Raw genomic sequence first — 60,948 nt, forward strand, 5'->3', positions numbered from 1 at the left:
TTAAAAATAAATAAATAAATGTGTGACTCCAAACATGAATTTTGAAAATACCAAGGAACTATGACATTTTTCTTCTGCCAGAAAAATGATCACATCTTGACTGAATACTTTGCTTTCTCACTTCCTTTTCCAAGCTGAAATGTCAACTATTTCAAGTAAAATCAGAATATTACTCAGCCACAAATCAGAAAAAAAAACTTGATGCCCAAACTGTCATCAGAAAGGCACATTCCAGTTCCATATTTGCAGTTTTACTATTAAGTAAACAAAGATTAAACCCTTCCAAATGCTTTGCTGCTTAATGACACAATCACTGGCATACTATTAAAGCTCAACACTCTGACATTCCAGTCATTATATCTGCAAACACTAAGACATTATGCAATGAGAAAACCATCCTTTTATTGAAACCAAAGATGTCTAATTGTGACAGGTGAATGTTTTAGCTATAGAGATGAAATCTGTATACATACTATTTTTATGCAGTCTTCATGTTCCATTTACACAATTTGCTAGTTTAAAAGGTTTTAACAGTCAATCAAGATTCCAACTATAAAACTCCATAACAGAAGAAAATTATATTGTGTTATTGAAGTCAGCTAGATAAACAGCACCTTCTGATTATGATGATATTATTACGTGCTTTGTGATGAACAGTAAGGCAGAAAACATTCACCTGGTTTCATATTCAAAATACTTGCCGAGGTTCATGTATAAATGGATGAATGAACAGAAGGGTAATTGTGTGTTATTTTAATATAATAAAATCAAAATTATTCAAATCACTAGGAACAAAAGTGTTTCTATATATCTTGTGTGGAGTTCTGCTTTACTGAATTTATGTTTGTTTATGATTCTGACAAGCTACAAAAAGAACCAATAAATATACACAGTCAACACTAAATGTGTGTCTCTATTCTTTTGCAAGCAAACTGTCACAATATTATGCTCATTAAAAAGCTTTCAAATCTAATAACTAAGTGAAACACTAGACTTAATGACTTCAAATAAATATTTCACAACAGAGCTGTTTAAGCCACTCTAAAAACAAACCTCTTGAACAGTAGAAACACATATGCCAAACAAACAACAGAAAAACAGTGTTCAGTGAAACCACTTGTAGTCTTGCCACCAATTTCGGTAAGAACTAGATCATAACAAACAACTTCACTACTTTTATATTTCCTTTTGGATTGAATCTTCCTTTATTTTCTTGCTATACCCAACCGAAGATGGACTCTTCCTAAAGAAAAAGAGACAACAAAAGTGAAGTGGTACATTACATGAACAGAAAAAAAAAGTCATATACAAAGCATAACAAATAGACTCTCTTTAGATTGTACTTCATCACAAGAAGATTTTGTTTATTAAGGCACACATTGCACATGTAGGCAGCCTGGACATAGGCCACTTACCTACATGCATGGAATTTCTTTAAGGGGACAGTTAGAGCTCATGGGACGCTTCCATAGTATCTAAGTAGCCTTAAGCTTTGCTATTTCTCCAAGCTGCTATGCTCTCACTTCCCAGAACAGACCTACACATATTTCTGATGAGAAAGTAGTGTTATTAACGCCAACTACCAGCACTGCTCACTGGATCACAGAAGAATGTTTTGCATCCATAGAGCTAAAAAAAAAATGAGTTCACATGACCATACAGTTTACAAATTAAACCATTTCTACCTGCTGTACTTTTCTGTGCTCTACAGACTGAGCATCTCCCCTCTAATACTTGCTGTGCATAGCAATGTAAGTTGATAGCACACTTCAGTATATTTTATGTACACTGACCCAAGTTTTTAGACATTTAGTAATCTTTTGGGGTTAAAGGAGGGAACGTATGTGATGAAACATTTCCTCACTCCACTGAGAAAGCCTTTAATGAGCTACAGAGATCAGGGGACCAGCCCTAGAGTAGAATTGGGTCAGAACAGGCAAGAACAGTCATTACTACAAACACATAAGAACTGAAGTGAGGGAACAGGGACTATGCCTTTGTGAAGGCAAAATCCACTTCCCTGTGCTGGGAACGCATACAACGCTTCCTGCTGAGAACAAACCCTTCTGCTTCCCAAACATGACTACAATCTTGAAAAATATTTGAGCCCAACATCAGTAATACTGAAGTGTAAGACTGGCACATATTAATAATATTAAACAGTATCAGTGCATCTTTTTAATTTAATTATTTTGTTTATCATTTTAAGCTTGCTTGGCAATTAATGGACTATATACATACCCTGTCCAGGGAGAATGTCTCATTCTGTGAACTTTGCTTCATATCATTGCCTGGGGGAGAATCATCACCATTTTCAGTCACACTGAATCTAATCATGCAGCATTTCAAGGATTAAATAGGTAGCATTAGAATTCACATACATTTTTTTTCTCTCAATAGAACTATTTATAGAGGCAATAAAATGCAGCATTAGTTTTCTAGCTCTATTAATGTAGTAAAAAAATTAGAAAATGAAGCAAGTTTATTCAGATTTGTTGATCCATATCTAAATGTCTTCCAGAATTATTCCATTTGCTTCTTGTTTAATGAAAAATTCAGATCAATAGCAGACTTATCTCCTTGATTTGGTGTTGTGTAAAATCTGCTAATTAGCAAGAAGGTATTAGAATTGATGGTTTTCAGCTAAATAGGGCTTAATAGTAGATTCTCAATTAAAGCTCCTGAAAAATGAGGTACAATTACAGTTAAAGATAGAATAGGTATTTGGCTGTTTTTTGGTGGTGGTGGTTGCATGGTTGGCTGGTTTTTGTTTGCTTGCTTGCTTGCTTGTTTCTTTTTTAAGAAAAGAATCAGTGGAAATTGCATATATAGCTAATGATTTCTCTCCTGATGACAAAAAGAAGTAAGTATCTGAAAAGTGAATGGGCCTTGTCTATTCAATGCCAAGATAAATACAAGCTAGACAAAGCAGTACTTTGCATATCCATAACAAACAGAAAAACAGATTAGGAACCATTATGTTGAGATGGTAAATCCACCTAGGAGATCTTGTACCAGCAGAAATCTTGACCTTTTTTTCCTTTTTTTTTTTTTTTTTTTTTTTTTTTTTTTTTTTACAATAACTTGAATTTTTGGAAGCAATCACACATTATATGGTTTGGTTTCTAGTTTCTTTCTAAAAGATTTCTAGTCCTTTATCCATGTCTCCCACTCTCCTTTTTCTTAAAGCAAGCAAACAAAAATCCTAGAAGACATTTTTTCTTCACTGACTGCTAAGTGTCACATAGACATTAAGGACCAAACCTTCAAGTTAGGTAGTAAAGCACAGTTTTATAACAGCTTCTGCAATAGGTTTAGAGAGAGAAACAATCTTAAGACACTTCTGATGTGAAAGACACCCACCTTGCCCAGGAACACCTCTCCTGGCTAGCAGGAGTGGTTGAGTTCAGCAGGAAGGGTACCTATGCCTGACCCTGTGGAGTTCCTAGATATCACAGGTATTTACTTGTACAGGCATAAGTCAGACACAGTTTTAGGCTTGCCAATAATTGCTGTCTCTTATCACCACAAACAAATGAGCAATATGGATGAACTATGCAGCACGTAGAGAAGCAGAGACAGCATTTCAGTTGATGACCAAGATAAGAGAGTAAAGATTATCAGAGCTAAGAAAAAGTTTCCATATGAGGAGAGATTTAGTAGTCTTGACTTTCTCAGCTTGAGAAAGAGCTATGTAGAAATATGGCAAAGGCCATTGGAATCATGATTGGTATAAAGAATGTAAATACCATAAAATTAATGTTCAGTATCTTGTTATACCAAAATTAATCAGAAAATGATTTTAAAGTAAACAGCAGTACTTTTCCACATAATGCAGAACATTTACAGAACAATCACAGAATATGTTGTGACATGGTGTCAAATTTCTTCTACTGTTTCAATTACATACATGGTAGGCTGCAGAGAACAGGCCACTGGGGTATATGTATTTCTATTCTGAACCAAAATTGCACTTCTTTTGTTCTCATGAAGAAGAAATTTGAATGAGTATTTTCTTATTATGTATGTGTAAATTTAACCAGTACAAAACATAATACATTATGAACATAAAATATTGGCAACAATGGACGTACATTTTGGTATATAACTTAATATGTGTATGTGGAAAACTTCTGTCAACATGAATGTAAACTAAGCAGAAGCACTGCACGTGAATATGCCATTTTTAACTTAACTGGTAACTCTTCACAGATTAGTATATTCTCTTTCCTAAAAACTCATCAGACTCTGAGGCCAGAAATTCTGATTACATTTGTAAGCATACACTGTATTATCTCAAATTGTGTAGCAACTACAGTGTCTCTAATTGAAGTTGTCTCAGTACAGAGCACCACTTTTAATTCCCTAGTCATTTTCCAGTAATGAAATAGCTGCATTCAGGGCACAGTGTGAGGACATGTTTGATGGTTATGTTAAATTGTATTACAGTTACCTTTGGGGAGCATCTAATTTATTTATTGTCAGTATGAAACCAACCACTATTTTCCAGTTTTCCAATGTGAAGGAATAAATTATTATTCATCCAAGTACAGCCTTAGACCTGTCTGTGAGTAACAGTTTAATTACATGTATATACTTAACATGTTCAGGAAAACTTGCACATATTTTATGTTCATATTTTTAATGTTAAAGACTTCAGAAAACACTTCTGATGTCCTTCCTCCCAAGTAATACACTTTTCATAAGGCCCTCAATGAAAAATAAGAGTTGTTCAAATATGGCTAGAAGAGCATGAAGTATGCAATGAATTCTATAATTTCTGAGTTGTAAAGCATATCACAAAACAAACAGCTTAGTGGACCTTAAACCTCGAGATCTTAAACCTCGAGGACTTGCATTATTAACTTGTTTTCTCTAGGATAGCAAATACACTCAGTTCATTACCTACCTTCTCCATTAAACTGACTACAAGCAGACAGTCGACTTCTGAACTTTTCATTTTCTTCAAGCATTTTTGAAATTACTTTCCAGACTTTAATCCAGACTTTGTACTGAAAGACAAAATTGATTTTTTCTCGATGAAGCATATAAAAAGTTTGTGTCAAAACATCTCCTATATGGCAGACTTCTCCAGCATGACTACGAAGTCAGAGGATTAGAGGCGTTGATGTCAAGGAGTGGCGGAAGGATATATACATGGGATATACTGGAAGTCATCTCTTATTTAAAAGTAAAAAAACCTTTGAATTATACCATAATTTTTCCACATGAGATACCACCCTACTTTCTGGCCTAGCACTCTTGTTTATCCAGGACTTGCGGACTTCTAGATAAGAAGAACTTATGCAAACTTGCACAGAGCCATTAAATTATCTTCAAAGTCATCCAAAATGGGAGGAAAAAAAAAAAAAAAAAAAAAGAGAGAGAGAGAGAATAAGACAAGATTGCTCATTTTTACCAGGACAAAAAGCTTTTCTGCTTAATCCCTCAGCAACGGCATAATTCAGACCCCATGCCAAATCCCAGCACAGCAATGGCCTGGACTATTTGATATCAAGTCAGTATTTATCTGTTTTACAGATGTTGATGACCTTTATTTTAGAGACATAAAACTCCAGCTATAGTGGGCATATTTCAAATGTGCATTAAGAATATTAAACTGGAACTGTTGACAATGGCATTCAGAAAGAGAAACAGACTAAGAAATATAAATGGCTGTTAACATGCTAACGTTATGACTTTTGCTGGACCCCATCCGTGAAACTAGTTTAAATCTAAAGATAATTCCTTTCTCATGGACGTTTATTGCTAAAACATAATACATTTTCCTCATTCTTTTTGAAGACTATTTAATGTACTAGAAGAGTGATATTATAGTATGTTATTAGCTGTTCCTCTGAAGTCAGTAGTATTTTTCTGGTTTTAAATCAAGTGTCTGTGACATTACTATATTATAGTCTAGCTGATTACTTGTACCTCACACATTACAAAATCTCATAATGGGTTACTGTTTTAATAAATGTGCCTTTTTAAATTTCAAGCATTTGTTGAACTACTGAACAGGAACAGAAATACATCTGTGAAACAGAAAGTAATTTCATATTGCTACTATTATAGTATTAGTACCTATTGGTCTCGACTTTTTTTTTTTTTTTTTTTTTTTTTGTAACCTGTGGAATTTCTTTGCTTAAAACAAAAGAGGAAGAGAAGGTGCAGAAGTTTTTTCCTGCCAGGTTTCACCAAGCAAGGTGTACAGCACCCTGGCCCCAATCCAAGAAAGCATTTCAGTACATGCTTCAAGTCAACAGAATACTCTCATTCTTCAAGGTAAGCACATACTTAAAAGCTTTATTGAATGAGAGCCAGAATTTTAAAGCCCTGAAAGAGAGAAAATAATTCCAATTTTCTTTTCTGTGAGTAAGGCTTTCAGAAACAGACTACCAATTCAATCTTTTAATCTCCCTTATGCTCTCACATAGACATATATGGAGCAAGCAGGAACCTATTTTCTCAAATGCAAAGGCAGCTAATCAGCTCCCACATTTCATACCTTTTTCTTCTTTCGTTTAATTACTTTTTCAACGTTTCTTGATGGGCAGGGAAAGTCAAAGGTGTCAGGCTTCTCCTTTTGAAGGTCATCTAAGAAGAGAGTTTAGATAGCATATCCTGAGTGTTTACAGTAAATTCTTGAGGAAGCTGTAGCATCCCATCCTTCCAGAGGTGCTTATTTCTGGTCCCAGTAGGTTACAGAACATCATTCCCCACATCATGCCATCATCTTGCCCATTTTTACATTATAACCATGTGGCAAGTGGGTGTCTCACAAACTTCACAAAACAGATTTCAAAACAGTACAGCAACCACAAATGAAGACAACATGTTTCTGGGCAATACAACTAGCTTTTAATTCCCTTTTTATCTCCTCAGTATGGCAGCTACAAAAGTTTCAGCTGAAAGAGGAAATGGTGAGTACACTGAGGCAAGAAATCACAATAATCACCTCTGCTAGTGCTAAAAAAACAGAAGCAAGGAGAAGCAAGGCTGGGCTCTTGGAGTTGAGACACACAGCCACAAGGAGGAAGGACTGGGATGAGTTCCCAGCAGGGTGAGGACAGCAGGCTTCCCAGGAGCTGCTGGACAGGCAGGCGAGGTGTGCAGATGAGTGAAAGGGTACATCCATGTGGGGTTGTTGAACATAGTCACAGCTGCGGGCTCATCCCCTCCTGCAGCATGGCTTTAGGGTAAACCAGCATTCTCCAGGCCACCACAGCCCCATTGCCAGTCACATCATTGCAGTAGGACTTCCAATTGCCAGTAGTCACAGGCTGTCTCCGAGCCACTGGTTGCCATCACTCAGATAAAAAAACAGCAGAACTGGTGATATTAATGACAGCCTAATATAGCATCTCCCTTTGTCATCTTCAGAAAAAATGGCTTTTAAAAAGGAGAGAAAAAAAAAAAAAAAAAAAAAACGAAAAGAAAAAAAAAAAAAAAAGGAAAGAAAATAAAACATCTGAAGATCAACAAGTTAACAACACTCAGGACCACCCTATCTCTGTCACCCAGCATTTCCAACCCCCAGCCCTGGATTCTTCTCTAGAAGCCAGGTCACGCTCTCCATTTTCTCTCCATTTCATCTTGTGCAGCAGAGCTATGTTTCATAACAGACTGAAAACAGTGGGAAACTGCCTAATCTTTCTTGTGTGCTTTAAATAAATAAAAGGCACCCACACCCATGCCCATCCCAACTTTCTTTGGTCCCAGCCACAAAGAAAAAAAATTAAGAAACATCTTTAGACTGTTACAGCAAGGAAGGAGCAAGCAGCACAGTGACACACTGGTTAGAGGGGAATCTCCTCAGAAAAGGCAGAAAGGGCACAGAACTACAAGGTGTAACAGAGCAGCTCCACAGATGCTGGTTATTTTTGGCCTCATCCCAGGAAAAGACAAGGTAGGCTGTGCTGCATTGCAGCCACCTCACCTTGCAGGCTGAAGACACTGCAGCTCAACAGAATAAGAGTTTGGGGCAAAAAGACTGAATTTTTCACTCACGTTGAGTTTAATACCACAATCCAATCCCTCCCTAAATACCCAGTCTACCTGTCCACAGCATGTCAAAAAAACCTTTGTGCCACATTCACCTCCCAGTATGCACAGTCTGACTGGGACAACGCGCCAGCCCAAAGCACCACACAGAAATGGTGTCCCCTGAGAAGAGAAGGACATGGCAAGGGCCTGACCTCAGCCCATGCTCTCCCAAGGCATGGAGGTCCCCAGGCCCAGCAACACGTACCACGGCACAGGCTGGTGTCCTTCAACCCACCACAGCTCTCCACCGCCTGCACCCTGCCAGCAGCGGCCGATGGCTTGGGGTCAGCCTTGTCCCAACGCGCCTTGGCTGCCCCATGCCCCCTGCTCCTGTCCACGGGGCTCTGCTCAGAAAGCAGGATCCTAGACTGGCCCACATCAGCCCACTTGTAGCCCCTGCCACAGCGGATGAGGGAACCGCAGCGGTGGGAGCCGAAGCTGTTGACATAAACGTGTGGCACAAGCGGCCTCCTCTGGCTGCAGCCAGGCTCCATCTTTGGCGGACAGGCCGGGAGGGCGCTGAGGAGAGCCTGGGGAGGCGGGGGCTGAGGGAGTGGGTGCCCAGCCACTGTGCTCTGGGGTACATGGGCATGGTGTGGGGGCCCGGCAGAACACCCCTCCTGTCACGTACACAGAAAAATGGTTTATCACAAAATTCCAGCTGTCCAGGAAGCATCCCCCTGGTTTGATGAGCCCACTACGAGCTGGTTATAACTCACTCCTCAGATGAGATAGCAACCTATTCCACAGGGATGCCTTTGGCCACCGTTATAGAATCACAGAGTGGTTTGGATTGGCAGAAACCTTAAGGATTATTTTGTCCAACCCTGCTGCCGTGGGCAGGGTCACCTTCCATTAGATCAGGTTGCCCAGGGCCCCATCAAACCTGGCCCTGAACATGTCCAGGGATGGGGCATTCACAGCTTCTCTGGGCAACCCGGTCCACTGCCTCACCACCCTCAGAGTAGAGAATTTCTTTATGTCTAATCTCAATCTACCCTCTTTCAGTAAAGGTTTAGCACAAAGGACACAGCCTGAAGTCATATATTGATGTATTTGATGCAAATTATTGACAATCCAGGCTGAAGGCAGTCCATCTTTGGTGCAATTTCCAGAAGAAGAATAATTGGCACCCCTTTCATGTGGGCCCTTCTATGGTCCCGTGTTAATACCGTGAGTTTTCACACCAGTATATCCCAAACTAACAGCCTACCTGCCAGTGGTCACGGGTGGGTGGGTTTCCAGCCACCAGCATTTATGGAATATTAATTAACTGTTGTCATTTTGTCCTTCTAGCAACAGCTGATGAGCATTGTGTGACACCACTACAGCAAGATGTTCCTTGTCAGACTCTAATGAGATGAGTCCCACTGCAGCACCGTGGTTAGGACGTATTGTCAGTGACAAGCAGGATTTCTCAAACAACAGCACACCTCTCATCCTCTCATTGATTTTTGCTTTAGCATTGAAATACTGCTCTGTATTATTTTTCAGCATTTCAGCAACCTTAGCTCTCAGGAGGGAAAGCATTACAAATTAAAGTCCGTGAGAAGACTTGTTCTGACTCACCAACAGGAGCACATGAATGGCACCAGCAACTTGTCACCCTGGAATCTTCCCCAGCTTTCAGAAACCATAATGCTGAGAGCCCTCAAGGTCTCCAGAGCTGCTGTCCCCTTGTCCCCTCGGCAAGGCAGGGTGCTGTGCAGAAGGACCCCACGAGATGGCAGCCTTACCTTCCAAACAAGAGCCTCCCGTGTCCCCGCAGGAACCTGAGATGTAGGCAGGGGAACCAAGGGGAAGGAAAAACCCACAGCACTCTTCTGCGAAGTATCCCAGGATTTTCAGTTATTTTATACACTGTCGGAAAAAGGCATCTTGTGTATGCAGTTGAAAAAGAGGGAAATAACTTCCAGAAGCTCAGCCTGACAGTTTGCCAGAGTAATTTGTTATGTCCCAATGATAAAAGGACATCTACTACAGGATCCAAAGCACATGGAATGAAAAAGAGGTTGAAGTTATATAATATAACCACCGAGACTGTGTGTGTGTTGTCCCCCCTCTCCCCCCGCCACACACACACACACACACAGGGAAAAAAAAAAAAAAAAAAAAAAAGAGAGAGGGAGAAAAAAATGAGAGAGAAAAAGAAGGCACCAGAGCCTCACTCCTCACTCCTTTCTTTTCAAAGACCTGAGCTGACAGCTTAGCCTAGAGAGGTAGCCAGTGTGTTCAGCTTGGGGGAATGAAGCTCAGAGGGAAACAAACAAATAACTTCATTAAAAACTGATCCCAGCATACAAAGTTTGTCATGTCCATTAATCACAAAGACTTGGTTAAGAAAGTGCTTCTTTTGCTGAAATACACAGGTCTCAGTCCACAACCACCCAGAGAACATAAATCCACGCACATAAATCTAAACAGCACCCATTTTCAGTACATGACTCTTCACACTTTGCATGACCACTTGCTGCTGCATGATCCTGACCAGGTGTTCACTTTGCCACCTGGCTGCTCCTGTCCTGTGGCCCTTTCAGGGCATCGGGGCTGCCACATCAGTGCGTTTTCTCAGCACCTGTATTTATGGCATATTCTTCCACACAATTTGTGTTTTGTAATACAAATACACATCCCTTTTGTGACGCATTTTGTCTACGTTCCTCAACAGCACATTGCCAGGACTTTGATTCCAAAAGCAAATTCATCTCAGATCCCATGTAGAATCTGTTACTGCTGACAAAAACAAAAAACAAACAAACAAACAAACAAAAACAAACACGAAAGTCTCTGAGAAATCTGCAGAACTGGACACTTCTTCGCGCTCCTTTCCACATGTGAACTGACTACCAGCTACTTCTGTGTTTGCTACTTTGAACAAACCTCTCAGTTTTTCACCACATCTTTGTCTAGTTAAAAATACACCCGACTGTAGCTTTCAGTCTGCACCTCGTCATAGTTTGTTTTGTATTCAGATGTCAGCTTCTCCAGCTCAGAACGTGCATTGTTTCCCGCATTCTCTTGTTTCAGTTTTACTTGGTCAAGTATGCATCATCTTCTGTTAACCTCAAATACCATTTTAAAATAACAAAGGTTTGGTGGTAGCATGCCTACAATTTATGCCAAGGAGGAAGGAAAGAGCCAACAGGCCATTGCTGCATGCACATTTGGTGATTTATCTCATGTCACTCCCCAGCAAAAAAGAAACCCATTCTCATTTGAGATTTGTTTCTCTGTGAGGATTGTTTGCTGTGGACTGCAAAGAATTACTCAACATAATACTGGCAAGGCAGATTGCTTATTAAATACTACATTACCGTTATCAAGTTCAAATTGTGAATCCATCTAAAATATGAATTTTAACACTCTTAACCAAGATTTTAATGTAGAAAGTATGCTAATTCCGAGAACAGCTACAGACAAACCTTGTTAATTATATCCTCACCAGTAGGACAAACAATTACGGTATCTGTCGTCCTCAAAGAAGACTTAATAAGAGTCGCTGGAGTGAGGTATTTTATTAGAAGGTGGTTACTTTACAGAACACACTGGAGACCATTTATTAGTATAACTAGGAATCATTATGAAAACAAAACCCACCACTTCTGGTAAATCTAAGCAATGCATTATGCCTTCAGTTTTTGCTTACTTGTAACATTTCATAATTTACAATAGATCTCAGTTAATTATGTAAGCAACAACACAGTGCAGCAGAGGCATAAAATGGCCAGCTGCCATTTTAACACACCTGCATTTCATATTAATGAACCTGCATATCTCAGATTGCCTTACAAACCATGCATGTGGGAATCACTTCATCCGCACCACTCATAAGGAGAGGCATATTTTCCCATTTATCCATGCTGCACATAAAAATATTTAGCACATTATAAACCAAGTTTGTTATACAAAAGCCTGAGCACCCCCTTGAGAGATTTTCAAGTCACTGGGAAGAACCACGGACTTTATAACAAAAACCCAAGTCAATGAGACTGAAACCCTTGGTTTGGAAGAACTTCATGTTACGGTATTTAAATAAAGATTCCCAATCTGAAATATAAACTATAGAGTGACTCAAAAAAGGCAAAATGATCACTGCAGTAATGCCAGAATACAACAGCCTTCTTACTGGAAAAAAACTCGTCATGGGAATATCACAAAAGTCAGGTAAGGACTTCAGTTTCTCTGATTTATCTTTTCCATGTCAATGTGCAAACTGCTTTTATTTAATGGTGACACCCTTTGTCTCCAAGTCGGTGATAAGAATACTTTACCTTGTCTCTTTCAAAAGTTAGGCTGCAGGGATTATAATACTGAATGTTACTATTGTAATTCTTGGAAATGTGTACTCAGACCTTCCATGAACAAGCAGATGGAGAAGGTCAGGCCTACCTGAGATAAAACTCCAGATTGTCTTCTCAAAGTGTGGAAGAATATGTAACCACCAATGCACCTGTCTGCATAAGAGAGACAGTTCTGTGTAAGTACAGTATAAATAGCACTGAACATACTCTTTCCTCAGCAGCGGGTGCACTCTGCGATGGCACTGGGGCCTGAGCACAACTGTTCCAGTCCCTGAACATTCATTCCCTTCCTAACTCCAGAGACAAAAGGATGCTGCCAGGAAAGGAACAGAGCAGGGCTTCTGTCTCCAGGGATTGCCAGTTCTGCAGAGAAAATTGAAGCAGTCCCTGCTTTGTTCTGCCATTAAATTCCTCCAAACACATCCTCCTGTGAAAGCAACCCTTGAGCAAATTTCCTCACTACTGACTGAAGAACTGAGTTGATTCTGCCAGTGTGTACAGAGCAGCATCTGCCTGTGAACAGCTGGCCTGCTGAAGCAAAGCTGGGGGCTACTGCCTGCTGCTTACGATGAGAATGTTCTTCAAAAACCTAAAAATCACATTTAACTCGCTGAAAGAAAATTCAGAATGTACTCCATACACAAACCAATACCAGGAAAGTGCTTAAAGCGACAAGCACTGTCTTGAAAAATGGCACTTTGCTAAACTGACAACTTAATGCTTTCACATGCATAGCAAGGCAAAAACAATCACTAAGCAAACTGATCTTGGTTCATGAGTCAGCAGCAGTGTGAGATGGCGATTTAGATCAAGCAAACAATTTCTCAAACATTAGGTTGGAGAAGGTTGGCGGACTTTTTTTTTTTTTTTAATGTTTTGCTCTATGTGTGAATTGATATCCCCCACAGATTACAAAATTGTGTTAAGAGTTACTAAGGCACACAGCATGTGAGAACTGCATCTACACCATCAGTCTGCCATTTAAGTGAAACCAATGTTCTTTGCTCGCATGAAAAGCAAACCAACTCACTCTGCTATGCAGATTTGGAATCAAAAAAATGCCACATCACCAAGAGCAACAAAACTAAGTCCATTTTAAACATCAACATTCATGCAAAATCAAAAACCTGTTCTCACAGTTCCCCGGTACCTGTGTTGTGTTCAGAGGATTTACTCTCAGCTTTCATGACTCACTAAAATTAAATTTCAGGAAGAAAAAAAAACAATCAAACACAAACTTTATATATTTCCATATTTTATGTACACAAAGAGAACTGAGAACTTTTGACTAGCAAATTTTTGGAAAGGAACCTGAACAGAGTAGTAATACACTGGTTTCCCAAGCTCAGTAAATAAGATGAGTGAGGGGGCTTTCCTTAATAATAGCTACATTCAAATAAATTAATATTTATAATTCCAAAGCCCCTCTCCGACAAGACCTACAAAAAGTCAGCGAATTCTAGTTTGGGCGTCATGAAAGGAGGTGGTATCTGATAGCACTAACAAGAGCATCACGTTTCGGAAAGACTCTCCATCTTAAACAGGGAGCTCAGTAACGTATTTAGAGCACCGATTCAGCCCCTCTACCCCCTTCAATTTCTATGACTGGGAGGACAGCTGCAAGTATATTCTTATCCCAGAGGCTGTTTTTCATGCCGGCGGACTGAATCAGCTTATTTTATACAGAGGAAGAGATGTCAGTGTTTTTTCCTCATCTGTCCTTTCTGAGGCTATTATTTGTCTTAGATTTCCTGTAGGCAAGCAATGTGCATTTTGGACTGCGCCTGAGCAGGCTTTCATAGCACTGAATAAACAGCAGCTGGAGAATCAGGACAGACAGTAGAAACTGTCCAACAACAACTTGACAGCTAAGAGACTCTCTTTAAAATATACCTTCGCCTTTAACTCCGAACTAGATGGGTTTTATCCATCTCCACCCAAACTGAGTTTCTTCACTGATGTGGAATGTAGCAGTTCATTTAGTGAAAGTAGCACCCAAGAGAAAGCTGGTGGCTGACTGTGCTCAGTGAGCAGTTTGTGCTGAAAGAAAATAGTTGAGATTCATGTACTGTGGAAATTCTGAAATTCTACCCCGCAGGCATATCTCCACCTTCTGGAGTCTGCCCCTAGCATTTATTTATAGTTTCTGGACAAACTGAAACCCAAAAGGGATTCGTTATATCAGCTTTCCTAGAAAGTTACTCCTCAGCAATTCAGAATCGGCCAAAGCCCTCACTACGAAGTGTGGTTATTTTCAGTTTTGAACGCTCCAGACTTGTGATATTTCACCTTTTCTGAGGTGAATTTTTTAGACTCTGCCTGTGTAATGAGATTTCATTTATTAAACATTCACAAAGTATTTTGCAGTCTTCAGACGGGAAAAAGTTTAGCATTAGTTTACACACCCCCGGATGTAAATCAGATGATTTATCCTGATAAACCACCTCTCAGTTTATATCATTCGTGAACTAAAATCACTCTGGGAGTGCCTTGTTTGTGGAAGACATCACTGTGCCACCATCAGGGAAAAGCTCATACCAACAAGACAAATTTCAGGCCTATCGTATTTGTTAGAAACCATTATCAGATAAAACACTGATGAGTACATGCTTTCTGAAAGACCACTCTGCACTTGAAAGTAATATCAAGAACTTGTTATCACTCTGGGAGAGGCCAAACTACAACTATTTCCTAACAATGCCAACACAGAGAATAGGGAGAGAAGACTTCTATTACCAGCCAAGTAACTGGTCAGTACCGTTTATATATTGTCATTATTTGCTAGGCAGACATCCCATATCTAGCCTCTTAAATTTTTGATCCAAAGCTTACCAGCATTTTATGCTTATTTTTAAATAGCCATTTCAAGGGACTGAAAATCTATGCATGGAGTTACCAGCAGTTTTTTGATTCTTGTTAAAAAGGCATTAGCTTCTAAGTTTACATCATCCGAAGCCAATGGGAATTCAAGTGATTAGCATCTTGCAGAACTAATCCCATTATAGCTCAATTCTGTAAGATCTGCATTTCCTGAAGCACCCATGGAAAAGAATTATACTCAATATCTATCAAACATTTACAACACCATCCCTCAGATGATGGCACAAGAGATTAGTAGCTCAGATGCCAATAACAAAGTGCTGGCCACTGCAGCAATATACCTATTTTGACTCCAGTATTTTATTTGGGGCAGGAGTTTGTCTCACAAGGTACACATGCACGTTTCAACTCACAGTTCCACTTGGAGCAGCTACCAGACCAATCAAAATTATTCTACACTGAAGCTTAGCTATTTGTACCAAAATATGGAAACTGAAAATAAATAAATAAATAAATAAATACTGGGGGAATTGGCAGCCACTGAGGATGAAAAACTCTTTTGAATAGTCCCCAAAGGGCAGATCCATAAGGTGGCAACACTTCACAAGACACTTCAGACATTTCAAGATGAGATACTTTAAATGAAAGGCTGCCACCAGCAAGCTCATCTAAGAACATTCTTGAAAATTCCAGACTTTTTCCTTCTGGGAGTATCAGATTACAACTGCAAGACAAGTAAAAAAGAATCCTTGTCTGTCCATGACATGCTTGGCCTTCACGGGCCCTGGCTTAGTTATCTTTTTGTCCCAGCTGCACAATGGTTTCTGACTTACGTCAAGTCATGCATTGCATGTGCCTCACTGGTATTCTTCTCATTAAATATGTCACCTGCACGGTTAGCTTGACTTCTTTGCTGTGTAGTGGTTTTCATCTTTGTCCCTATGAATTAGCAGCAGAGAGCACAGAGTAGAAGAAATTGATCAAACTATAATTCTTGGCTAGGCCAATACACTTCAGAGGCAGAGGAAAAAACAGAAACAGCAGTGCTGAAACTGCTGAAAGGCTTTTCCAGAGCTTCACAAAGATTTCTCAACAAGCACCAAATTCACAAAATTAAGTAGATAGGGTTCAGCATTCCCTAAAGACATCTGGACCTAAGCAGTAAAGATGTTTCTTACGGCCTGATTCAACAGACAACAGTTCTACAGTCCTCTAGACATCGCCCTTTCCAGTTCTGCAGCACTGCACATTTATTTTTGTGGCAATTTAATGCAGTGTACAGGGCACTCGACATCTCTCAAGTGGTTACAACCTCCCTCACACGTCTCCTACAAAACCATGCCCTAGGTTTTGACCAGAACAGGGCCACGGAGCTCAGCCTTAGGCACTTTACACATCGCATATCGTGTGCCATACACTTCATCAAAGTCACTTCCCAAGGCCCATGAGCTTCAGCCACAAAGGAACATGTATCTACAGGAAGCTTAAAATAAAAAAGGTTAAGAAGAAGCATTGAGTTAAAAGTTTTATTCATTCAACATCTCACATTACAAATATTTAAAAATTATATGCATACTGGTATAAATAGTCATTTGCAAACTATTTAATAACATTAATTTTTCACTAGCACTTCAACAAATGAACTCTTTAAAAAAAGTAACTTGTGTTATATAACTTAGAGTAGAACATACAAAAATATGAACTTAAACGTGAAAATGACTTTAATAAAAAATGAATTACCCTTATTTAAAATGCTATAATAAATACTACAACCTCCCCATACACAGTAAAAACTATATGGAAATTCAGCCAAGTAGTACAATTAACTGACATACTTAAATAACTTTTCCTTCTGATAATATGAGCAATACATTGGGGGAAAAACATATTAGGGATTAGTAAAAACTAGACACCCACTTGCTAAAAGTTTCACTTCCAAAAAATATAACAAAAAAATCTGATGAAAATTATAAAAACTAATTATACTTTAAAATTTAAAAATATAAAAAATAAAACAGTTGAATACAATATTGTCCCAATTCTTACAATGCTATCACAGTAGCTTTAAAATAAGATAATAAAATAAAGCAAATGACCAAAACCTTTTATTCCATTTTTTTTAAAAATAATCTCAAATTTACATTAGTAGAAAGATTGATTTCTGATTCTTTTCTTTAGAAACACCAGCAAGAAAGAGGATTTACTAGAACAGTAGAAAATGACATTTTTAAATGTCTGCAATTAAAAACAAAGAATTACACTGCAAAGATCTTCCAGAAGTCTGAAATAGGTATTGCACATAACTTGAAGTTAACTTGCCACAATTCATCACATTCAAGTTTTAAATCACCTTATAACAGAAGGTTTTAACTCTTCTAAAAACAAAAGGGGTGAATTATCAAGTCTTTCCAACAGCATCCTTATAAAACGCTAAATTCATTCACTGCAAGTTTTAAATTTGCATTCTGCAGAGGTCTGTGTATGGAGAAGTATATACTATACCAAAAAGCACAGGGCAGTGGGGTTCCTTTACATATAAAATAATCAGAAACACTTTATTTTACATTGCAAAAATAACCATGTAATTACTCTGTAACTACATTGTAAATACATGGCCAGTGCCATGCTAGTGTGATAAAACTACATGCTTATTATTAACCCCTTTGCAAATTGAAGTGATACCCTAAGACTGGTAAACTAATTACATGTTAATTATGTTTGGAGCTACATGGTAACCCCAACTACAAATCCCATGTAATCAGAAGGACATGTAATCACTATTTAAGTACAGAGTAATGTATATAATTGTTTATGCCCTGTAAATCGAAGTGTAACCAAATAATCTGTAAACACGCTTGTCACACAATCACAAGTGAATATTAGTAGAATAACAATTTCTTACATTAGTCATGCATACTAACATTACATGCCTGCCACCTAGCAGGCTCTCTTTTATTCTTTAAATATAATTTAAAAGAGCAGACACATTTCTGCATCAAACACCTAACATCAATTTTTTATTAATATTAAAAATGGCTAAACATTCACCAAAAACGTCTGCATTTGTGTATAATTTTTAAAAACTTAGTAAGAAGCGGTAGACAATTCTGATGTTTCTTTACTTTTAAATTCTACACTATATTTATGCATTTAAATTTCAGGGTCTAAAGACAGTGTCATTTGTCACTTTCATGCTTTTCTTCTTTAATTCTCAACTTTACATATACTATTTCTTAAATTATATGTACACCAAATACCTGGTGCTGGGCTAAGATGTTTAAGCAACATGCTTTCTTTTCTCTGCAGATTCTAAAATAGCATTGCCAGTGCACAACATCCATAATTCAAAATGTATGCAGAGCACTGAAATGTATAAAAAGCAGAATATAAGAAAATAAAATTTATTAAAATTATTTATATTAAAAAATGAAGTATATGAAGATCTCTCAGTAATAAAAGTACAAAAAGCTACTCTTTGCAATATGAAAAATTGAGGTATTGCATAAAGAGATATCCCGTCAGTGAAAAGTGTGCCTAAAAATGCTCACTGTTGGAAAAACAAGATATACAAAAGTAGTGCATAACAAATATACATTATGTGCATGACAAAATAAGTTAGCTACAAAAACACTGTACCGAAATTCAGCAGGTCATGTACAAAGGGAAAATTATTATTCAAAGCTAGTTCTCAAACAGTGTTATTTCTTGTAATGGTAACCCATCTCACCTGTTTACTGGGTAGGATCGGCACAATAGCACACCCCAAGCCACCTACAAGCATTAAAAAAATTAAAGGAACATTCCAACTATAATTATGTACTTCAGAGAAAAAAAAGTCCCTGACAATCTACACAAGAGCACTCTGCATTTGCATTACTGTTGTCAATATTTTCAGGGATTTCATTAAAAGCAGCTCCCTTTCTATACTTGACTAGTAGACAGCAAATGTCTCCATTTTGACCTTTGGAACTCGATAAGGTATAGTTCATTAAAGCCTGTATTGAAAATAAAAACTACTTCTCATAAAGATAATCTGGGCTGGGGGAACAGGACGAGGGGGCTGACAAAGGCTTTCAACGGAGCAGATGTTTTCCGAGCAGTGCTGAGGCAAGTCTTTGGTCTGAGAGAATCTAGGATGGTACCATGCCGGTCAGGCAGCTTAGAAGATTGCCACTGAATTTGTTTGCACACTGCTAAATAATCATTTCAGAAGTTGGCCAGGGCATTAGTTCAAAAGTAATAAAAATAATTTTCAGAACTACTCCTTCATTCATCTATTTCAAACTAAACCCCTGCACCCACTCTTTATCATTCAATTAACATGTACTGTGTTAATGCTTCTCAAGGTAGAACTTATTTATAATAAAGCAGGCATTAACTTAGCAATCTTGGCACTTCAAATACCTGTGTTTCTTTATTTCTCCATATTAAGTTCTGAAGAGGAGGAACCTTAGCTGGAATTCTTTCTACAGGAAGAGTAAGAAAGGCATATGCATGCTCGCACTGTTTCATGCAATAATTCAGAAAACAGTGCAAAACAAAGCTTGGAAACTACTTAGGTTCATGCCTTCTGTTACAACTAAGTTAGAGGGTATTTAAAACTAACTTTACATCCAAGATGGGAAACCAATAAGCAGCCAATTTTACTTTGCGTGACATCTGAATATCAAAACTTCAGTAAAAATCAGCGATATCCTTGAGGTATCTTTAGGTTTTCTACTTTTTCATGTCAAAATGGAGAGCAAAGGCTGGCCCCTGATGAATGTTAGCATATTAGGATATAGAGTTATGTTATATATAGCCATCAAAAATAAAATCTATATATTTATCCTTCAGGAGAGGAAATGCCAGTTAACTAGTTGTCATTACTCTAGCTTTGGTAGGATTTCTAGGGCTGTAACCAGACAATTGAATTATCTTAAAGGAAAAAAAAAGTGCACTCCCCCCCCCCTCAGTAGTAACATTACTCAACTTTTACATTCAGGAATTCTTAAAATGTAATAATTTTGATGAAAATATAATAAGCTCTGCCTATCTCATCACTAATTTGGATGTGGGTGGTAGTCAGAGGCAAGGTCGGATATATACCGAGCAAAAATTTCAGCCTCAAAACCCTTAAAAGATTTACACCAAAAAAAAAAAAAAAGAAAAAAAAAAAAGAAAAAGAAAGAAAAAGAGAAAGAAAGGAAGAAAGAAAGAAAAAACCACATTACTATAATGCTGCTTCAACTTTGCTCATGCATTTTTGTTGCTTTAAACATGCTCTTTCCTGTTGATAGGTAAATGTTAACTTCATCTGTTGCTGGAAAAATGTGAAGTCAAAACAAAAAGAGAGGCAAAAACAGGCTTCCCTGGGGGAAAGTGTCAGAACAGACTGATAGTGTTATTGTTACATGGTTATTTTAATAAAAGTATTCTTATGTTCTTTATTAACAATAATTTAATTAAAAAAACAAAATACTCTATTGTTTCAATTCTCTTTTCTTAATATTTTTCTCTCCTCTAAGAAAATGTTGCATGAAATTAAGTGTTCTCTCCGTAGTAAAGACAAGAGAATGCAACTCACTTGCAACATGTTATCAATACGAAAAGGAGTTCCCAATACAGTTTTCAATGACAAGATTCTACAAAATACCCATATTATAGGTCATTCTTTCATTATACTATTGTTAAATTACAGACTACTACAAAAGGACATGCTATCTTGAATAAGAGAAAGGGCAGGGTGGGGTAGGGATAATCAGGATAACAGAAGAGTGCACTTAATTTGAGGCCTGCATATGAGCACTGCAGTGATCATTTAGTTCCAGCGGAATGAAATATGTCTTGGGCGATCTCCTCCCTCCTTCACCAGGGGCTTGTGGAATTCCCTGCCAGCGCGTGAATGGATAGCAGCCCAGCAATATTCACAGTAATACTGCAGACAGGTAACATTAGCACAGAAAAATGGAGCAAATTTTCCACCGCAACGGGCCCCCTGACATTCATCACAAAGCTGATCATCCAAGACATATGGCTTAACTTCCACCTGTATACAGAAAATGAGAAGAAAGTTTTACAATTCTTAATTACAATGTAGATGATGACAGTTCCACAACACATACTGTCTGTATTCTAGCAGGATTGCAATCACAGTCCTCTAGTGGGGAACAACACAGACGAGAATTATCCTCCTCATTACACTTGATCATAGCCCTTAATCACCAAAAACCCTGGGCACTTAACTTGAGAACAATCCTGCTCCCACCATCTTCCTCAACGGAAAAAACAACAGAAACCAATGCTTAGCATCAGTTTCACACATGTTGTCATTTATTTACAGAAAGGAACAACAAACGTGTTGTTACAGAGCTGATATACACAGACTCACACCAAACTACTGGAAAATTCTGGGGGTTTATTGTTGAGTATGGTGATGCACAGTTAAGCTCCTACCCATTCAGGTAGGAATGTAAACTGTTTACACAACACTGTAACTACAGATTAAATATGCATATAGTCTGCAAATTGCAATGCCTGAATTCTCAACTTAGAAAAAATAAATCATTAACATATTTTTCTGTTTTCTTTTTTTTTCTGTGGCTTAGTCCACTCAGCAAAAAGAGACCCATCTAATCTTGCTGGTGTCAAATATGAAGCTTAAAATGGGACTGATGACTACCTAATGCAGTTGGCATTAAGAGCCAGATGAGCAGAAGTAATTCAGCACAGCAAAAGAAAAAGGAGAAGAAAAATTTCTTCAAGTTCTTAACTGATAATGACTCACAGGAACTTACCAGCTGGTGCTCCAAGGATACATCCACGCTGCAACATCTGCAGGCTACTAGCTTTTAATCTAGACATTTGCATACCAAAAACAAGCCTGCTGTACTGTGGGCTACAAAACCCTGCCCACAGCACTCCAGAATGCTTACTGTGTGACAGGAAGGCAATGCTCGCTGCTGTCGGTATACAAGCTGGCTAGAGCACAGCTCGTTTAGACATGCCTACGTGTTTAAATCACAGCTGCAGCACTGCCATCCCCTAAAGGCTCCGTTTCACCTCATAACCAGTAATCACCTCCACTCCCACTCCTCTGCTCCCTAGGACTATGAGAGGTCTATGTGACATTTCAGAAGCGCAACACAAAACCTCCCCTTAAAAAAGCATACATACAAGTTCCTGTTCTAGAAGTGCCTGTGAACCTTCTCTGAAGCTTGTGCCATTACGTATTTTCACAACCATGTTCAAATATACAGACTGTGACTGGTGTCTCTATGTTATCCTGCTATTTCTGCATCTGGCTTAGGAATGGGCCCTTCTACATCTCACAGATCTCAGTGGCGTGCCAGCTCATTCAAGTAAGGGCATTCACAAGCTCCCATATTTTTAAACTTACCCAGTTTTATCACAGTCCAGGCAGGGCACTGCAGTAGTTTGATGGCATTTGTGCTAACAGTACAAACAAACTGCTTGGAGACAATACAGCAGCCTTCCTCTCCCTATTCCATTGCTAGAATTCTGTTTCTCAAACACCCCTCCGTGCCAGCTCAGCAGAATGAATATGTAAAAGAGCAGAGGCAAAGATTCCGAATCTTATCGCTTTCTCTCTTCATCACCTAGTTTGCTAAGCAGTTTGAGGTCAGGTACTCAATAACGAGCATCTTCTCCAAGTGCTAAGAGGAGAAACTACAGCTATGCTGCGCAGGCCTCCTTAACATGGCGACTTCATTACATCTGTACCTGTGTATTCAGAGGCTGGTCTAGGCTGTAACCTAAAGGCCAAACTACAGTACAGGTAATTAAATTACATCTCTGCTTGCTTTAGCCTGTTACTACACCACTGTTTTCAGTGCAAGTTTACAAAGCATGGGTATTAGTCAGAGTCTTCAACACATTCAGTTGGTGTGTGCTGAAGTGCATATTCACAATATGGCCCGCAACTGTTACCTGTGCTACATATATGGAGGCTTCCCAAGAAGTAGCTTAAATTACAGCAACTTCATCCAGCACTGTTAGGATGGTGGCATGCATCAGAAGCTCTGTAGTGGTGGGTGCTGCAGGCCACTGAGCGTTTAGCTTGCATTACCTCTTTGAAGAGCATACCCTCTAGCAGCATTTCCTTGCCTAAATATACAGGAAATCCCTTCTTGTTACTACTTTCATTTTTATTTCTACAAAAAAAAACTTTATTAGAAAAAAATTAATAAATAGCATCTTAGTAAAAAGTAGCATTGCAACTGTTGCATTTTTATGTTTTATGCAACCAACTACTCTTATAATGAACCCTCTAAGCACTTATCTCCCCACATTTCTTCTGAACTACAAACAGAATGGGGAAATAAGGAGTGGGAGGCGAGAAGGAAGAGGAAACAGATTGCAAAATCTTTGTCAGAGTTCACAAGTACTTACTTCAATTTCTAGTCCCAACAGCTTCAATGGACCTATTCACCCAAGTGTCTTCTTATGCAAGCAGAAGTTGCACAAGGGCAGCGCAAATTATTTGTTCAAAGCCATACAGAAGTTATTTCAGAGCCAAGACTGGAACAAAGACATTCCAATTCGCAGGCCCTGAGTCAAACTGTTGTTATAATTCTTCTACCCAAGCTTTATAGCCAAAGGAGAAGTGAAATGATAATCAGATCATCAGCAAAGTGTGTGTGGGGGGGTTCCTTTGTAGTAATAATCAAATTAAAATCAATAATGAGTCAGGTAAGGAAAATCCAAAGACCAAGCATGTGAGTTAGAAAGAATGCTAGATGTAAGGATCCCAATTTATCAAAATTGTGGCCCAAAGATCACTCTAATTGGCATAGTCACATTTTATATAGATGGGAGGGCAGATGCAAGCAAATGGCAGATATATTTGGCATATCCCATTAATTTATATTAACAAATTAATAAAATCAAGCAAGAAATAATTATAGTAGATTATCATTGAAACAATTAACTGAGCACAGTCTTTACATAAGCTGTGCAGGGTGGCTGTGAAGCTGTAATGCACACTAAGGAGTTCACAATGCATTACCATGGTGTTCTTTAGGACCATTCAGCACACAATGTGTAACGCTAGAGTTAGATTCTGCCCTCTCTCTAAAAAGATGCAGAACAGGAGTAAGAATTGCTCCACCCTTGGCAGATACTTTCCTCCCTAACGTTCTACAAATACTACAAGTACAAATACTTGCAATGGGAGTATATGACGAATGCGATATTCTTATAAAAGGGGAAGGCAGCTGACATGCTTCCCATTATGCTAAGCAATTTGAGAAAGTCTGCTTCACAGTTGCCTCCCACGTTCCAGAAGCAATAGCTTTGCACCACTCCTTCATTTTTATTCTGTGTTGTATCTAAGTGGCACAATCTAGCCCTAAATATGCAATGAATCTGATATAACATTTACAGTCTTCACAATGACACACATTTACATGGAAAACCGTTTCTAGAGAAGGCACTGAACAAAAATAGAATATGCTTGAAGACCTTACCCGTTTATCTATCTCTCCATGCTGCAGCTGAACAAAGCGAGCACTGATAGCAGCTATGTAACTCTGTTGATTAGAAAACGCAACCCGCCCAGCTCCTTTTGGGTACTTCAGCTCAGGGTCTGTGTCAATTCCAGCATAGCACACCCCTCCATAGAGCCGATCCATTATCATTGCAAGTTCCACTAAACCAGAAAGGAAAATGAAACAGTGTAGACTTGGTAAAATTTTCTCCACTTTAAAAAGCATCAAATACAACAGTCCATTTGTATTCATGTTCCCCACTGTGAGCATCAAGAACATGTAATAGTTCCTTTGCTGAAACAACTTCTCTCCCCCCTTGCTCCCCATATCAGACTGCATATTCAACATGCCCAGTGCTGCGGAACACTCAGTGTACCTGCTCGTAAAGGCCGAGGAACACCACCAACAAAAATGGTTTTTCGTGGGTCAAGAGGCTGTGAACCATCCATAACAAAATCACTATCACTAAGGTTCCAAGGCCGGATCTGAACCTATGGACAAAAAGCCTTTTTTTTTTAACCATTCACAATTCAAAGTATCTTAGTAATATAAATTAGAACAGTATCCTACACAGAAGAAAACCTCTTAATTCACACTATTTTTTTTAACTTGCTTTCTACTTGTTCAGCAATCGTTTCTCAGAATGAAATGGCAATAAGCTCTGTTAAAGACAGACTACTTGATCGTACCAAATTTCACCACTTCCCTGTTACCCAAATTTCTGGGAAGAAACTCACCCTCTACTTACGCACTTACTTAATCATGACTGAACTGTGCTGTACGAACCACACTACTGCATACATATCTAGACTATTTGTGTTGGTCTAGCCAAGTGTAAGCACTAGACTACCGTTATCTCAATGGAACAGGCTCCAATGTGCAAAGTTGTATGTTTATTTACTATGCAAAACTAGCTGCTGTACATTTGCTTACAGCTGGCCAAATTTGAAGCACAGGAATATAGCTGAAGCCTCTGCAACTATTAACAGACTTGCATTGGCCACAAAACTGTTTGTACTAACAACTTGTAGTTCCATGTATTATGTTTTTTGGATTTGTCTCTGTAAAAACAAGTTACAAACAACAGTATAGACAATATGAACTCTACATTTTATTCAATAAGCCTAAAGCACCTGTCTGAAAATATATTTATTATAAAAAAAAAGGTGAAATTTAGCAAACCCTTTTTTAACAGAAGTGTGAATTGTAACTAGACGTAAAAACTTGCTGATGCCTACTTTAAAAATATGTAACTTGATCTTCGTTTTGAGAACTTAATTTGATTTAAGGAAATGTAAACATTAGCACTCTGAAGACTGAAAAATAGGCATCTGAAGAGAATGATTTCTGGTTATCATACAGGAATTGTGCAGGCCCTGAAAATTCTACCTACCGGTTTGTCTTTGATAGTGGGGCTGGAAACACAAAGATAGAGCTTTCCATCTTCTTCAATACATGCATCAATCAGTGCCTGTACAGAGCTTTCATCTTGGAACAGCAAAAATGCATATCCTACAAAAGGAAAACAAACACAATTTATTTCTTCTATTCACCTATAGCACAGTAATTTAACCCAAAATTATGCTTGGCACCATGTCATCATGCTACCATATACAAGCCCTCTGCAGTCATGACGGAAAGCAGGGAGATTGCTGATCGGCATATCCTCTCCCCATTTCCTTTGAGAAGGATAAGCCAGTAGCAAGAACTGAACAAAAGCCACAGCTGCGGAGGCACACTTCCCACAACAGTTGTTAATACAAAGTATAAGTCTTCCCTGGCTACTGTGGACAGCATTTAGCCCCTTTACAGAGGACTAGCTTTGTCTATTCTTATAAAAATGAGTAAAGCAGAACAAGTAACAACACACCAAAAAAAAAAAAAGGGGGGGGGGAACCAAATAAAGTCAAAACGGAAAGTTACGGAAGAATCATTTTAGTGGAGAATAATTGCAAAGCCACATTCTAAAATCCATCAGTTTATAATCCCAAGGATTCAACTGTTTTTCCCTTAAACACTGGGTCATCATCACAAGAAAAAAAAAGAAAAAGAAAAAGAAAAAAAAAAAAGCTTAACATGGAAACTTTTTAAGGAAAATGAATTCTAGAATTCTCATATGATATTAATTATCAGATATTTACCCTTAGGAGGAAAATAAGATTTGCTTTCTGCCTTGTGTGGCCAGTCTACAATCAAAGGTCCGAAGCGACGAAAACTAGCAGTGATCTCATCTATAATGAAAGTATAAAAAAAGCATCAACTGAAATTAAAATCAATCAAATGCAAGACACTTGAAGAACACAGACTTCAGGTAGCTTCATCCTACAAATAAATATTCTATGACTCTTAACGGTTTACCAATTTAGAGCAACGTTCATTGCTGATGGGAAATCTTTATGACAATTCAGAATAAATGTTAGAAAACAAAACAGTTCAAAGATCAAGCTTTTGTTTACTGATGATTATACACAAAAGTTTGTAACCCACTAATTCAGAGAAATCGAGTCACTGCATCTACACAGCGATTATAACCCCCTGTTCAACTATTCTTCCACAAAGAGCAGAAAGACAACTTGCTGACTTGCTAGTAAGCAATCAGCTCTCCCAATATGTCTTATAATTGCAGAAAGACTGGAGAAAAATGAAGGGACTATCACAGGACTCAGCCACGCCTGTTCATGTCACATGCCAGTGCCACATCAGCAAATACTATCTGAGGTTGACCTCCAACTAACACATAGTAAACTTACATGACATCATTATGTAATGCTATAGGAGACATGGCAAGTAATATATTACTATTTCAAGAAGCAATTTTTGCATCCATTTCAAAACTGCCTGTCACCTAAAATTGCTGGTAAACATTTTTATATCCTAGTCCCATAGAAGTCCACTAGATATAATTCTGTTCTTGTTGAAATTAAGTGATTATGCCCTTCTTCACAAAAACATTTCAACCACCACTAGTTAGAAGCTCTCTTAACAAGAATTTTTCATTAAATATGGAAACAAAATGAACAAACTTCCCCTTGCTGTAGCACCATCTAAATTGAACACTGCTTAGCTGTGTTCTGCTTAAGGTACTACAGGGCCTTCCACAATGGGGGTTCCTAATAAACAATTTTGAGAATTTTTCCATCCTCTGACTCTGAGTTCGAAATTTGAGAAAGTGCTACTGGTTATGTTCTTCTCAGTCTGTTTACACTCTCAGATGACATTGCTAATGAAACAGCAACTGACAAGCCACTGTACTGACAGCCACTTTGTGCACTACAGATCATCAGGAATGTACCCAGCAGTGGCGGTGTGTCAAGGTTACATGCTGATGAGGATCTAAACCAAGGAAAACAATACTTACTACACACCTCTGAACATAAACCTTCATTTAGAACAGCTCTTTAAACAAATTTCATGTTAAAACACATACATAAAATGCTTTCTAGAAATACTTTCAGAAAAACCTTATTACATAGCCATTATACATGTAAGTGATTCGCACTTGTGCATTTAACAAAAGTGCTGACAGAAGCAACTCTGAAAAATTCAAGCGACCCTCCTAGCACAGGTTTAGCAATGTTATAATGAAGTCTTATGTTTCAATGTTTATGAAGTTTATGAAGTCTTACGTTTCAATAACTAGGGTCTGAACAGACAAAACTACTCTTGTGCTCATCTGCTTTTGAAAGAACAAAGGTGATAAACAAAAACAACCACCACCACCCAAAAAATGTAATAAGATTTTCCATCTTGTAAACACTGTGTTATATTTGACCTTTTAAGTGCTGAAATCATAAACCATGGTAAACAGCATAAAAGTAATGCTTATGCTTGACATGTAAGTCAGGCTGTCATGTTGCAGGAATATACGCTGCAGCGTATCACAGTCACTCTCCCTGATGTAAAAAGTGGGTATTAAAACAATTCTGTAATTAAGGAAAAGCAGCTTTGCAGATTTACAGTTGTTGTAGTTCTTTTAACCATTATCCCACCATACTTGACAGATAAAAATACAGAACTTTCTGGTGAAAAGAAGCTTCATAAATGTGGCCTTCACCATGCATCCATTAGAAACTGCCACAGGATGTGATCACGGCTAAAAATCACATCTAAGAAACTACACATAAACCTACAAACATGAATTACTGGTTTGTATAAACTTTATAAATCTACTAGCAATACTTTTCCTACTAATAGCCTCTGGTCACTATAAAATGTTTGCAATGTATTTGTGAGTTTCAACAGGAGATATTTACTTGTTTATTTTTGCACCTCCTTCTTGTAACATTTATACTGTAAAAGTCAGATAAATGTGTGATAACATGTACTTTTGTTCTTCAGCAGCAAAACGCTGCTATAGCCAAAACTAGTTTGAATTATCTCACATTTGCCATGAACTGAAAGTGGTGGTATACAAAGATCCATTTACACATCAAAGCTTTTCTGTAGAGTTCGAAAAACAATCATTCAGTAGTTAACAGACAAAAGTTTTCACACCACATTTTTGTCATTAAGCCAAAAGGAGCTTTTCTGAATAAGACTTTCTGAGCATACCTTCATCAATATCTGGTGGCAGTCCGCCAACAAAGACTTTACGGGAATACCGTTCCACTCTCTCTCCATTCTGATGGGAGAAGCAGTGAGGTGATCCTAAACCACTGTGAAGAGTCTGATCCCCACGTCCATCATCCAAGAACCCATCTTCCATTGGAAACAGTGAAGACTGACCTGAATAGGGGGAGGTTAAAGAAAAAAGAAAGAAAACAAACATACTAACAGAACAAAGCACACACTGTTTAAATAAAAAAAATAAATATGCACTAGTTGCTGCATTGGCAATAGAACTGTTTGCAGTCTTCCCTTTTAAAGAGCAGTTATGTTCTCAATTTTACATGACCCTTCTAGTTTTCAGAATCATTTAGTAACTCAAATGTACTATTTCAGAGAAAAAGGTCACTACCTTCTTCATAACTGCACTATAACTAATGAAAATTTGAAACAAAAAAGTATTTTGAATGGATGCTCAGATGGACTATTTTCCATGAATTCCACATTCCTAATTAGATTCCTTTTAAAAAGATTTCAAAACAGAAGAGAATATAAGCCCTTTTTAGGGAGTTTCCCACTAGCAGACACTAAAACCTAAGCCATATATATCATTTCCCAATGAACAGCTTCTTACAAGGAACAGATAAAATTTCATGGTGCAGATGGGAAAACAAGACTTCTACCAGCTAGATGTATTACACATGTAAATCACCTGATAACAAAACATATCCTAAGCCACCCACTTGTAAATAACTAAAATATCCTGATAAGAACAGGAAGGGCCACTGTAATTTACCACAAGTGAAGACTGAAAGCTAGGCAATACTGTGCCATTCCAAGAAGGAAGTTTACTCAGATATTACAAAAGAGTTTCGTTAATGGACTCACTCTAAGAGAAAATGTTGTAAGCATGCTTCCCCTCCAATATTCTTCTGTGATAATCCTTTATCATAGATTTCATTAATAATATTACCTTTTAATAAGATACTCTAATTTATAAATGCAACTATGTAATATCATAAATAGAGCACACAAACTGATCTTATCCATGAATTCTCTCTTTAGTTACACTATTCAATAGCTGGACAACGAATTGAACAGATTTTTACTCATTTAATGAGCTTTTTAGGAATAAATATACATCAAGTAAGCAATAAATGAGGTGTGCTACAAGTTTTAGGGTAGATTTTCTTACATAGCCTATGCTATGCTATAGTATGTTTGCTTTTTCAGAGTTCATTACAATCTATCACAGTAGTGTATTACTAAGGTTAATTTATACTGCTCTGTTTCCTTTCTTTGAAAATAAATTACTATCATGTACTTAATTTTTTAAAATGAAAAAACATCTTGAAAACTGAAAATTTGACCGGTTCCAATATCCAGACATTTTCCATGCAAAAATCAAACAGTTCACAGGTTGAAAGCAAAAATAAAATAAAATCAACAGTCCACAGAATTTATATGAATAAAAATATGGAAGACTTGGTCAGCTTTCTTTATTGGAAATTTCAGGAACCTTTTTACACCTTTGATTAAAATAGCAGTCATCTATAAGGCCTACTTGTGCAACTAGGCAAACCAGGCTTCGGATTATGATAACGATGTTGGAATATAGACTTCAATGCTATTTTGTTTTCCCCTAATGAACTGATGCATATGCCATTTGTTTCATCTCTTAAGACCCCAGTCCTGCAGGCATTGTTGGAAGGGAGCAGTTCTCCATACCTAAACATATCTTTTTTTAGGTTCATTAGCATTCCCACTGCTGTGAGATAACTCAACGTGCATGCTTGCAGCATCTGGTTCTTCAAGCTAACAGGCCAGGACAAATATTTGCTATAGTCTATGCTGCGTCGAGAAAACCATCAGCACCCAAAGAACCAAAATAAGCTTCTCCAGCATTCATAACATACACACAAACAGCAACATAGCTCTGCAGTGTAACAAATCATATGGATGATGCCCACTGAAAGGACTGTGATCATTTCAGCCCCCATAGCACTACTGTGGAGTACTACCTAATTCAGTAAAAATGTTTATTTACGGCATGCAAACTACATAAACGTATGTGAAACTGATGGTTTATAATCTTATATTTTGGAGTTTGCCTTCTAGTAACAACTTAATGTTTTTCTCCCATGAGACATTGTCAACATTAGAAAATTAAATAGGAATATTGTTACCTCGCCTTCTCCCATATGTCCTTGCTGCATGTTAAATGAGAAAGAAAACAGCCTATCAAACATTGTTATAAGGACCAAAAGACCTCGTTTTATACTAACTCAGTGATTCTCAAGCCTGGTTGTTTCAGATGGTGCTCACGAGCTAGCCTCCCATCCCACCCATAATACCATGCCTTCCTTGCACCATCTCTCTTACTTCTTGGTGAAGCATGTTGATTTGAAGCTGACAAAATATACTCAAGGAGACTTTCTGAAAACAGTTTTAGTTCTTAATTTGCACATTTCTTGTAGTATCTAATTCTTCCTCCTCTGCTGGATATAAGTAAACTGATCTTTCCTCATGCACCAGGTCTGCTAACATTCATCCTGCAACACCCCATGCTCCGTGCCTGGCCAAGATCAAGCATAGTCTAACACTGATCTTGATCTGAACTCCGGGAAAAACCCTAACACAAGGAACGTGGAAGACAATTGTGTTTATTTCTGTTTTGAAAGTAGGTTGCAACAAATGTTTTGTACAACCCACAGAATCCTTGGTTGAAATTATTACTGGCAGCTGAAAAACCTAAAGTCAAGGCAAAAACGTCCGGGGCACTAAAGCTGCCTGTCAGACCTCCCGCAGCCTGGTACAAGAGCACAGAATCTCTCCTAGTAACTTCGTACTTCACTGGAATTATGCAACAGCTCCCCACTGCTTCCTACTTTTCATTTTCCAAAACAAATCAATTCTACCACCAGTAAATACAGCATTTTTTCTGTGCTGGCTTCCAGTACCTGTTGTCAGAGCATGGTTAAACTTTGTAATCAAACTTGCACATTCTTTCTGTTTCAATCTCATTAAAATCCATATCTGAAAGGAGGCCAACTGTTTTCAGAACTTGGATTCTGCTGGCAAGTACTACGAGCAACTCTGAGCACATCGCACATTTTATTTTGCTTCCTCATTCAAAATTGAGGCTGACAATTAGTTTAAGCATTTAAATATTTGTAAACCACAACAAAACACGAGCAGTTTCCTCTTTCAAAATAAAAATCATATCAATCTAATTTACTTCATGATTATTTAGCATCTGTAAGATCATTTGCGTCTCTGATGTCTTGCTGATAAGCTCGCAATTAACATCAAGAATCAAAAATAACGAAGCCTTAGTCTTCAGACTGGAGCATACCCTCGAGTGTTCACACAGATACTAGCTTCGTGGGGGAAGTTTAAAGGGCTTTACAAGCATAGTTTTTCCACAGTAATTTCTAATTTAGGGATCCAAGACACTCATTCAGTCCTCAAAGTAGAAAGTTTGAAGAAACTCGCCTTTCGTGGAAAGCAATCAGCAACCTTCCAGCTTTTCTGACAGAGCTCAGAAGCATTTGCACGTTTTAGAAAACGTCAAGCACTTTCAAAAACAGCCCTGCCCATAAAGCCATAAAAATCTTGCCTGTGGTTTCTAAATTACTAACAAAACCGCACATCTCCCTCACTTGGAACACCCACTCTTGGCAGCAAAGCGTTCGGCACAGCCGCGATTCTCGCTGCGGATCTGTGACCACAATTTAGGTCAGCGGACTCCTCACTGCTTTGCCACCTGTGTCACTCAAGACAATAGGATTTTGTTCTCCTTTCCCAGCATGGAAAACAAACAACAAAAAAAAAAGCTCTTCACCAGCTATGAAGTATTTCCAGTGCCAAATACTACTGAAGAGATTTAGAGAACTAAGTACTAGCGTTTTTGTTTTGTTTTGTTTTTCTTAATTTCCTTATTTTCTGCATTTGCTTCATCTAGCCCACAAATCCCAACATCTGACATTTCAAAGCATCTCTCAGGAGCCACAGCTTACAAACTACCCCAGTGCACGACAGATACAAACTTTCCCTGCTCATTGAATTGAGAGCTCATCACATGCCACTAATTTTGCACAATGTAATACAGCACTGAAAGAAAAGAATGCTCTCTTGGCAGCGCAGGGAGGCAGCTAACTGTGATTTACCAGTTCTGTTTCTGGCTTTCATAATTGCATATTAAGAGACATCTTACCCCAGCTAGCTGCAACACAAATGAAGCCTTAAGGTAACTTTACCAACAGGAGAAAAAGATTTAATGTTCAGCATCCCATGCTGAGAAATGAGACAACTGCAATGCTGGATTCCTCAAATCTATCTTTTTTTCTCCATTTCTTTAGCATTTCAGATAAATGCATCAAGGGTCTATGACAGATTTATTAAACTCACAGGATATTTGAGCAAGAATTACTTTATAAACCTGAGAAAGATAAAGTGTTTATGCAACCAGTTCAACTGTTTATTAATAACCATGGAGTAAAATCAGTCCCAAATCTGAAATGCTATTAGCAGCTGCTACATATATTCTGCCACCTCAGCACTCCTTGCCACACTTCTTTCTTTCTTCTAAGAAAAAAGCCTCTGATATTTTTGCAAAAATCTGTTGCTTTTACAGTCTTTTATATAAAAAACTTAATGAATAAGCAACCCTCTCAATTTTTTGTCTCTTCACCTGAGACACTTAATGGGTTCCTGACCATCTCCCTCTCCGTCTCTCTTAAAATAACAATTTTTTGTACCTAACAAATGTGCTTAATAAATGTGTTCAGCTTTTTCTCTCTATAGGAAGCACCAGCAAGACTGCCAGCATGTTGTGAGTAACCAGAGGTGCAATTCTGCATGAAGTACACCATTCCTGGTGGCAAAGACATCCTGCTGAGGAAGCATGGATGCATGCAGGAGCCCTAAGTCACTTGAACCCCAACCTTACTACAAGCTTGTCCTGCAACATGTGTGCCCAGGCTGAGTAGCTAGTGCTCTACAGGCTCCTGCTGCCTTCCACCCTTCAGACTGGGAACCCTTACAGGTGTATTTTGTTCCATTAATTGTGCAGGATTTACACAAAAAGGCCAGCTCAAGAGACAGACTGCTTCAAGCAAAGGGATCAGCAAGCAGGAGGCTCTGGATCTTGTGTCTCATCCCAACTTGCTAAGGCCACACCACGACTATGAGAACCAAGCAAGCATCCAAACAAATCATCCCTAATTAGTATTAATAAACATAACAATACCCTGGAATGAGCAGCCCAGCTGAATGCTCAAAGCTAAATTATGCCTGTATCGTTTTTGACATTTCGACAGCACAGACTTATTTCTAAAACATTCTGTACTGAACTATATTTTGAAATTGTAGCAAGCTTGACAGTGCTACGAACAAGACCGTTAAATACAAGCTAGGGTAGTTTATTATCTTTTTTCCCTACTACTCCCTGTGGGCAGCCGGGGTTGATCACAGTTCAACAGAAAGCGGATAGAGTCATAAAGTGTTGCATGACTGTCAAGTGAAGGAAAAGTACTGCTTGTTATGCAGTCCTTGGTTTTAGTTCTACAACGTTAAGGAAAAAATAATTAGGCCATGCTTCCATGACATAAGACATGCATATGAGTAAAAAATTTTTACTCAGTTCAAGCACATAATCTCACTTCTGTCAAATCATCCAGAGGACATGATATAGTTTATGTTGGCTGTAGAACAAAACAGATGATGGATGCATGATCTAAGCTCTGTCAATGCAGAATATAATGAGCAGGGTTTTTTTTTTTTTTTAGCAAGTCTAAGCTGACAGTGAATTTGTTCGGTATCAGAACTTTGTACCTTACAGTCACAGACATTTTATCATATTGTCAGATGTGATCCCAGTTCTAAAAACTTTTGTCAAAAGCAAGGTACTAAAAAGGGACATAAGAGAGATTCCAAATGATGTAGATTTCAAACACTACTGAACATCAAAGCATGAAAAACATTCAAACATTATTTTCTTTACCTAAGATAACCTTAGAAAAATTAAAACACCCCTATGTATCTGGAGATTGCATATCTGTCACACTTTTAGCAGGGTCAAAGTCAGCATGAAAACAGAAAAGCAGATTACATTTGGGTAAACTGTAAAATCAAGAAAGCACTTTGGATGCAGATCTGCAAAATTAAGCAGCAGAGATGCCAAAAAAAAAAAAAGAAGAAAAAATGTTATTTACTTTTTAAGACACTATGTATTTTAAAATATATATATAAAACACGATGAGAAATGTAGCATTACTTTATATCCAAACTGACCAAGCAAATGCTGAAAAACAAGAGTACTATGGTAGAGGCAAGTATTATGCTTTATTTCAAGTAAAACCAGATGCTTGAAGACAAATATTTACCCATTAATTCTGCCGAGACCACTAATGAAATGAAGTCCCTGGTGTTTGGTAGCACTAGAATACAAGTCTGACTAGAATCCTTCATTTTCAATTCCAGGTCACTGACACAAAACACAGCCAACACACAAAAGCTGAACACATTCCGTTTATTCCCAAACCTTAAAGAGAAGCCAGCTATAAAACCTTCTAGTGCTGGCTCTTCTGATCGTAACGATTCACCTGTGATAATGTTGAATTAATTGGGTTTACAATGCAAAAAGGCAGCACCTGGCTGCATAGCACAGAGTATCAGCATAATAACTTTGAATGGGTTGGTTGCAGGCAACTTTAGGCACCAAATAATGGGGAGGGCAGCAGGGGGAGAAGCTGAGAAAGACTGGAGTCAAAGCTACTGTTCCCAAGACCTGTCCCATACACTCCAAGCATTTGGGGCTTTAACATCCCTAAGCAGAACTACCTTTCCGAGGGGTCTGTGCAGTTACATTTGGGACAGAAGCTGCAGAAGTACCAGGAGTCACTGCCACTGCACCAGGCAGGACCAGAGGCTTCCCTAGCAGCCAGCCCAGCCCAACACGCATGCAAATCCACCTCCAGGAGAAGCTCAAGCTAATTCCCAGGCTGGGCAACTGGGAGAGAAAGTCCTAGACGTGGCTCAAAAAAAAAAGAGGAAAAAAAAAGGTAACTATTAAAATGCCAGGATTAGGTTTGTGTGAGAGCTTTAAAAACCACCACCATTATTATCCTTTTAGGGCTGATGCTCTCAGGTAGTCTGCCAGACTAACACAGTGCCACGTGGGCTGAACCTCAAAAGATGATCTTTCACACATTTCAACAGCAACTTAACTCCTCGTGAAAGGTGACAAACCGAGTCTCGCTCATCTCAAAAATACAGAAGCTTCAAAGGTAACTTTGAAGTTTTTTTTGCCACCAAACGGAATAACACAGAGACATCTTTTCCAAAATAGACTTGCTTTAAACCCTGCACGTAGCTACAACTTTGTCTATAAGGTACCGATATTTCTCCATAATTCCCATTCTACTACACTGGGTTATAGCAAATCAATCCGGATGGAACCCATAAATATCACTCATATCTGAATGTATTTCTTCCCTTCCCTCCAGGAACCCCCACAGGGTCAGAGATAAAAAATCAAAAGCAGAAAAGCAAATCATGAGGCAGAACCCCCTGCTGCAAAATGGATGTTAGTTTGAATTATACGTGTATTTCAGAAAAACAGCCGCCCTACTGCTGCTGGCACTAAGCTTTATTTTATATTCATGTATGACTTCCAGGGAATAGATAAGAAGTTACAAAAACATCCAATCTTCTCCCTCACTACTCTCCCCGTTTACGATATGGAATAATTGGCAGCATTTATCTTTTGAACATGTAAGTTATTACTGTATTCGTTTCAAAAATAAAAAGTTAAAGGTAGAGTTTACAGCTGGGAGAAGGAGAAGCATGCCACAACTTCGCCAGTAAAGAGCAAATCAAGTTCTCTGCTACAGAACTACTTCAAATGTGACTTCCTGCAGGGCCCAAAATATATCGTAATGATGGACTTTCTGACAGCAGGAAGGAAACAATAGGATGCCATACGCTAAAAATTGGTAGGCAGGATTTATTTACTAAGCGACAATAACAAATGATTGGTAGCATCTAACAACTTATTACTGAATTTATCGAAACACGGTAAAGATGCAGAAAGTTCACAAACCTTTCATTTGTGGTCTTGGTTCACAGGCACCGTTCCTGGATGCTTTATATATAGCATACCCTCAAGAGATGCTGGTATCTGCCTATACCATCAGCCTAACAATTTATGTAAAAGAACAGGCTGAATTATGCCCAGGCTTTAATGAATAACTTGAAATGCGATTCCTGCATGTGATTCTCAAGAGCTCAATTTACATTGGCATATACTAACATGCTGCAAGATTTAAAACCGGAGTTCCTTAAGTACAATAAGAAGTTCAAAGCAACTTATTTTTGTCTGTGGAAGGAATGATCACAAGGCAGCCTGGAATGCAACGTGACGGCTTTGTTCCTTTTTTAAGCATCCTCTTACTTCACTCCCAAACAATAAGGAAACAGTAACACAAGCAAGTCCCTATCACGCACGCTCAAGGCTCTGCAACAAACCATTTCCCCAGTTTTTGTTTTCACAATAGCAGTGTAAACAAGACACTGATTTTTCCAGGAATATATTTGAAAAAAACCTGTACTACACACTTCCCCACTCCTAATGGGAAAATTAACAGAAAACTGCATTTTGAAATGTGTCAGCACGTTATTTCCTCCATCTAGATTCAATATGGTATACAGGACCGGACAGCAATACTATTTATTACGACAATTTAAAATCACACGTGAACAACCAAGGCATTTTTAGAATGCTTTCAGAAAGTTGACTCCATCTCCCTAGCCATTTGTGCACTAACACGAGTGCCAAGATAAATATTATTATGTAACATTACTATAAAAAACTTCAAATTAAATAATTTATTATGAATAATGTTATATACTTTGTCTACCACAAGTGTCCCCACATGCCACAAGCCAAATTCATCCTTTTCTCCCACCTATATGCAATCTGACTGCAGAGCTAGGATCCCTGTTTACAGGATTCCTAAGAAAGTAAAAGTGAAAGAACTTGGCTCTGCGTGCCTGTGAGGACACTCACCTCTTGCTTATCTAGAAATATGCAAATGACTGAGCCACTCATCTGAAAATCCAACTGTTTTATATATTGAAAGCAAACCCCAAACCTCCTAGCATCACAGCTCCAACAAATAATAAATAAATTAGGATAAGTAAGGATAAATCTACTGTAAGATGTATTTTCAGATTCCCCTCTCCAGAAGTTCTTACTGTTATACCTAATGCTTAAGTACTAAAGTAAATAAACAATACACAAATCTATATACATCACAATTGTCTCTCAAAATATCTGAAGTAACCAGATTTCATTCTATTGCATTGTCATTCACATATATGCAGAGACTGCCCGCTATGAAAAAATGCTTCTGGATTACTTGATTTAGTATGATATTCCTAGGAGGCTACTAAAATTAATTGAAATACTTTGAATTTATTTTTTAGGTAGAGCAGCTGGTGGTTTTAGGACACACAATATAAATCCTAAAAGAATTAGATAATTTGTCTTGAATTCCAAACAAAAATGGGAAAAATAAGTCTTATGGGCTCTTAATATCTCTTCAAAAAGCAAAATCTAGACACAAAAGTTAAGCATGGGTTTATCTGAATCACTATTTCTATTCCCAGAAAAATAAACCACATTTAAAACTTAGTTCTACCTTTTCCTCTTTAATCCTCCAATAAAAAGCATTTCAGAATGCTTAAGAAACACAACCAGACGTCCCAAATGTGGGAAATGCTGTACTTGTTTGTATGTGCACTTTTCATTTGCTCTTCCTAGACAAGCACACCCCACTATCGCAGCCAATATTTCAGACAAGCTAAAGTCTTCTGTATTCAAGCATTCAAGAATCAACTCCTTTATTATATTATATATATATATGATTATATATCACCCAGGCTTTCAAGACAAAGAAACCAAATTTTATTTGTTGCAGGTATGCAGAACCCTAGCCAGAAAACCACTAACAGAAAACCACTGACATACTAGTAGCTGCGAGGAAGAAGCTGTATCACAGAAATTTTGCTGCTTTGCAAGTGAAAATGTTTCACAGAGTTTGCAAGCCTTTAGCAGGTAATCCAAATGATCTCGCATGCTCTGATCATCTTCTGTAATAGCAAAGATACTTTCAGAAGAGCCTGTCCCAAAAGACAACCATATATCTAACCGGTGTTACCTGACTTTCTTCTCTAGAAGAGTGCATGTAACAGACCACAGAAATTGAAGTGTGGTGCTGTTACAGTCTTGTTCCCATTTATACTTATGCCTCATTTGTTGCTTGCTTTCTTTAAAACCCATCTCCCTTTTCATTATATCTCCCATTTCTTCTTTATCTTCACATTTAGGAAAAGCACATCGGGCTTTTCATTCTGCTCCTTTCATGCCATTTCTAACTTGATAAACATGATGGTAGACAGTATGCAAAACGTGGCTAACAAAGGACTCAAAGAGCTAACAATTCAACATCAAGGAAAAAAAGTGAACAAAGCAAAAAGACCAAAGACAGGTAGTTGCAGCAGTTTGGGGAGAGAGGCAGGGCGAACTCTCTGTCTTCTAAAACAAAGCACAGAAACTACTCATGAAATACAGCTCCAAATTAAAGGCTTCCTTTGAAGATGATCCAGAATGGCCAGAGACTATCAAAGAATTCAAAATGAAAAAGAAAAAAAAAAAAACTTAAAGTATTTGGTGGACAGTAATATTGAACAAGACAGAAGATTAAACTCTAAAAGATGACAAAAATATAAAAAAGAAACCAAGAAAACCTTAGAAAAGATTTTACTCAGATTAGCAAGGCTGCTGACATGGTATTCTGCACAACTCTGTTGGCTTTAACGCTTTTCAAGATGAAATCACTGATTTAGATATTGGAACTTTTGGCAATATTTTTGACGTTTTGTAGTGTTTTAAAAATCAGTAACTGCCCCACCACTTGCAGGACATATATTTCTAGGAAACATCTTGTTTAAGGAATATGAAAGGTGTTTAATTTTCCATGCAGACCCCAGAGGTGGGATGGCATGGCAAGGGGCCTATGAGAAATGTTTTTCAAGATTGGATAAAAACAACATAGGCCTCATACTCTAATGAAAGTTAACAGGAATCTTCACATTGATTTCAAAGCTGGACCAGGATCAGAAAACCCTGGGATATTTGTACTGCTCTGTGGTGGCAGGGGAAGGAATTTCCTGGCCTCAAAGGGTGGTTACATTAATACCCTCTAGCTCATTGCTCAATGCCTCACTTTTTGACAGCATAAATTGAGGTGTTACTTTCGCTTAGCTGAATTAATACCTTACCTCAAAATCCTGAAGGACTGATGTATAAATATCTAATTCTTTGCCACCTGCATCATCAAGACCTATACTTCTGTAGAAATGCAGATGTTATCACTAGCAAATAAATTCTGAAAAAATCCCCAAGCTCTGAGCAGCACCATAAGCTACATACTACTTTTGAGATGCATACAATTGAGAGTGTCAATAAATCCAGGGGAATTAATTTATTATAAACAGTAATTCACCTCTTCCAACAGTTATGTTCTGTAATTGAAAACAAATAATAATCCAGCACATTTCAGTACATTTCCCAAATAATTCTGGATGACTGCAAAGACATTTATTATAACATCTTAAATACTGCATCCCTGTCCTGGGATTTTTGCAGTGTTCACAGTAGGATGAAGATTTATAGCAGGCAGAAAGGAAAGCAGCAGTACCCTGCCTACTGCTTTATCCCTTAAATCATATGCATCATGGCACATGGATATGGTGTAAATTATTTATTAGGCAATGCACAGTATTTTCAGGGAGAGTAGAATGGGGCTTGGCTTTTTGCTGTTGATAGCAGAGAATTAAGATGCCAGAGCCAAGGAATAATCCAAGGCAAAATCCCAAACACCTTGACCCCGATGACACGGTGCGGCCTTGGGGCAGGCTGCAAGGGAAGGGCAGGCTGTGGTTGCATTTCCATCAGCCTCAACACTGCCAATTTCAGAGTACCATAAATTAGAAACCCTACAGGCACTGCCCCGTTGGCTCACTGCAGACACCAAACCCAATGCCTGCTCCCACTCAAGCACCATTTCAACACTTCAGCAGAGGGGCCGAAGCACCCGGTGCTCCCCACCCCACTACCCCTTGCTGACCCAGGACTTGGCCACCTCAGGAACCCTCCAGAAGGGGGCTGGCAAAAGGGGGCTTTCAGAAGGGGGCTGCCAGAAGCTGTCCAGGCCCCAGCCGGTGGCAGCCCCCAGCCCACAGGACAACCGCTAAACCTTGGGTCCTGCTGAGGGCCGCCTCTGGGCCCACAGCCTGCCCAGAGTTGGCAGCTTGAGGCACTGCTCTGCCTCCCAAATCAAGTTTTCCCTTCCTAAATCCCACCAGATTCAGCCTCTCTTACAGAGGGGCATTTGGTTCAGGGCACAAAAACAAATCTCGTAAATGAGACAGTTGGAAGATCGGGAATAGGCAGCACATGTAAAACCAGAGCCTTATGGACATCGCGACCGCTGCTGCGCAAGGTTAGAGGCCAGTCTATGGCCTGACCTCGATATTTACTAATGGAAGATTTCTGCTAATTCTGGCTGCCCTGGGGATTTCACCTCCCTACTGCCTCACTGGGTGTTTTTAAGTGAAGGCTCTGGTAAAGTCCCATCGTTGGAAAGGCTGGCCTAAATCAACATACACTTCAGCTACCAGCAGAGGAACTGGAAAAAAAAAAGCATAGCAAAAGACTTAAAAATGAAAATATTGAATATTGCCCCCAAATTATGAGTATTTGGTATATGTGGAAAGAAAGCACACCCCTATTTAATAGCAATGCTAGAGTTTCCATTCTAACTCAACTGAAAGTGGATTATAACATAGTTGGGAGCTGCTGATTACAAATAAAACTCACCCAGATTCTTTCCCCTATCACAGCCCCTTTAGCAAGGGTTGGAAGCTATTGCTTCCAGATCCAGTTCAGCAGCACTCTGAGATAATGCTACAATTGGTTTTACTCTTCATTCACATGCACTCCAGCCTGAAAATCCCATTAGCCTTTCCTGGTTACTAATGTCGCCAGCAAAATTCAGGAAGACCCCGAGCAAGAAACACCTGATACAGTAAGTCATCCCAGAGACAATTGCAGCAAACCCTGTTGGCGTTCAGTGCTGTCGAGTGAAAGTTTCTGCACATTTTACAGTAAGGTGGATACGTCCAAGTTGCAGGTGAGTAATGCTTTGTTAAGACTGTTGATGCAAGGCACACAAACGAGACCAACTGTGATTCTGTTCGCGTGGTCTGAGGTGAGGCCACCACAGGTCCTGTGTGGAACCCGCTCCCATACAAGGGGCAGCAGAGGCCATAAAGACACCTGCAGCGTCAGGCCGCGGAGGCACAGATCTGCCAGAGGCCTCTGCCTTGCAGGACTCAATAAACAGATGGCGTACCTCTTCGCACAGAACAACCGTAGGGAAGAAACATTCATCTCAGCTGCCAACTTAAAGCTTTCCTCATTGCTATGAAAACATAAAGATGGTTTGGAAACAAAACAGAACCTCAAAATGTATTGTTTTAACTTGTAAAATAGCTCAGTTTGTCCTGTGCGAGCATAGAGGACCACTTACCTAAATAGAATTATAGCCTTTGTTATTGAGAACCCCGGAAAAAATTGGGCCATATTCTCACCAGTCTCACTGATTTTCTGGGTCATTTAGGAAACCAAATGGCCTATTTTACTCAATTAATACAAACATGTTGCATAATCCATAGAACAAGAAAAGAAACAACTAGTTCACTTTCTTCCCCAATACTCTGAAAATGCCGCCAAAACAGTTTTCATCCCTTTGATCAAAGAACACTTCATAAGGTTCATTGTGGAATCCTCACCTACTTTCTTCACATCTGAAATAGCTTTTCAAATCAACATGAAGGGGCTGATGATTGCTTAAAATATACAGTTAGGTAGATGTCATGTCACTCAGAAAAATCCTGAAGGGTGTCAGTTCTCATCGTTCTGGCTTTCTCATCTCTAAAATGTAGAGCTGCTGTTTGACTTGCTCTACCAGTGTCTGCATGTATATTCTGACCTTAAGCTACCTCTAAAGCCTCTCTTTTTGTGCATGAGAATCCTTAGCCTCATTTTTCACCACACAGCTTTCAGACAGATACTGAGCTATTCACACCCCAATTTTAGAGCGCTTCACAGTGCTAGAAGCGGATTTGCTGGTCTGGTTCAATCCATTTCATTTTGCACAATTTCCAGGCAACAACCTTATATCCTGAACTGAACTATAGGATATTTCAGTAATAAAGCAGCCTGCTGCCATAAAGTATTTAAAGACATTTCAGTGTCATTTAACATGGAAATATTTAGCCAACCTACTACTATTAAAGTAATGCTCAAATTGCCATCTGGAAGACCCAGATTCAAAAATCAGTCTCTGGATCCCGGGCTCAGCTCACGAAGGCCGAATACATTGTGAAGAAGATGCAATTAGTCTCCAGGGAAGGGCTTCTGCAGATTGTCATTGGCTATGCAGAATGCAGCACACTTGCTCGCGTGGATAAAAATAACATATTGAAATGGCAGCTGCTCCGCAAAGGAAAAGGATTTGCGCAGGGGTAAAAATATACATTAGAATGAGGAAAAAATGGTAAAACACCTATCATAAGTGCTAAATGGTAATATTGAGTATAGTACATCAATGGTAATTAATATTTATCTTCGAACCTCAAGCAGGAAACACTATTTCATATAGCAAGACAACACAAGAACATAATTATTAGGCTCCTAAATAAGCCCAAGGCCAGGACAGCTAATCACCTCAGTCAAGAGGTACACACTGTGAATGGAATTTTTAAGAATTTCTACTTGTAATTTTTACATTATCCCAAACCTGCTACTCTGAACATAGCAATTAAAGATAAAAAGGATTTCTTTAAAGGTCTAAAAGCCAGCGGATTTCAAACTGTGACCTTGTCCACACTCTTGTTTTGAAGGTGTATTTTAACACAGTACCTTTTTCTCTTGAAGTCCACTACAGCACGAAAGGGATGGTGTTAGTGCTATATACTAAACTCATATTAAGTCAATATTAAAGCCTCTCAAGGACTTGGAAGATAGCAGTGAGACCTATTAGATCATCTAAATTATTTCCATGCCATTCTGAGATTGCTCTCTACAGCATGCTTTATTAGTGTCTTGCCCAGGCTATTTTTAAAGTCTCAAACCCAGCAGCTTTTCCCTTATGAGAGTAGCCAACTTCAGTTTAAAAGCATTATATGCACAGATTAACCTAGTTAAAACACAGAACAAAAAACTTCATATGAATCTGCTTATCTAACTGCAGGTGTTTGAAATGGAAAGTAAGATTTTGAACTGACAGTCCTAATTTGTGATATTTTAAGAGTTTTAGATCCAAAGTTTCAAAAGATTCCTTTCAATCAGTTTAAATAAAGGTGATGCAAGACAAAGAGAGAAAACAGAATAGACAGAATCTGTTAAGATATAATCTTACACCAACTGATGTTGATGGGAAAAAAAGGCGACACAAAAGATTTGTGGTCACACAAGCCCTTCTTCAGACGTGACTTGAAAAATGTTTTGTACCAGCAAGTTTCAATTTTTTTCCCAGCTGTATCAGTTGGTTTAACTAAAGGTATTTCTTCTCCTTTCAAATCCTGCCTTGCCTACAGAGAATCACTGCAGCATTACCACAACACAGGAGATGAGAGCTTGAATAAAGATCCATTCCTAACTGCATTACAGCAAATACGTTACTGCATTAAGTCTGCTATGCCAGATAAGCAGCAGTCCAGTTCAGTGTACTGCATGTTTCACCACATGCAAACTTAATGCTTTTGCTGAGGAGACTCTTGAAAAATGAAGAGACTTCTCAACAATGAAGTACTTCACATAGGCACTTAAATTTTTCATCTTAGTGTTTTATAACAACTAAGCATGAAACAGAAAGATGTGTAAAGAACTCAAGAAACAATACCAATAACAAAACCAGACTGGTATCACTGTGTTCCCATCAGTACAACGCAATGCCCACAAAACCCGAGACAAAGCGCAGATGACTCTGCAGAGGGGATTAACAACCAAGCTCAAGCAGGAAATTAACGTCTATCAGAACTATGTGTTCTTTGCTGATACACTTACTCCATCATCCTTAAAACACTGAAAGCACTCAAAAAAATAAAAGATTGCAATTGCAAAGAATCTTTTCAAAGCATTTAATCTAAAAATCACACTACCCTGGTTTAGTTGCTGAATATAAATACGTATCAATCTGACTTTGTTAAATTCAAATTTAAAGGGAGATTGTATTTGTCACCTTGGGTTGCTACCTTGCTAGATTTGAGTAGCTAAAACCTTGGTTGGGCCTGTCCGACAGTTGAACAGAAGGTGTCAGAGCGAATCCCAGGTGCTGCAGTCAAGGAAGGGCACCTGACTTTTGGTTCAGTGCACAGTGCTGGGGCATAGGATAATGCCATTTCCAGGCAGATCATAAAACAGACAAAAGCCTTTACTACTTGTCATTAGTGAAAGCCTGACCCCCAACCACATAAATAGGGATTATTTTATTTTATTTTTTTTAATTTTTAGTTCATCCAGCATTGCTTTCTGTACACATTGAGCTCCCCTTGTCATTTCCATAGCAAAGTATTTCTTGGTATTTCTCATACTGGATTAATAATCAACCCTGTATTACTGCACAGTACTGGGGATGTGAAACGCAAACTGCATTTCAGACCAAAGAGAATGCAACAAACAAGTTATTGCCAATTAATCAAAGGTCAGTCTTCTGAGTAAGAGTCACTATTAGAACATGCCAGATTTCATTAACACCACAGGCCTTGATATCAAAAGAAATTTACTTTTAGAAACCACAAGTCCAGCTTTGTTTTTTAGTGGTCTCATGACTGGTAACAAAACTGAATCATTGGAGTACAAATGAGTAGAAATAAGAGTTTGACTACTTTCACTTACACAATTAACCCTCAAACTGATGTAGATTCCTCATTTTACAGAATAAGAAACTAAACTTCTGAATTTTAACCCATAAGTAGTTTCTACTCAGGTTTAGATAAGGATGTAGACATTACTTTGAGTATTTTGTAAGTTGAGGTATTTTCAAAGAAATACTACCTTTGCTAAAAAAAAAAAAAAAAAAAAAAGGTAAGTCCCAACTACAAGTCAGTTTAACATACCCCCCCCTTTCTTTCCCAATGTCAAAAAGAATTCTGAATTCAAGGTGGCAAAAATGAAAAGAAAGGCAAAGGGATTAAAAAGTCAGAAATGCTCGGTGTTCTCAAAATGACGTACTTAAAACTCACTCTTCCCCAGGACTGAAAGAACTATGACTTCAAGCAGGAAAGCACTACAAAGCAGAAAGTTATGTCTCACTGATCTGCTTAAGATCCCGAAGCTGATCATTTTTACAGGCTGCACACATTGTATCTATTAAAAACAACACTGGCAACTTACACAAAAGATCAGCTTATGTTTGTGTTTCGCATTGTTTTACATAAAGACAAAACACACTCCAGTGCTCATGTGCTGCAATCGCTTCATCTAGGGACAACTGCAAAAAGGAGGCCTATCCGAGCTGACCCACATGCACTCGGTGCACATTATAACTTTATTTTTCCTAACCAAAACTGAAGTTTCTTATCCTAAGTAAGCATGTCTTCCCAATTATTTACTGCAGGAAATAGTCTCTTGCTAAATTTACCTTTCAGTGAATCATTTTCAGCTCTCATTATGTCAATTAGTGAATTCTCCAGTGAATGCATGTCGAAAGTCCTTGTACGATCCTGCAAGCAAATAAAAACAAACACAGTTTAGGAAACACAGTGTTAAAAAAACAAAAACAACAACAAAAACTACCCAAAACATAAAAACTTCAGATTTTTTCGATATCACTACAACAGACTTAAGCTAAAGCACATGCTTATATGCCCCTGAAGTCAAATACAAAAAAAATAGAATATTCTGAATATAAATCCAATCCATATTTATCATAACCAATTATTTCTTTAATAATATCCAATTCAATATTTTTTTTTCTTTTTTTTTTTTTTGCTCTGCAGTTCAACTTTGTTAAAAAATAATTTAAGTTCACAGGTAGGAGGTGAAGATAGATCCTGGGAGAGAGAATTGCAAAGAGAAGTCATAAAACAGGCATTTCAGCCTGAACTAGAGAAAATCTGAATTCCAGAAACACATAGCTTTACCTTCACCTAAACTACTACCCCATAAAATTAAATAATCTATTTCTGCACAGTCAAATCAAATTCTGCATAATTATAAAGTATTTCACACAAGGAGTAGTGCCACCTAGTAAACCGGTCTACTTGACCAAGTTACCTCTGGTTTTTAATTCCCTGAATTCACAAGTTTGATATTCCAAGCATTACTCAAACTGAAGGCTTCAGAAAATATGAGGCAAGATGTCTGATGTGCCTAACCATTTCATTATATCAATCCATTTGAAGTGTATTTACCACATATTTCTTCATATTAACCAAAGACACAGATATGTCTCAGGTTTTCTCAACTAAAACAACACATTCTGCATCTCGCAAATCTGATGTTATATTGACATAACACAAAATATCCTGGCACTGCATTTTAATTAGTAAATTCAGGATAACCAAACTTTGAAATCTTTACACTATCACCAAAGGTCACTAACGGAAACAAAAAATCCCCCATTCACAGAATTATTCACTTATCCCTGTTATCCATTTATTTATTGATTTAGAGATTTGTAGAAACACTCTGCTGGAATTTTGTATGTTAATCAACCTCACATTTAATTTTCCTGAGTCCAAGGACTCCAATATTGTTTCCAAAGGTTTTATTTCATGCATCTTTTAAGAGATTCATCTCCGAACTGAAATCAAGCATGGAAAGTATCTGTTGACATAAGGAGGCAGGAGATTACAACATTATTTGGTCTAACCTGCTTCTCTGCAACTACCATTATTAATGCAGTGAAAATGCATTTCTTGTCCTTAACTCTAGCCGTGAAGCTGAAACTTCTCCAAAGCAAACAGATCCAGATTTGATCATGTTTCAAACTAGTGAATGCAGAAAGGGAATGCCCCTCTGATATACAGCTGAACACCACAATGCCCCTACTGCCAGTAATGGAGTGCTAAAGCAGTATCGATGGCAGTGCTGTAAGAGGCATTCTTTATATCAGACAACGATCAGTCACCTTGGACTTTAACCACTTAATACTATTTTAAGAGCAGGAATCCACTAGCTAGTAGAGTCCTGATCCATTTTCAAATTTGTAAGTTACATTCCAACTGCTAAAAAATCCTGTTTTCTAACTAAATTTTCGGACAGTTTTCCTTTCCTTGGAACAGTGTATTACTGACGCAGGACTGGCGAAGTATTTCTACCCGGATGTGCTGAATTTCAAACAGCATCAGAAAGATCAGAGTTGGGAACCATTTGCTTTATTAGTCTAGACCAAAATTAAATTTGCTATGAAAAGCATAGCGTGGCCCTGTCTCCCCACAGCGCTTATTTCCTTGGTCATCTACATTACATTGATGCATCTTAGAGAAACTATTGCAAGCATTTGGATTCTTTAGTTTCACAAGTTTCCTACTGGTTTCTTAGTAATATGGCGATATTCTGGTAATATTTAGTTTATTGTTTTGGTTTATACATTACTAGTTCTGGAATATTTCAAACTTCAGTTACACTAAAATACCTGAGGAGAAGTGGGTCCTGTGGTCTGCATGCTGGACCCACTGGGATCCAGCAGCTGTATAACTGGGGAATGGATACTGGAAGAGTCTCTACATTTTCAGCAGTCTTCCTAAAGTGACAAAAATAGCCTAAGACACAGATGGGAACATTTTCTGAAAACCCAACATGCTTCAGAAGGTCCTCTTTTGCTTCCTTTCTGCTATTCTGCCTTTCATATTGCCTTGTGTTCTTTTGTGTGGAATTAACTTCATCTCCAACCTATGAGCAGCTGTAAAATTCATACGGGGTGCGGAAACTGAGCAGTCTCAGGTCTCTGCTGAATTTGTGGCACTTAGCATTTCAGTTGTCTGAGAGAAACGAAGGGTAAAACCAAAGCCAAATGACTTCTGATGTACTGTGCTGCATATGTGCTGCACTGCATGAGCCCTAAGACAGTCTCCGGTCTCTAAAATATCTGTGTTATGCTGGATTGAGCTATAGTAACAAACAGCGGGTTTTGCTGCAGTAGGTAGTATTTAACATTGAGAACAGAGCTTAAACATTTGAGGAAGAAAAAGTAAAATGGAATTGAAGTGGTTAGCTGATAGGAACACCATATTCTCCAATGGAAGCAGCGTGGTGAGGAGGTTACAGTTTTCCCCTTTTAGCATAAAGTCCATATGCTTCTAACCATACTGCAGACACTTTAAAACATGGTGCTGTGCACCAACACAAAGATTAATTGGTTGTATTCCTACCTGCAGCCATTAACAATGATATAAAAAGAGGGACTGGCTAGGGAACACGCCTGAAATATGGCCTGCATTCAAATTCCCCCTCTCCAGTGGTCCCAGCAACCTGTCACAGTAACCAACAAAGCTGTCACAGGCTAGAGTGCTCTCGAGATGCTGATCCAGTACTATTTTGTGGGAAGATGAGTCTCATTCCTCAGCTGTTTGAAACAGTTTGCTCCTCCGTGTCTCCACTCATTGATTAGATAGCGAACCACATTAAACACAACACTAGGAACCACTATGAACTGTTAAACTGAGTTTGGGTATGTTCCTGAAATGAATGCAGTGCTCCACCTCTCTGGGAATGCAGAGTAATTTCAAGAACTTGGCATATAAGTAAACCTGTACACATTTATCCCGTGAAAAGATGTCTCTCTTATAAATGACCTAAATAAAAACTAGCCGAAATGAAATCAGCAGTTTGCACACTTCTTATTATAAAAGAACTCCACGAATCTTATTATAAAAGAACTCCACTAATTTAGCTGACTACCTACCAAGCTACTGAAAGGATCCATGCTACCAGGGAAAGTCAGCATTGGTAGTATTTTTTTTAGATTTTTTGTAAAATTTAAATACATTTTATTCTGAGACTGCTTTGAAAATAGTAGTGTGAGTTTTGCCAATCTTAATTTCCAAGATGATCAGCACATTCTATCAGCATTTACACATATATCGAAATACACGTGTACCTTACACACAATATATCTAAGGGCTGAATATATTTAAGGACTGAAGCCATGTTAGCGGTGGTGGCTGTACTGCTGGATACATGTATAACTCTGCATTTAATTCCATGACATCAAAAAGCTGCAACAATCAAAATATTGATCACTGGCTGGTATCTAAATCTGGGAAAGAGCTATTCTCAGATACACATTAATTACAAGTTATAAAGCAAGTGAGTCACGCTGTGCTCAGTAGAAAAAAGTGATGTTTTCTTCAAGATACTTCTTGTAAAGAAAATTAATAACAGTGTAATGATGTTTTTAATGGATTGATTCACAAAGTCACAATGCTTTCCTTGGAGCTGGACTGCTTACTGTACTCTTATTTACTTACTTATTCGTAAGGAAAAGATATAGGGATAATGACTACCCTTGAAGAAAGCAAAGTGTATAAACTCCAGTAACAAAGTAAGTTAACTACAATCTGACGTTATTTACACAGATTGATCACAAAACCTTAGCTTTGCAACAGTGTGTTTTACTATATCTAAAAGTTTGTTTTATCAGAGAGCTCAACAGGCACTCACATTTACCCTTGGGAAACTGGAAGAGAGGTAGACAGACATCAGGTTGAATGCAAGACCAAGAAAAAAAATTAAGCTGCAGTCTTAATACATTACTACATTTAAAATGTCATCCAATATTTTATAAGACATTCATTAAATATCATTTTGAAAAAGTGGCATTGTTTTCACAAAATATACAAGGTGGCAGCTAGCAGATCTGGTTAAGGGAAAGCATCGAAATGGTCAATATTCTACAGCAGCAAACATTCCAATTTTGAACTAAACCCTGTCCAACTTCGTCTACAGAAAAAGCAAAAATATCCTGATTCTTCTAGTGGCTAGAAAGTATTTATAACTAGAAGAGTGCTCATAACAATGCAATCTCCTTGTTAAAGCACAGTCAGTAGAACCCAGGACTTCAGAGCCACAACTCCATCGTGGGATTTATGCAGTATGGGCAAACCACTCCACCTCTCTGACCACAAGCTTTTCCCCACTGACATCCAGACAGGTTATTTTACCTTTAGAGGTCTTGTGAAAAATGGAGCCACTTGTAAATAGGAATTTTAATTGCTATTCCATTTATATTTTTCAAAGTTCAAAGACATTTTGTTCCAAAAAAAAGTCATGTGGTAGCAAGCACGTACAAGTGTATAGGATGTGCTGCTATAAAAAAGATATTAAAAATGATTTTTGATGAACAGGAAAATCATGCTTGACACTCAGAAATCCCATACCTGAGGTCTCCTATACATCAGAAAAAAACATAGGTCTAAATTTAGTAATTAAAGTGCAGACCCATTGTATTTAATCTGCACCCATGGCACTATCATCACCTGAACAATTAAGATTCAAGAAGTTCAGAGTTTCTATTGAGTGTTTCCCAAGATGAGCCCACCAAGGCTAAAACCCCAAACGGCACAAAAAGTAAAGCCTGGCGAGGTATGAGCACCTGCTGGTAGCTGAGGCTGTACCTAATCTTAGGAAATCTGGTTTCTCTGAAGACTGAAGAATCAATAATAACACAAAGTCTGCCACTGAGTTAGGCAATTTATTGAAGGTGATTAAGCAGGATTTACGAAGCAGGTGTAATTAGAAAACTGGGGCTTTCTTTATTTATTTAAATCTTTGTCAAATCAGAATACTTGTGAAAAGTAGAAAACTGACAGCTGCATTTGCTACCCTTATTATAGCCCAGGCAGCCTGAAACTTTTGGAAACCTCGTACCCATTTCCCACAATTAAAGAGCCTGATGTCTCAGGCAAAGTACAGCGTGCTGGGAGAGGTAGATTGTAGGCACTAACAGCAGTTTGACATCTTTCTATTAATTGCAAAGCAAATTTGGACTTGATTATACTTCTGGGTAGGCTTCTCCTCCTTCCCACCGCCTTGCAAAGGCCCTGTTCCAGCTTCCCATCCAGTCTGCAGTGAATTAAAGGCTTGGAGTAAACAGGTTTTTCCTGAAAGGATGTTGCTGGATGCTGCCCTGAGCATCTCTTAGAGCTTCACCAGGGAACAATATGAAAAAGCTGGAAAAGTTAAGTGGCGGATGGATGACACAGGAGCTTTTTTGGGAGGGAGCACTTCTGCTTTTGTCAAACTTGAAGTTTTTTTTAAGTGTTAGAAATTACAGACCTCCATAAAAATTTCCAGTAACATGCCTGATTCTATTTTAGCCACATATTAAGTTTTTTTTTATGTACCTTCTATAAATTATGTTCCACAGTATCTTGTGTTCTCGGTCTTTGTGCTGGGCTGCTAAGTATGCAATTCATTTTCAAAGCAAAATGCTTGATAAGAGTACTCCTTTTAATCTTTGGAAAATACAAACATAATTCAAATAGCTTTTCACAAAAGCTCCCTTTAAAAAGAAACCCTGAGGTCAAAAACGCACAGGAGGGCCAAAGCCGGCGTATTAACGTCAGTAGTAAGTTTATAAAACAAGAACAGTGTTAACTTCCACAGTACTTAACTTGTGCATGTCATACCACATTAGAGTGCTCCTCATTCCACAGGCCAATAGCTGTGGGGAACAGCACACAAAACACTAATTACTGCACAGCTGATGGAGTCATAGAAAAAAGGGGTGAACAGACATTTAAAAACCCAGCTTCGAGTATTTACTCTAAAATGATAGCTTGAAATTTCTCGGCACGGTTGCTGCGGCAAGAAAGGAGAAGAAAAGCCTGCAAAACTTTCTGCAAAAGCAGCAGCCTCACTTTCTGCAACCAGCCCTATGGAAAGGCTCTTCAGCAACAAAGAACAGATATTAAAATAAAAAGACATGGTAAAGAAATTTCCTTGCAAAATTCTTCCAAGAGGAAAGCTTGGCAAATGCACTCAAGAGGGCTTTTTTTTAATTCCAAATTCCTGGGAATTTGTTTGTTTTAACATGCTTATTAAATCAGCCCATTTCTATGGGCAAACAAATCATGACGTATAGCTCAGAATTAAAACACAGTCTGTAATCATGGATGTGTTTTCTCAAACCTTCCATATCTGCCTGAGGGAGAGAAAGTCCCTCTGGCACAGCCCCTCGGTGGATTTGGAAGGGGTTATATACCTGGAAGCTAGCCACTGAAGAAGAAAGGAAAAAACATTTTTGAACAAGTGGATATAATGAACTGCTCTCCAGTACAAAATTCTTTGAAATGAGCAGTTATTGTCAAGCCTGATTCCAGGAAGAAACGCAAATTATTTTGAATTATTTTTACAGAAAGCTGAACACTATTGCTTAATCTGCTAGTGCCTTCAAAAGACCGATTTAAAAAACAGCACCACACATGTGAAGATGAGATCTGGAAACCTGGAAATGCCTATCAAAGCAAGATTTATGCATTGCATAACAGGCAGGATGTTCCACTCTCATGAGGAAGTGCAAGTACATAGCAAAAGGAAAGCCAAAACAATCTTGAGGGCAACGCTGCAGTAAAATGCAATTACTGAACACTCAGTTTGCCAGTGCTGCAAGGAGGGAATAGAGGGAATAATTTTAAAAATCTGTAGCTTTGTAAGATGTAACAGTCACAGTCAAGATATTTCCTTTTATTAACTCCCAGGGAAGGCTGTTGTATCCAAAAACACATTATTATTTTTTTTAATTTTTATTCAGGAACCATTCTTTCATTTGGAGACCATTTCCTTTTAAAATGAATACACAAAGAACAATGGCTTTTCTCTTTTCAAAATATCTTTGAAGGGGGAAGGCTGCCCAGTGAGTGGTTAAAACACAGTATCGAAACTTAATTTCATTAACAGATTTGGTAATAGTCTTCCCTGACCTCGCCTCAAGTTCCATCTCTGCAACGTGAGGATCCTACCGACGTGCTGCTTCTGAAGTGTTACGAGACCGAATTCCAAATGAAAAATTGTTGTGACAAACACCACAATGTTTTGCATGAAGCTCTCAAATACCAGCCAGGCCACCACCAAATTGTAAGATTATCAAGCATCTCAAGGCAGCATTTTCCTTTTATCTGCGCCGTTTGGAATGCCCATTTCATCTCAAGCGTCCCAGGGCCAGGGGCAGAAGTATTTGAAGTGAGCAGCAGCTCCCATTAGTGGCTCATGGGGACATTATGCAATGTTGTCCTCTCCAAAGAGGAAATTAGCACTTACGCTTGGTTACCCTAAGATTTCCATCAAAACACAGACTTCTGTTTCACCAGGCTTTAGAGTAAAGATAACCTTTGGGGGAAAAAAGAAAAAGAAGCGATCCCCAAATATCTGCAATTACTGGTTTACATCTTGCTTTATAAAGGTACTAATTTTCACTAGACTGCTGCAACACTTGTTAATGATTTAAGCAGCAAAACATAAATATTGCATGAAAGGGATAGTTGTATCAAATTACCCCATTATGTTGCTGCAGCAAAGACAGCTTTCAGTTATTTCCTAAATAGGAATCTAAGAAGATTCCAGTAACAAAATAGCCTTGTCCAGCACATGATTGCATCAAGGAGGATAGTGCATGTAATATATACATATATATGCATAAACACAAAAATCCAATAAGCAAAACTCCTTATTTCTGCTTTGAATTAGGAATATAATCAGCATAATCAAGAAAAAAATAAAAAAATACATCAATGGTTAAATTTTACATCATTTGTTTCCAGTGATTCAAAAATCCAGTATGCTTTCCAAATACAAAGGACCAAGTAACCAAAGGAGATTTTAAAAAAAAAAAAAAAAAAAAAAGTTATAAAAAGCAGTCATCCAAGATGGCTTCAAAATTAATCAGCATCTTTCTAGGTCTGCAGTGCTGAAGTCCTGTTTTGCTGCCCTGCCCTTTTCTTCACAGAAGTGATAGTAACAGACTGGAAAGCACTTCACTCCAACACTTTCCTTTTCTTGGCATGAAGAAGTGTCAGACTTGGTCTTGACATGTACAGCTTCATCTCAGCGTTTAAGTAAACAGATACCAACATGCTACACAAAAATTATTTCTTTACCACGACCAAAATAAGCATGTCTGATATTTTATGTTTGGAACACAACCCAAAAGCCAAGGTTGACGTTGTCGATTTCCTCAAATTTCCTTGATATCGGACCAAGCACGTTTCTATTGGAGCACATACATTTGGGCCTTACGCACAGCAGCAAGAACATGCTCGATCTCATTCTGTCACTCTGTACATCAGCTACGTGTCAGGGTACAGAATGAATTAAACTGCGAGCCAAGTATTGCTGCAGTGAGGCTGAAAAAAGACTGACTCCAGCTGTGTCCCTTTTTCGACTGGTTTCAGTGAATAAATTCGGTTTGCTGGACACAGGTTCGTTATATTAATTAGAAATCCCCATATTAACATCAATTATGCGATGCATTGTGAATTTGCATGGGCTCTACCTGATACCAAACCAGCTAGCAGCTCTGCAGTAGGAAAAAAGGTCTCTAATGGAAAGTTAGTGCCAGCAGCTGCCCTGATGTCTGAAGGCTGCATATGCTGGCCCTGCAAACCCAGCAGAAACTGAACAGGTTACACTCAGGAGAACTAAACCTTTCCTACGTCTGAATCCACCGTGCCATTCTTACACATATTTGTATTTCTCTAGGGTGGTTGATAACATGAGGCATATTGCACAGTTCTTATCTCCTGATCTCTCAAATTATTTTAAAGTAGGTCACCCTGCTTCTTACACCATGGCTAGAAATACTGCAGTCATTTTGAAATTTTCACTTTTGCCCTCATTTGAAGATGTTTAAAAAAAAAACACTAAATGTCAAAGAATTCTTGGGCTTATGAATCCACATTAAAGGACTTCACAAAAGTCATACACACACAAAAAAAAAGTTTTAACTAATGGTCAGGTGAAGAGTTTTAATTTTTACTGCCAGTGAGGATCAGCAGTATACAGTTCTTTTCAGATTCCTAAAAAGTTAGCCTAGAAGGAGAGAGCAAAATGTCAGACAAGCTATCCCCTATCAGGATGAGGCCATGTGAAAACACAGGAGACCACCATCTGACATTCGTCCAGATCTATTTCTGGTTGTGATTTAATGGCCTGTACCCAGAATTTGCTGCCATCGCTACGGAAAGCAAAATGTTTTGATTACCACCATATAAAAAAAAAAAAAAGAAAAAAAACAGTTTCCAAAAAATGCTACAAAAATTCTGTTGCACTACAAGTCCATATGGTACTGCAAAGCAAAATACAATCGCTTAATACTTTTCTCAGATGTGGTGTGTTTTCAAATACTTCAGAAGGCCTCAGATCTCTCACACTTCATCAGGCAGCACTTTTTTCCTTATTCCTTTTTGTAGGTGTACTTGCTACTTGCAACTACATTTGTTCTTTGGTTATTTCTTCGTGTGAATAAATATTAAGCTGAAAGAAACGGGCTAATTATAGATGCCTGGTGGGATATAGATATTTATATGACCACTGCTGTTAAAAAAAAACAACAACCAAGAAACACATGATTCACAGCTCTGAGTGTAATTACTATGACATTTCAAGTTAGCCGTGTAGCTTTTTTTAGTTGCAAACACAGAAGTCATACAATCACACCATGCCTTCAAATCCCCATCCCACCCCCTCTATGGCATTTTAATGCACTCCTGTTACTTTTATTATGGATATAACAGAGAATACTCACCTGAAAAGGAAAAATGTTGTCAGCTCTATTCAGGCTGTCTTCCATCCACGATTTCGGAGCAAAGGTCGAGCTGGGTCGAGCATATTTCTGCAACTGGATATGATTACTTGCAAAATTCTTCTTTAAGGGCGAGATGGAGTTCAGGGGCGTTATCCCTCCGTTCAGTCCCCGGCGGTGGTCTCGACCTTGGGACCCACCCCACCCACCATATCCACCGCCCCCGGGGCTCCATGAAGATGGTGTCGGCGATGGGCTTTGGTAGCTGCTCCATGGAGAAGGCGGCTTGTTTAGATTATTAGCCAAATGAGGCAACTGATTAAAAGCAGCATTTCTGTGTGTAAATGGAGGCGGATGAGGGCTTGCAGGAGACCTCCTCTGTTGCTGATGCTGATTGTGATGATGCTGAAAATGGGGGTGATGAGGGTGGTGCTGAGAGAGGGGTCCGATTTGAGGGGAAAAGCTACCACCAAAGCCAGGGCTGACGTGATGTGGAAAATTCTGAAACAGCAGAGCACCATTATTAGCCGAGGCAGTAGGGACCCCTCCCTGGTGAAAAAAACTTGCATCTTCATTGATTATTGTAGAGGAAGAAGGAGCGATAGCTGCAGACCAGTTACTGAAACCAGTCAGAGAAGATGCAGTGGATGTCAAGGGCTGTGTCGAAGTGCCTAGCCCCGAAGCCTCTTGATAATCAAATCCTGTTAACACCGGCGACTCTATTCTTATTTTCTCCTTTCCATTGCCATTCTCCGAAGAATTATCACCCTGATTTTCTTCAGTTTTAGCTTTCTCAGGTTCAGAGAGCATGCCTGCTTCCTGACTTTGACTAGGGGAAAGCTGCTGTTTTTCTAGGGACTCTTGCTTTTCCTGTTGCTGAGTTTTAGATTTTTCTGACCCCAGAATCTCATCCTGAATATTATGGACAGCTGGAGCAGGAAAGAGCCAAGCTGACCCAGCACTACTGCCATTGGCAGCTGTGTTATTATTTATAAAAGCAGCAGGGCTGGGGGTTGCATTTTGATGATGGTGTGGAGGCTGCAGATGTGGATGAAATCTGACTGGAAAAGCTGACTTATTTCCAGTGTTGTTTTGCACTAACACTCCAAACCCGTAATCCCCCATTTATTATATTTAGGGTTTGAATCCTCTGTGTAAGAACAAGTCGATGTTTAGTGTTTACCTCTTCCTCTTCCGAGGAGAGATTATTAAGTATCCTGGTTTTAGCTAGATATTCCAGTTTCTCCCTCCACGCTATTTATTTCAGATTTGGATATAGATTTCTGTTTCTGCAAAAGATAGATTTCTTCAACTATTTAAATGTGTCAATTGGTGCCCGTTTCCTCCCTTCAGCCAGGAGAAAGGGAAAAATAAATCTTTGGTTCACAAAATAAGAGGTTTCCTTTTTCTAAACGAAATGCACAGCAATGAGAGAAAAAGCTTCTGGGGAATAAGGATAAAGAGATTCTAACTATCCTGTTTTTTTCCTCCTCAGCAGCCTTGACTCGCCCATAAATGAGTTAAGAGGAAAAAAAATATACAATGACGTCTGGTCCCCCGACCCCTTGGCAGCAAAAAAATAGATTTAAATCTGGAATAATTTAATACATCTCTATAATCTAATATATATTTGTCCTGTTCAAAAAGAGTCTTTGCTGTGGGTAAGAAAAAAATTTACCTCAGGATTTCAGCATTCAGAGGGGTGAAAAAGAGGCGTGAGTTGCAGAGGAGGCTTTTTACCGTGCTGCTGTGTTTAACCTATTATGTGTAGCAATAATATACACTCCGTGTGTGTGTGTGTGTGTGCGCGTGTGGTTGTTTAGAAGGGGTAAGATCTTATCTCAGGAAATTAGTATTCTGTGTGTGTTGGGTGGGGAGTGAGTTGTGCAGGAGAAGGGTGGATTCTTGATGCTGCTCCTTTTGGGCTGGGTTTCTGAGCTCGCCAGACTCGCTTCTTATTTATGATCCAATATTTGCGTGTCCTTCACATGAGCCCTGGCCGTCCGCGGAGGAAGATTTTCATCTCAGAAATCAGCATTCAGCGTTCGGGAAAAGGGAAGGGAGGGGACAGCGAGCTGTGCGGGAGGAAGGGGAAGGCGATTTTCTTTGCTCTCTCTCTCTGCAGCTGGGAGGGTGCTCCTGGTGCCGGATCCGTGGGTTCCCTCCGTGCAGGCTGGATGTGCGTGGTCGTGGTGATTTTATTTTTTTTCCCCCCCCTTCAGGGTCTCCTCATCCAGCCGGGCAGGCTGGGCTGGGTGCAGGCAGGCTGGGCTCTCCAGGCCCCGGCTCACTGTGGGGTTCCCCCCGCGGTGTCCCCCCCCACCCTCACGAGTGTCCTGCAGTGGGGGTAGCCTTTTTTTTTTTTTTTTTTTTTTTTTTTTTTCCTTTTTTCCTTTTTGTTTCTTTTACCTCAGCAGAGGAGCAGCCTCCGGCGAGGAGGGGAAGGTGCAGGCGGCGGGGGGCCGGGCTCCTCTCTCCCCCATGGAAGGCGTTTAAGCGGCTCTCCCGCAGATCTCAGGGCAAGGGGCTCGGCTTTCTCGGGGAGCGGAGGAGGCGGCGGTGGCGGCTCCTGGGAGCAGTCCTTCCCCTGCTGAGCGTCTTCTGGGCTCCAGGCGGGCTTCCTTCCCCCTCATGTAAACCAGCCGGGCTCCGGGCGGGGGGACGCTGCCTCCTGAGGGTGAGGGGGGGGAAGGCGACGGCAGCAGGGCAGCGCCCCACGCACCCACAGCAGCGCTCCAGCAGCCGGCGAGCCTGGCCGCGACGGGTCCCGGGCTGCCGCTCGCCTCGCCGTGCTGCTTATTATGATTATGATTATTTTTTTTTTTCTCTCTCCTCAAACCCCCTCTCCTCCCCTTTTTCTCCTTCCCTTCCCCTCCCTCCCCCCCCCCAGCCGCTTCCTGCCTCGGTGCCGCAGCCGGTGCCTCCCTCCTTCCTCCTTCCTTTCTCCTCCTCTTTTCTCCTTCTTCTCCTTCTTCTTCTCGTTCTCCTGCCGCCGCCGCCGCTCCCCGCCCGGCCGCCGCCGAGCCCGGTCTCCTCAGGAGCGAGCCGCCGCACGAAATGACAACCAGCTGGAGGAGGCACCGCGCCACTTCCGCTCCGCCGCCGGGCGCTGCCCCCGCCCCGCCCCAACCCCGCCTCCCCGCCCCGACCCCGCCCCTCCCCGGCTTCGCGCCGCCATTTTGGGTAAGGGCGCTGCCCCCTCCCCTCTCCCCTCTCCCCTCGGTCTCCGCCCACTGCCGCGGCGCGAGCAGCCATCTTTGTTGCGGGCGGGTTGAGGCGGTGGGTGGTGGCGCGGCGGCCATCTTGGGCTGAGCGAGGTTGCCGTGCCCGTGCGGCCATCTTTGTGGAGGGCAGGGTGTCCTCCCTGCTGCAGGACTGGAACGGAGAGGGCCCGGTCGGGCCATTCTGATATCCGCTGACGCTGCTTCCTCCTCTGTTATCACGTCTAATATCTAAGCATTAAATCACATCCGAAATGCTGCCTGTTTTTAACAATTAAGATCCGAGTCCCCTCAACTAGACCTTGCCCTCCCTATACTACCCTGCCCTAGGCTGCTGCCTCCAAGCCATCTCCCAGGTGGAAGGGAAAGTCAGTGAAATAATGTAACAGCATCCAGAGCTACTGACCTGGAGAATACCACAGAACCTGACTTCTACTTGTTATCTTAGGTTTTGAAATACGGGAATAGGATACAAAGAGTTACGACAAAAAGATGTGGGGAAAAAAAAAAAAAAAAAAAAAAAAAAAAAAAAAGATTTTTCTGAGATGGTTGATCTAAAAGTCTGTTTTCAAACTCTATCTCACATATCGTAAAGGATTTTCCAAGAAAGTTCTATTTTAAAAGAGGCAAAGAATCTAGTGAAAGATAT

General features: G+C 39.2%; 2 protein-coding genes across 4 annotated transcripts; both read right to left on the minus strand.

Annotated features, from left to right (window-relative positions):
• Nucleotides 1–380: 380 nt before the first annotated feature.
• LOC311444751 (uncharacterized protein C5orf47) lies at nt 381–10,114 on the minus strand. 2 transcript variants are annotated; one of them, XR_014698041.1, is made up of 5 exons: nt 9,619–10,114; nt 6,512–6,600; nt 4,910–5,012; nt 2,242–2,291; nt 381–1,243 (listed from the first exon to the last, which is right to left on the minus strand). XR_014698041.1 is itself a non-coding variant. In XM_084536129.1 (5 exons), exons 1-5 carry the CDS (start codon nt 8,541–8,543, stop codon nt 1,217–1,219), a joined length of 558 nt encoding a protein of 185 aa, XP_084392255.1. In that variant the 5' UTR covers nt 8,544–9,253; the 3' UTR covers nt 381–1,216. The 2 variants fall into 2 exon arrangements, 1 of the variants encoding a protein (XP_084392255.1); XM_084536129.1 differs by lacking the exon at nt 9,619–10,114 and adding an exon at nt 8,255–9,253.
• A 6,568-nt stretch (nt 10,115–16,682) lies between these two features.
• Nucleotides 16,683–59,401, minus strand: CPEB4 (cytoplasmic polyadenylation element binding protein 4). Of its 2 annotated transcripts, XM_084536123.1 has the most exons (9): nt 57,082–58,988; nt 46,978–47,059; nt 31,390–31,413; nt 29,210–29,383; nt 26,800–26,889; nt 26,052–26,170; nt 25,035–25,149; nt 24,638–24,819; nt 16,683–21,198 (listed from the first exon to the last, which is right to left on the minus strand). In XM_084536123.1, the coding sequence occupies exons 1-9, from the start codon at nt 58,201–58,203 to the stop codon at nt 20,971–20,973; spliced, it is 2,136 nt and encodes a 711-aa protein (XP_084392249.1). In that variant the 5' UTR covers nt 58,204–58,988; the 3' UTR covers nt 16,683–20,970. The 2 variants fall into 2 exon arrangements, with proteins under 2 accessions (XP_084392249.1, XP_084392250.1); XM_084536124.1 differs by lacking the exon at nt 31,390–31,413 and having other exon boundaries at nt 57,082–59,401.
• Nucleotides 59,402–60,948: the final 1,547 nt, after the last annotated feature.

This window comes from Aythya ferina (assembly GCF_964211825.1).
Source record: "Aythya ferina genome assembly, chromosome: 14".
Lineage (NCBI taxonomy): Eukaryota > Metazoa > Chordata > Aves > Anseriformes > Anatidae > Aythya > Aythya ferina.

Excerpts from the sequence above, each read along its gene's own strand:
- LOC311444751 (XM_084536129.1), bottom strand. The coding sequence starts at position 8,543 with ATGGAGCCTGGCTGCAGCCAGAGGAGGCCGCTTGTGCCACACGTTTAT. Across the intron at positions 6,601-8,254 it reads GGACACCAGCCTGTGCCGTG|ATGACCTTCAAAAGGAGAAG; the intron begins GTACGTGTTGCT and ends CTCTCTTCTTAG. Across the intron at positions 2,292-4,909 it reads TAGTCAGTTTAATGGAGAAG|GCAATGATATGAAGCAAAGT; the intron begins GTAGGTAATGAA and ends ATTCTCCCCCAG.
- CPEB4 (XM_084536123.1), bottom strand. The coding sequence starts at position 58,203 with ATGGGGGATTACGGGTTTGGAGTGTTAGTGCAAAACAACACTGGAAAT. Across the intron at positions 29,384-31,389 it reads GACATATGGGAGAAGGCGAG|GTCAGTCTTCACTGTTTCCA; the intron begins GTAACAATATTC and ends CCCCCTATTCAG. Across the intron at positions 21,199-24,637 it reads ATGGAGAGATAGATAAACGG|GTGGAAGTTAAGCCATATGT; the intron begins GTAAGGTCTTCA and ends TTCTGTATACAG.